Source organism: Sciurus carolinensis, chromosome X (genome assembly GCF_902686445.1).
Source record: "Sciurus carolinensis chromosome X, mSciCar1.2, whole genome shotgun sequence".
Classification (NCBI taxonomy): Eukaryota; Metazoa; Chordata; class Mammalia; order Rodentia; family Sciuridae; genus Sciurus; species Sciurus carolinensis.
This window is the reverse complement of record NC_062232.1, coordinates 85456162-85528250: the sequence shown is the minus strand read 5'-3', so window position 1 is coordinate 85528250 and position 72089 is coordinate 85456162. Positions and strand designations below refer to the sequence as shown.

Below are 72089 nucleotides of genomic sequence, written 5' to 3'. Positions count from 1 at the left end.
AAAGGAAATGAAGGGAAGGGAGGGGTGAGGAATAGGAAAGACAGTAGAAATAATTGGTGATAACTTTCCCAGCCTTGTATTTGTATACATGACCAGGGTAACTCCATATCATGTACAACCACAAGAGTGGGATCCTAAATAGAATAAGTTATACTCTATGTATGTATATTCTGCCCAAACACATTCTAATGTCATGTACAACTGAAAAGGACAAATGAAAAAAGAATCAGCTGGGATAATGGCTGTTAGGATCTGCCCAAGTCCATATTTAGAACCTTTTCCACAAGGGCACTGTGGTGGTAGTGGGAGAGGTATGTGCTAGATAGATCTCACACATTGGGGTTATAGGGATTACACATCCACTGTACAATTCCCTAGACTAATACAGTGTCTTGGCATGGCTGCCTTTATGAAATAATCAGAGAAGATTATTTCATAATCTTTTATGTATTAGGATCATTTGAATTATCTACATTTCTTGAGATTTGGTCTTCCAAGCTTGGCTCTAGAAGGTTAGAGGAGAGACTTGGCCCATCTGGACTTCCATTCTGCTGTTTATCCACAGCCACCACAGCTACCAGCCCAGTTTGTGCTCTTTCTTGTAGAAAGGCCCAACCCCAACAATAACACAATGCCTCTTTCTCCTTCCCCAGCAGCTCAGCTGATACGGTCTGCATTTTTAAAAAGAACCTCCCTCCATCTTCCCTTCAACAGGAGATAATGAGTAGAAAAGAAAGTATCAACTAAAATCCAGTAAAAATAGTTACAAAGCACTGACAAATTTTATTAGAGTCTTTCACTGGAAGGAAAGGGGGAGTTTCCCAACAAATGTTTCACAGAGTGCCAGTTCCACAGGATGGTGAAAGGGTTAATACAAAAAGAGTGTTTTGTAGGCAAATATCTTTGAGAAAGGCTGGTACTATAGTTCAAATATGGTTTGTCCCCTCTAAAACTCATGTTGAAATTTGATCCCCAATTTGTAACCGTGTTGAAAGGTGGTGGGATCTTAAATAGGTGATTAGGTGGTTAAAAGGGATTAATGCCTTTCTTGCAGCAGTAAGCTCTCACTCTCACGAGACTGGATTAGTTATCACAAGAGCAGGTCTGTCTCTTCTGCACATGCCTGCTTGCCCTTCCACTTTCCATAATTAGTTGAAGAAGCATAAAATCCTCACTACTGCCATGCTCTTTAACTTCCTAAACTCCAGAACCCTGGGCCAATAAATCTCTGTTCTTTAAAAATTACCCAGTCTCAGGATTTTGTTATATCAATCATAAAACAAAGCTAGCTAACCAAAGTTTTAAAAAAAATTCTTAAGAATTCTCAAAACTTCTACTATGTGCCTATGGTCTCCAAAAGATGAACAGAATAGAATTTACAGCTTGATGCCATTTATTAAGCACTTATTGTATGCTGCACTGTTTCATATGTATTAATCCTCATCACACAAGATAGATGCTACTATTATCTTAATTCTATAGATGAAGAAATTGAGGCACAGAGAGGTTATATAACCCAGCCAAGGTCACAAGCTAGTAAACAGAAGAGCTGATAATTTGGGAGAGAGTATTGAATCAGTGTGGCAGAGACTGCAAAGATGCTCATGGAACCCATTTCTTCTTAGTCCACCACTAAATTATACTTCCCAGACTCCCTTGCAGTGAGGTGGTCAGTCCTTTACTTCAGAATGTTGGCAGAGACACTTTAGTCCTCACCAGCCTGAAGAAGTTCAGAATGGGTTTGTCCCCTCCATATTCTCTCTTCCCTCACCTGTTGGCTGAATGCAGAGGAGCTACTAAAGTTCAAGAACATAAAAGATGGCTAAGTCACAGTATGAAATGAGTTTGGGTCCCTGAATGTGCAAATTAGAACCCACTAGCTTACCTCATCCCTACCCTCTCCAAGCAGCACTGCACTGTCATATGGATAAGAAATCATTGCTGATTGTATTAAACCAGTGATATTTTAGAGCTATTTGTTACAATATTTATCCTATGCCAACATATTCTATGCAATCAGAACATTCTTTTTTCCTATAGCTTCTGCTGGAACAAAGATACTGAAGCATTTGTTTACCTTGAGGAATGACAATGTAGTATAGTGAACACTAGCTTTGAAATCATTCAGAACTACATTAAAATCTCAGATCTCTCACCAGCTATGCAATTTTGGGCAAACTGCTTAACTATTCTGAGCTTCTGTTGCTTAATTTAAAAGTGGAGATGTTAATGCCAAACTCACAGAGTAGGCATGATGATTAAATGAGATCACATAGAGAAAGTGTCTGACACATAGTAAGTGCTTTTTAAAAAGTAGCTATTGTCATTACAGGGAAGCCTTGGCACTCTACCTTACACATAATAGTAAGGATTGAATAAACAGAAGTCCCTTTTCTGTCATTCCTTCCCACATCCTGATAACATAAGGGCTGGCTTGGCTTGGCAGCACCCTGTCTGGATTACTACCCTCCAAGCTCCCTCCTGTTTAATATTTTCTTGGCAGTACGTCACCTTACCTAATCCTTAGCGATGGTTCCATGCTCCATTCTCATCCTATTCCAGACAAATGCCAAGGCCCCAAGTGAAACTATTCTCTACTGAGAACTCGGCTCTTTAAAAAATTTTGTGAGATGAATTATGCTCCTCTTCTAGACTCATGCCCTGAGCTCCACCTACTCTGGAGTCCTCAGAGCTGACTCCTATGCCTGGAATGGACCAAGACTATGTCGCCTCCTCCACTCCTGGTGTCAAATTTAATGCCAGCTTCTGTTCATAGGGACCAAATGTGGATTCTTCAAGTGTCAGCCAACATAGTGCCACTGAATGTTGCAAAAAGGCATGCGTAAGTCTTGCAAAGAACAGAAGAACACCATTGCAGAAAGCTAATGCGTGTTGGGAGGTGTCCACTGCAAGGGGATCCTTGATCTATGGCAGTATGTTATGACCCTGAACAGTGATCTAGAAATCTAAATTCACACCCACCCACCTCTGGGAGGTGGAGCAGGCAGGACAAATGTTTCTTGTGGCCTGTTTCCAGCTGTCCTCAGTCACCTTCACTATGACACAAAAAGAAAAAAAAATCATTTATATATCATATATGTGTATATATATATGTGTGTGTGTGTATGTATATATGAGTGTACATTTATAAAAAGTTCAGCTATTTTTATTTGTTTTTCTAACGAAGGCCTGAATTTCTCAACTGTTTCTCCTGTGCTCTCTATATACTGGAGTTTTCACTGACTTGAGACTCTTGTTCCCTTAGGCCTCAGGCTGATGAAGATCCTGAGGTAACCTCTTCCATGGGTTATGTTGGTGGGTGTCACTGAGTTGCATGCTCTTGCTGGGGGTATGGAGGGACTTCCCTCGGCCCCTGCATGCCATGACCACCTCCCCAACTCTCTCTTATATTTCCTGTTGTTCTTAACTATGAGGCCTATGGGCACATGACCCCTACCCCAATATAGATTATTCTATCTTCTGTGTAAAAACCACTGGGCCCTAAGCCCTCGGAGCCAGCACAGGAAGCACTTCCTAGAGGTCTCCAAGGCTTTAGGGCTGCTCACACTATGCTGAGGCTGATCCAATGATCCACAGACAGAAACCTTTAAAAGATGCCATGGCTCCTTATCAGAGCAGGCGTCTAATAGGAGCCCTTTGCAGCTTGGAAATTTGGAACAAATCCTCCTAAATCTATTCCATAGAAGGTAGACTAAATCTATTTATAGTTAGTAGTTACTGAGTGTTTGTGTTTAGTAAATGCCCAACCCTGCTCTAACCACTTTATAAATAATTATGCACTGAATCTGTAAAAGCCCCTATAAGAAAGATACTATTATTATCCCCATTGTATAGGCAAGGTAACTGAGGCCCAGAGAGGTTACATAGCTGGAAAAAAGTTTGGAACCTATACAATATTCCTTCCAGATCCCACACTCCTAACCACAATGGGCAACACCTGGCTAGTATGACTATGCATAGACAAACCCCCACGGTGCCCTCCACCTCCTGAGTTAGCCATTCTTCACTCCAATGTCTGGATGCTTTATCCACCTCAGAGAATATCCTAGTGTTTTGTTCTAGTAAGACCTCAGTACCATGTAGTCTTAGGGCACACAGCAGGGAGACCCTCCCAGGAATATGAAGTGGGCCTGAAAAGGAAAAGTTAGTGGGGAAGGGATAGCAAAATCAAATATCTGAAGAGTGAAGCAGCTAGTAAGGTAATGGGAAAGCAGAAAAGAATCCCCTTCTTTCCCCAGGCAATATAACTGCTGCCCCAGCCTCCCCCACAAACACACATATGCATACAATCACATGCACATACTTCAGTGTCTAATTATTTTAGCAGAAGGGCAGAGCCAGCCTGCCAGAAAAGAGATTGCTTGTTAGTGAAGGAGCTTGGCAGATGTGCCCTCTAGCTCTGCTTTTGAAAGAAGTAAGAGCACTGGGGGCTGGGTGACCTGCAGAACTCCCTGGGTTCAGTGAGCACCTCCAGGGAGCACAGATGCTGGAATGACACTTGGCTATTCTGCAAGACTGGCTCATTCAAGATGTTGTGAGCACAGGGGGCCTCCTGGGCTTTTATTCTGGAATCTTCCTGAGGCTAGTTCAATAGAGTTATCCAAAAGAAGCCTCATTCCCTCTCAACTCTATTTATCCTCCTCCTTCTCAAAAAGTGGGCTACCTGAGGATAGAGCTCAGTCTCCATCAGTTTCCTAGGTTTTGACTCCTCTGTGTAAATATGCATTCTTAATGACTCCTCAGTACCCCAAGAATAAGCAGGCTAAACAGTGAAGCACAACTTTTCCATAGTGCTTCTCTCCCAATGGTTCACCATCCTGTGTGATTAGAACCTGTCTACCTTACGTCATTAGATATCTATCTTGGCAACTGGCACCTACTCTTCTTTCTCTTCCCTTACATTTACAGGCACATTGTCTCACATGTATCTATGTGACTCAGTTTACTCATTTGAAAAATGAAGATGATATTGCCCAGCATATCTCCTAGAAATTTTATTTTGTTTTATTTTGCTTTTTGCAGTGCTGAGGATCTATCCCAGGGCCTCATGCATGCTAAGCAAATACTCTACCACTGAGCTCCATCTCCAGCCCCTCTTAGAAGTTTATGAGAATCTGATGAAATAAAGTTCTGAATGCCCTGGTCAAGTCCACAAAATGCTGTATGTGCTAGGGAACATGTTGATCTTACCCACCAGTCTGTGAACTTCTCATATGCCTGATGGTTGCTTTCTTAGTGCCCAAAAGAGTGCTCTATAGATAGTAGATACTCAATAAAATGATGCTTTACAAATTCAAACTATGACTGGGAGTATAGCATTTCAGAACTGCAAATAATTTTCAAGTCTCTGTTACCATAAGGTGCTTCACAGTTCAAACTGTAGACTAAGCCCTTCCCACAGTTCCCATGAGCAGTGTCAGGTGACACCAAATGAACCTAATTTCACTCATTTTTCTTCAGTGGGAGTAGGTCTACACTAAGCTCTAAGGAGATTGGGTCAAGGTACAGTTTCTTCCCCACCATATATTAACGACGAGGAGGAAGTATGTGGCAATAGGTAGGGCCAACATTGATGGTAGAGTATGATAGAGGGACAGCAGGAAACATGGAGACTCTTTGGTTTCTGGATCCTTATTCACTTCAGATCTTTTTAGACACAGTCAATGTAAACATAGTGAAGGAAGAAGGCTGAGAGGGACAATTTCACTCTAGTAGCAGGCAGATGGCCTAAGACTCAAGAGAGGGGAAATGATCAAGACCCACAGATCTTTGGGACCTTTGAGATCACCTCCTTCATTTTATAGTTGAGGCCCAGAAACATGAATTCATTTATTTAAAGTCACAGAATGAAGAAAGAATATTGAAACTTGACTTGAACCCAAGCAGCCCAACTTATAGACCAGAGTTCATTTTATTCCCCATCATCCCAACGGGGTGTAAATGTCTTTTCATTATATCATATCCTATAGCCAATTCAATTTCCACAGTAATCCCAGGAGCTTGGAAGGGTGAAGATTGTCATTCCCACTTATGCCAGAAGAAACTTGAGTTCCGGGAAGGTTTTTGCATTAATAGCCAAACATATGGGTGGCATGACCAGGAGCATAAGCTAATGCTCCTGATAAGGCAGCTCTGGGGCTAAAGGCAACACAGCTGGAATCAGACAAACCTGGGTTTAAATCTCAGTTCCAAAGATTTCTGTCCATGAGAACTTGGGAGAGTTGCCTGCTTGTTTATTTTTCCTTGTTTGTTTGTTTGTTTGAGGCTCAGTTTTCTCAATTACAAACTAGGGAATGATAATAGTACTAACCTTTCCAGGCTGTTGTGAGTGTTAAGTGAAGCAAAGTATGTAGAGTTCCTGGCATAGTTAGAAGCACAGAGTAAATGCTCCATAGCTCACTAAGATTTTCTTTTTCTCTGCACCCTCCCAAACTTAGTGTCCCATGGGAGGAGGAGGGAGGGAAGCTGATAACAGACGCTGAGAAAGTGAACTTTGGGACATATAACTACCAGTGTTCCCTTATCACCTGGACCGACCCCTTTCCTCCCTCCCTCATCTCACCAAGGACATTGGACTAAAGAGTATCTGGAGTGAACTGGATACCATTTGTGTTCCTGGGCAGGCAGCCTGCAAAATCTTTAAATACATTTTTTTTAAATCAGCAAATCCCAATTGCCTGACCTTGGAGGCAAAGAGACAGACAGATAGACAACAGATGTAGAGGCATGAGCCAGAAGGACTGAAAGCCCCACAGCTTGTGAGTGGGGGAGGAGGTCGAGGCAAAAACTAAGGCAAGGAAATAAATATGCACAAATATGGACGCTCGCCACATGATCGAGTCCCTTTTCCCCCAGACATTCAAGCAGCTTTTTGGCCTGGTAGGACCAGGACTTCATTTCTCTCAGTACCACTAAAATCAAGGTCAGTGACACCAGTTCAATAAGAATCCTAGCTATCAGGAGTTTGGTTCAGAAGAAGTGAAAAGGAAATGATAAGCAATCACACTTTCTAGAAGCCCTCCCCCCTTTTGTTCCCCTGTGTATACCTGTCTGCTCCTCTCCCATCTATACCACTTTCCTTGGTTTGTAGAAAAATTGGCTTGGTACTGTCTAGAGACCACTACAAGGCAGTGTTATCCCTCAGTTATAAAATATGTCAGAGCCAGACTGGAAAATGACATTCCTGTCTGGATGCCTCCTTTGTCATGACTCAAGTTCCAGAGATTGCTCTTGCTTAAACTATGCCCTTGAGTGCAGGGCTTTTCCCATTGCTTTTTACTTCTTCTGTTTTTTTTTTTTTTTGGTACTAGGGATTGAACCCAGGGGCACTTAACCACTGAGCCACATCCCCAGGGTCTCACGGAGTTGCTTAGGGCCTCACTAAGTTGCTGAGGCAGGCTTGGAATGCCAATCCTCCTGCCTTAGCCTCCTGACTTGCTGGGATTACAGGTGTATGCCACCACACTGGTCCTTTCCTTCTCCTTATTGGCAGCAAATTCCTAAAGTCTGTTCTCTCCAGAACTAGCCCTCTTGGGGTTGAGCCCTAGTTGAGCAAATCTGATGGGTCTTCAGCAATCAAGGCTGAAGCAGGTGAAAAAGCACACTTTTCAGGCACTTCACTGCTAGGGATTCTTCAGCTTAGTGTTTGGGCTGTCTTCAACCAAACAGTGTCCCTGCCTTTGGGGTCATTTAGTATGTCCCTATTCAAGGAAGGTAGTTCCCACAGATACCAGATGTCTTGGCTCTCAGGTTCCTAAGCTATATATTGAGCCTATCTCCCAGATCGCCTAGGGTAATCTCTGGGTAAGCATAGTGTTGGCTGTGTGAGTAGAAAAGGTAAAGCTTCTCCTAACTCCTGAGAAAATGGGGAGGCTTTTCTCACCCATCCAGGACTGGCAGGCTGGCCTTACTGACTTACTGACTGGCAGCCTTACTGACTGGGCATTTTGGATTAAATACTCAGCTCAAAGATGCTGGGATTTGGAACATGAGGAACAAAGGGAGCTCACATCCCAATGAGACATATTCAGAATATGGAGGGCCCATGAAGGTCTCTAACCAGGTAACCTTGTTTCATTTCCAGAGCCCTCCAATAGGGACATCTCCAGGTAGTTGAACTGGCATCCAATGACAGTGACAGATCCAAATGTCCAGGTTCTGTGGCCTGAATGTGTCCCCCAACATTCATGTATTGGAAACTCAATCCTCAAAAAAACATTGTTGGGAGTTGGGCCCTTTGGGGAGGTGTTTAGAAGTTTTAAGAGCTTAATCTTGAGCCTCCCAGTCTCTAAAACTGTGAGAAATAAATTTCTAATTTTTATAAATTATCCAGTCTGTGGTGCTCTGTTATAGAAACACAAAATGGACTGAAACAGCAGGTGTTTGGCTTCTGGGCTCTTAGTATTCCTTGCTCACTACCATTTCCCATTATAAGAAGAAAAAGAGTGAAGCAGAAAAAAAAAAAAAACAACAACTTACATTTAATGAACAAATTGGTTGCCAGACACTGTCTTGAGCATGTTCTTACACTGTATTTCATCCCTTCTTTCCATTTTCTTTTCTGTTTCCTTTCCCCAGGATTGGGGAATGTGCCCCAAGTGCAAAGAATAACATTTAATGGAATTCTGTTAGTCACACTGTCACCATCAGTTCATGCATGGCTCACTTCCTTTTATATTTCTATTTTGCTTTTTATTTCTTTCCCTCTTCATCATACTTGTTAGTCCCAAATCCTTACCTGATGGACATTCACTCTCATGTATTTGATTTACATAAATATTATTATTCCATACATCTTTTCTGCTTTTTTGCTTCATGTAATATGAAATCACAATAGAGATAATTCTATTGATATCTATGGATCTAATGTGTTCATTTTAACTACTGCATAGTATTTTGTGATTCCACATGTTATATTTTATTTATTCATTTTCCTGTTGATGAATATGTAGGTTGTTTCCAATTCCTCCCTGTTACAACATTGCAACAAAAACTTTCATGTAAGTAATCACGTGGGGGATTTGTATTCAGAGGTAAAATTGTTCTGTCAGGATGTATATACAAATTTGAATTCTCTAAACACTTCCAAGTTCCTCTCCAAAATGGCCATATCTATGTACATAATCCCTAGCAGTATCTGAGGATTCCTGTCTCCCTATGTTGTTACTAATATTTATTAGCTTCTTCTTTTTAAATATTTTGCCAGTCTTGTGTGTACAAAATAAAATCTTGCTGGCTGGGCATGGTGGTACACACCTGTAATTCCAGTAGCTCGGGAGGCTGAGGCAGGAGGATCATGGGTTCAAAGCCAACCTCTGCAACTTAGTGAGACCCTAAGCAACTCAGCAAGACCCTATCTCTAAATAAAATATAAGAAAAGGGCTGACGATGTGGCTCAATGGTTAAACACTCTTGGGTTCAGTCCCCAGCACTCCCCCCACCAAATAGTATTTTACTGCTGCTTTGTTTTCCCTGATTAAAATGAGGTTCACCAGTTCTTCAGATGAATATTATTTGTTTATTTAAGCTTCCCCTTCTGTAAGCTGCCTTGCCCATTTGTTGTTTTCTCTATCAGATTTCCAGTCTCTTTTTGCCCCACATTTTCTGGATATTTATTTTTTTGCTCATATATATCACAAGTATTTTCTTCCAATCCATCACTTTTCTATTCAATATGCCCATTTTGTCCTTGGTAGAACAGAGATCTTTACTTTAAATGAACTATAATCAAATCCACCTACTTTTCCCCTTATGATTTGTGCCCTCCCCACTTTAATAGAACCTTCCTACCAAATGCTGCAAAGATAGCCTCCTACATTTTCTGCTAATAATTGTATAATTTTGCCTTTTATGTTTAAGTCTTCAGCACTTCTAGAGTTCACTTCATATCTGATGTAAGATAATAATTTAATCTTTTTTTCTATTTAATAAGTCAATTTTCCCACTATTACCACATTATGCCTGTTATACACAGCAAGGGCCTCTCTTGTGGCTCTCAGTTCATGAGTAGTAAGTTAAGATACATTCTTAACTTAACACAGAGTTCCTACTGTGTTCAGAGCCCTGAAGAGGGATACTAGTGGAGCTTATGATGCAGAACCTGCCTTCAGGAAACATGCCCATCTAGCTGGGTAAACAAAACATGGACACATAAAAGAATTTGAGAGTCTACACAAAGCCACAAATAGATGAAGTCAAAGCCAGAAATAAGTGAAGTTTAAAAAAAAGTCCTTGGAAGCTGAGAATACAAGTTTGGGAAATTCAAAGGGAACAGAATACCTATTCTAGGCTGGGGTGGATAAAAGGGCTGGATTAGGGGTACAGGGACACCATTTGATATCTTCTTCTCTCTGAGATGCTCATTCAATCAAGGTAGCTTTATGCAGTTGACACAGAATGAAAAAGGAGAGAAAAGACACTGAGTCTTCAACATATGCCATGTTTTGGCCCTGCCAGTGCGCTAAAGGTTTCCTTCCCTTCATATTGCTTCTCAGCCCCAGGGTACCAATTAAGAAGGAAGCAAAATCAGTTCTGACTGCAGTTCAAGTACCTGGTCCACACAATCTCCCTGAATCAGCTGTCTCCCTTCTCAGAGGCATGGATTGAATTGAACTATTTATAAAATAATGATAATAGAATTAGTAATTATTATTAGTAGTGGTAACAATATTACTAATTATTATCATTATCATTAGCAATAATTATAAAAAGTAATAGTTACAACAATTATTATAATATAAAAACTTCACAGCCTTTCTGGAGCCCATATTTCCTTGACAAATCTGCTTTACCTTGTCACCAGTGGAAAGGCAGCTGATTGAGAGAGCTTGTGAACTGGAAGCCTGGACCCCAGTCAAAAAGAACCTTTGAGTGGGAGACACAGGACAGAAGTTTCAGGACTGAGCTGCCTCCCTTCAGCCTAAACTATTGGCTTTTAGTTTTCCTATGCCTCTCCTATTCTTTGGTCAGAAAGAAAAATCTATAAAGGTTTTAGAGAGCTTCAGCATCTCACCCCCAGCAGTCCTTCCCTACCTCAGGATATTACACCATGACACAAAGGTATCTTGTGTTCCAAACTTGGCCCTCCCAGGTGTCTGCATTGCAAAGAACACACCAATTATCCTCAGCAGGGCAGCCTGCATTTAGTGTAGCCTGCATCAGGAGCTGATTTTGCTCCTAGTAATCTTCTGCTTTAGTGGTTTGAGACTCTGGAGGGACAGGCAAGAGGGGAAGCGAGGGGAAGGGGAGGTGGGGGAAGAAAAGCAAACAGAACTTCATCAAAACCAACAAACAAATATCTCAAACTCCCAGCTCCTTAATCCTCCCAGGGCCTACTCCTCACCATGGCAACCAGTAAGCTTCCAGGCCTCCTCAGTCCTCAGTCCAGTTGTTAGTGGAAAGCGGAGGCGGACTTCTTTGCCTGGGATGATTTCAATACTGGGTAAATTAAACTGGTCCTGGGGAGATGGGAAGCTGAAGAAGGGAAATGGCAGAGAGAAGGAAGGGAAGACTGAGGTGACAACTGGCAAGTTTCCATTAGGCAGCATCTCTCCGGAACTCTCTTGGGAAAATGGTAAGGATCTCTAACGACAACTTGTATTAACCCTCAACAGTCTTGGTGACAACCAACCCTGCCTCTGTCTTCCCAGTCCCCTCAGGCAAGACTCTGCAGTGTAAGGGAATCTGCAGCATGTGTGAGTACTAGTCAGCTCTTTGCAGTACAAAGGGATTTGCTTTTCCTTGACCAAAAGTAAGAAGAGGAAACAGAAAGTAAAAGTCAGCAGGGTACCCACTTTCACCTTGCTAAGGAGGTAGCTGGTCAATGGTGAGAGTATAACTCTCCAAAGAAACAGGAAGTACACTCACTCCTCAGGAAAGATTCCTGGCAACCGAGCATCTCTGACCTCCAACTCTGCCTCACCAAGCTTCCCCAAAGTACTGCTGCTACAGGGCTCATTTGCTTCTGTCTGACCACTACAGGACACTGACCCTCATAGACACCATCTTCCACTGTAGGCAGTCCTTCAAGTCACATCACAAGCTGTATAATTCCAACTGGCTATTATCTTGGTAGCTCTTTTTCCTAAGAGAATGAGGCTGGAGTTGGACATGGGGCAGGTTCCAGATTAGCTTACCTACACAATGACCTGGGCATTGACTTAGTAATCAAACATGAGGTTAGTCCCCAGGTATCTCACATTGGTCCTGGACCACAGAAGTTTGAATAAATTCTTAGAACCTTTCCTAAATTCATGCTTTGACAAGGAAAGGCAAGTCAGTAAGTTGGGAGGTGGGAGTGGGCAGAGAACTCAGAGGAGGACCTGGATGCTTTGTTCATGTCCACAGCTAGTAAAGGGCTACTGCTCATTTGGTTTTCCTAGTGGTCTTAGTTTCTCCCTTTAAGAAGGAAAATAGACATCCATTATTCCTTAAAAACAGTATGATCCCCTGTGTCCGATACCATGTGTACACTCTTTCCCATTTCCTTAGTGAGTAGCTGAGTCCCAGAATCTGAAAAAATAATCATCTTCCCTTCATCCTCAACCTCCAGGACCCTAATAACTTACAGATAATAATTTATGAGCTGGAGTAGAATCTTGCTTTTGCTCACTCACCAAATATTTATAGAGGGTTACCAGACTAAATTCCATGAGGGCAGGTGCTTTTGTTCACCACTGTGTCTCCAGTGCTTCTTGGCACACAATATTCAGTGAAGAATTTTTTTTTTGTGAAGATTGTTTTTGAAATGAAATGTACTATGTATATAATCTCAGAGTCTGTTGATCACTTAACATAACAGTAGCATGTAAAACCTTCTTTTATTGAAATACTACTGTGCACCAAGACCTGTTAAGTAATTTATGCGCACACTAAAATTTAAAACTGAATGGCAGAAACTATTTTTTTAATTTTTTAGTTGTGGATGGACCTTTATTTACTTACATGCAGTGCTAAGGATCGAACCCAGGGTGTCACACATACCAGGCAAGTGCTCTACCACTGAGCCACCAACCCAGCCCAGAAACTATTATTTATTCTATTCTACAGATGAGAATAATGAGGCTCAATGGTTATGAAATTTTCCAAATTCACATGGTTAATAAATGGCAGATCTTGGTGCCAAACTCAGATCCCTCAGACTCCAACCCTGCCTTTCCTATACCACTGGTGTAAGGGAAGTGCCTTGAGACTAAGGTCACTATTGGTGTCCCTGACATGCCAGTTAGCTTTCCACAGACACAGTTCCTTGGCCACATTCTTTATTACCAACCTTAGCAAATTAATTTGCTCAAAGGGGCCCAGGTAAGAACTTGTGGGTTTCTAAGTACACCTTTCAAATTGTAAATATCCCTGACACAAGCAAAATTTTCATGTTTTACAAACCACTTATTTATATATCCTATCATCTTAACAGCAATCATATAAGGGAGTTATGTTAGTTGGTACTCATTTTACAATTAAGGATATTGAGGCTCAGGGAGGTTATGACAATTGCCTAAGGTCAATCATTCAAGAAGTAGTAGAGCTGAGGCTCAAATCCACTCTTTCTTGATCAGAGTACATCAGAGCCTGAGACAGTGGAAACCCCTAGCACATAAAACATTGGAAATTTTATTTTTTGTCATGTGTTAATTCCCATTAAGACACTGCTGCCTTCTCTTTAGACAAGGGTGAGCTAGGGCCCCAGTGCTGTGTCCCATTTGGGAGGAAAATTTGCGTCTTCTATGCTCTGTCAGATTTAGGAACAAATCACCTTGTAGTAAAAGCCTTTTTTGTGTGTTCTTCACAAAGGTGCTAAGAATGACACCCATGGATTCTCCCCAACAGGAACATGCAGTATGAGCTGGCAAGTTGCTTCTGTGGTTTTTTTTCCCTTAGCACCTAAGTAAGGACTAAGAATGCATGTCACTCCTTCCCTCCATCAGTACTTTTTGAGGGGTGGGGGGATTGAACTCAGGGGCCCTTGAGCATTGAACCGCATCCCAAGCCCCCCTTTTATATTTGTATATAGAGACAGGGTCTTGCTGAGTTGCTCAGGGCCTGGCTTTTGAACTTGTGATCCTCCCTGCCTTAGCCTCCCAAGCTGCTGGGATTACAGGTGTGCACTACTGTGCCTGGCTAAACATCAGTACTCTTTCCCCTCAGAGTACTCTTACTCATTTGAAAGTTCAATGAATAAAGAAAACAGGTCACCACACCTAGATATGACAATACTACTCTTTGGAGTTAGGCAATGATCATAAAGAGATCAGTGCTTCACTGGGGAAAAGTCACTAGATTACTGGGAATTTTGCACCAGCTGAAGTAAGATTAACTCCTAAGTGGCAAAAAGGATTTGACAAGGATCCCTTAGAATTCTGCCAGTGATTCCCGTGTGACCTTTCTCCTGCCCCTGACCTCTGCTGCTGTCACACCCGCCACCATTCCTCCCACAATAAGATGCAGTGGTTCTCTGCCTCTCCCACTGTCAAGGGACTCTTCTCTGAAAGGATAACATTCCCTGGGCTTCCTTCCCTGAATTATTCATCTTTGCTGCCTGGGTATGACAAAACTTCTCATTAAGAACCCTGGATGGGAGGGACATACTGGGCCCAGCCCCCAGAGCTAAGCCAGAGAGAAAGTCAAGGGGAGGAAGACGGGCAGTGGCAGGATGGGAGCAGCTCCCAAAGGGGCTGTGAGAGGGACACCCTGACACCCAAGGCCTCAGGAGGGCGAATGGAACCTCTGGAGGCTCGTGGCCACGAGACGAGCACAGTGCTAGTCTGGGCTGTCATCCCTCTCCAAAGCTTGGTTCCCACCCAGAGACCTGCTCCCACCAAGGTTTTCCAGTCTTAGACTCTTCTGAGTGCTGAGCAAAGAAAACCCAATGAGACTCAAGAGACCTGGGCCTGACTCTGGCTGGAAGCAGGGACGAGTTATCCATATTGTAGAGATGGGAGCCATGTGGTGGGAAGGACATGGCAGGACGGGGAGGGGAGACATAATTGCTAGCTCTAGTTCAACCATTAATGGGCTGTGTAAGCCCAGGGGCATTGCTGGTCTTCCCTTCCCCTGAGTCCTTAGCTGTATGAGGAGGACACTATGTGGAGAAGGGATTCATTGTATGGTATCTGGGGAAAGACTGCAAGGTTCACATCTCAGCTCTGGGATACAATAGTGCTACCTTGAAATATTGCTACAAACATACATAAAGCAACCAGAACCCAGCCCTAATAAATGCTCAATAACTGTTGACTACTTGCATTTCATAAGTCTCTCATTCTCTAGAGCTTGAACTATTGATGCACTTTCAGGTCTGTCTTTCCAGAGGGAGCATCACATTTGTTTGCAGCTTGTCAGAGTTATCCCTTCAGAATACAGACAGATCAATACCTATCACATGGGAGTTTATGCAAATGTTAATGTTATGCCCTCATTTCCTAGACACCCTTGAAAGCACTGCCATAGAGAATAATGCTCCTACCACTCACCCAGATTCTACACATAGTAGGGGTACACAAACATCAAGGAACCCCTCAGAGGCACAGAAGCTGGTCAGAGCAAGATGGGCAGCAAGAACCAGGTGCTCTCCTTCTTGCCCAAAACCTGGCTGCCTTGGCTTCACTGTAGTATGTTTTGGGAGTGACTTAAGATTCTGCCTAGGACTGGAACCTATGGAGAAAGGGTTCAGTCCCTTGCTTTGTCACCTTTGAAGATATTAATAGTTGCTACAGACTGAATGTTTGTGAAATTCATATGATGAAGTGCTCACCCCTAGTATGATTGCAGATGGGGCCTTTGGAAGGTTTAGGTTCAAATGAGATCATGAGGGTGGGCCCCACACAATGGGATTATCATCATAAGAACATGAAGAGAGCAGAATGCTTGCACTCATTTTCTCTATATATCCTATGTGAGTCTCTCCTTTTTCTCTTTCTCTCTCCTATCTGAATGCACAGTGAACTGGCAAGCATCTTCCAGTTATGAAGTGGGACCTCACCAGAACCCAGGCACTCTGGTCTCAGACTTCCAATTTTCTGTTGTTTTTAGGTACCCAGCCTGTGGTGTTTTTATGGCAGCCCAGCTGACTAAGTCAATGGCATTGCTGCAAACTTTGCCAACTGCACTCCCAGGACTGGCCCCATTGAGGTAGTCTCACCAGCATTGTCCACCAGATTGGGATGGGCACCAGTGTCCCCCCATCCATTCTTTCATTCATGTATTCATTCAACAAGATTTAGCTAGCATATACCCTGTGCTGGACCTTCTGCTACATGCCATAAGATGCACAGCAATGAGATAAACAGGCCTGGGTCTCAACATGAAGAAACATTTATATGGATATGAGACTACAAAATGCAATAGACACAATAGAATCAGGAAACAGGATGTTGTGACAGCCGGTAAGATCAAGTAAAAGGCTAGGAAAGAACTCAGAGGAGATCATATTTAAGCCTCTACCCCAGGAAAGAAAGAAGACACAAGCTAGTCAAGGGTAGGGGAGATCAGGCAGGTGACAATGAGATATGTCCTTGCCCCTGAGCCAGGGCATTCCTGAACCCTTTGTCTAGGTAGAGTCAGGTTCTTTGAGGTCTGGATACATGCTGGCTTTCACTTATATAACAAAATCTCTGGCTACCACCTGGGTTTTTTCAACCCTTCCCCATCAGACCACAAACTTCTAAAACCACTAGGAAAACTTTGTGAAGGTAATGACTGGGTTGCACCTCCTCCAGAGAACATAAATAATCAGTTTCAGGGTGAAGCCCAAGAATTTGCATTTTAACCAGGCCCCCAGGTAAGTGGTTCTAAAGTTGCTGGTATCTGGAGAATCTTCTGGATATAGGATGGAGAAGACAAGTTAGTGGCAAAACCCAAGCTAGTAAATGATGGCCAATGTTTAGAAGCCAGTGCGAAATTTCTGTTTTTTCTTAAGCTGACCAATCATCCTGGTTTGCTTTGTACCCACACAACTTTAGCATCAAAAGTTCTACACCCCCAGGAAATCCTTTAGTCCTCAGCAAACCAGAATATTGGATTACCCAACTTTCCTAGAGAAATGCCCACCTGGATTCACATTGAAAAAGGAGGAGTCACTAAAATCTCTCCAATCTCTCTATGCCCAAGGGGCTAAGTTTGCCTTCTTATTCATCTGGAAAGAGGGGAACAGAAGGTCTTCCTCCAGTTCCCCAGCATGCACTCTTTCTTTCTTTTCTTTCTAGACAGGTGTCATGAAAAATGAAGCTGTGACAAAAAGTCAGTAGTTCCCACAGCATAACCAAAGTACTGAAGATGAAAACACCAATGCTTCACCAAGGGCTAAACCCTGGTATTAAAAACTAAAGCAGAAAGAAACCATCAACTGACAGATTCACAGGGTAATAGAAAAGAAGACATATAGAAAAGAAGACATATTACTATGGCAACCAGCCTCCAAAGGCCCTCAGCACCTGCTCCTTTCTACATGAGATTTCCCCAAACAAGGATATTTCTTACTTCCTTGTTTCTCTTTCAATAAAGATGTTAATTTTATTTCCCCTCATTTGTGCTTAATGTTCCAGGAGCAATTTAGCTTCCTCTCAACTCTCATAGCCATTCCCTATCTCTCCCAAACCTTTTCTTCCCCTGCATCCCCATCTTTTCCTTTCCCTACCATGTCTTCTCTGTTTTTTCTCTGTCCCTACAATTTCCTGCCCCTCTCCCCCAGAGCAATATTTCCAACTATCCCTTTTCCTGGAGCTAAGCCCTTATCCAGGATGTTTCATCAGCTGCAGTTCTAATGGCCTAGTAAGCACTGGTCTTTGCTCTGGGTGTGTTCTAATGCCCACATCCTCTGTTCTGGTATTCCCCCAACTCCATAGCTGGGGGACACAGTGCAAGTAAAACCATTTCAGCCCACAGAGCAAATGAAGGGAAAGAAGAGCTCCAAGGTCAAGAAAAGTAATTGTCATTTATTGAGTGTTGAATATGTGCCTGATGCTACTCTAGAACTTTATCATCTCATTTAATCTTCACAATGACCCTAATGACATAGATATTGTTTATTATTTCACTTTTAAAATGGGGAAATGGAGACTGGTTATGATGCTTGTAAAAGTCACATGGCTAGTAAGTGGTAGAGCAAGAATTTAAACCCAGGCAGTGTAACATCAAAGCCTGCACATTTCTGACTATTTTCAAAAGAAGTTTCAGGAGGGAGATCTTCCCTTCTTCTTTAAATGAGAAGACTGGTGTCTAGGCATATCCTTTAATTGGTATTATCTAAAATGTGTCTGGTTAATGAAAGGCCCTGGACAAAACATACGCGCGCGCGTGCGCGCACACACACACACACACACACACACACACGTGCACCTGCTTTGGTCCACAGGAACAAGGAATCAGAAAGGGGAATAAGGGAATGCAGGTGTCCCTCATTGTGAACCCCTCCTTTTTTCAGACCCCTCCTTATTTAGCCAATATTTCCCATAAGCCAGGCTCTATTCAGTGTATCCAGAGGCCTCTGTATTGTTCGGTAGAAACTGTTAGGTACCAAAAGCCCTGTCTGTGAGGACAGGCTCTCCATTTGCCATCTATGACTTGTTTCTAGGGATAGTGATACTTACTAATTGACCAAAAGCATGACAACAAAAGTACTGAACATGGTGCCTGACAGGAAAGGGTCAACTTTGTAGAGATAGAATCATTTCTACATAGGAAAGTTCCATCCAAGACAAAGGGCAGGCTGAACTTTCCCAGAGATGGGATGGGTCGGGTCTAGGGTACTGGGTCCCCAACTAACTCTCTTAGGTTGCACTTTCTCAAAGTTGAGGAACCCAAGGCTACCTACAGAATCTGCCTTCTTTTTAAAAAAACATTTTTAGTTGTAGCTCGACACAATTCCTTTATAATTTTTTATGTGGTGCTAAGGATCAAACCCAGTGCCTCACATGTGCTAGGCAAGTGCTCTACCACTAAGCTACAACTGAAGCCCACCATCTGCCTTCTTACCTCCTGGAGAGGGCTGCTTTCTCTTTCTACTTCTTGTGATCAGACACCTAGCCCTCTGGAAAGTACGATACTTGGTTCCAAAACCAGTGTTCCATCCTGATAAAGTCTCGGGTTTAAGAAAGATGATGCCAAGACAACTTAATTACTGTCATCATATTGGGAGAAGACATGCCCAAGATTGGAAGGAAAAGTGGTCCCACAAAATAAGAGTTTAAAGAAATGGTTTGGCACCATTTGACCCAGCTATCCCACTCCTCGGCCTATACCCAAAGGACTTAAAATCAGCATACTACAGAGATACAGCCACATCAATGTTCATAGCTGCTCAATTCACAATAGTCAGACTGTAGAACCAAACTAGATGTCCTTCAATTGAAGAATGGATAAAGAAACTGTGGTATATATATATACAATGGAATATTACTCAGCTATAAAGAATAATAAAATTATGGCATTTGCAGGCAAATGGATGAAATTGGAGAATATCATGCTAATGAGATAAGCCAATCTCAAAAAAACCAAAGGATGAATGATCTCGCTGATAAGCGGATGATGACACATAGTGGGGGGTGGTAGGGGGGCAAGAATGGAGGAAGGAGGGACTGTATAGAGGGAAAAGAGGGGTGGGAGGGGTGGGGGGGAGGAAAAAATAACAGAATGAATCAAACATCATTACTCTATGTAAATGTATGAATATGCAAATGGTATGCCTCTACTCCATGTACAAACAGAAACAACATGTATCCCATTTGTTTACAATAAAAATAAATTAAAATTAAAAAAAAAAACGAAATGGTTTGGACAGAGGGGAGAATGCCAGGAAATAGACAATTCTGTTTCTCTTTCTTGCTTTCTCCTCTCTTATCCTCTTCTCTTCTTCCTCTCTTTGGCTCTGTTGTTTGGAGAACAGTTACTGAGTAAACAGTAGAGGAAGGAGCTTGCATGTGCATAATTTGCTGACTTGTGGCTTAATATAAAGGGACTCCTTTGACTTTATGCTGAATCTTTACAGCAAAATGGCAATACGGGAGGACCAGACTGCCTGTGCCTTTTCTCCTCTAGGGAGCTCTCATGACTACCAGGTGCAGAGCAGTCTATGTATGCACACAGGTGTCTTGTATGAAGAGGGAATAGAAGAAATGCCACAGAACACAAAGCAGAGAACCAGTTTGGGCTTTTGGTGGCAGACAGCAATGTGGCAGGGAACAGTTGGCTTCTGAGCCAATGTTTCTGAAATCTAATCCTAGTTCTGCACCAAATCACAGGATCACCTTGAGTCTTTCATTGTACTTTTCGGGTCTCTTCTGTGGCTTTCAAAATGAGAGGTTTGTATTTGATCTCTCAGATCTAGTTATTTCTACCTTGGTAGTTTCGTATGAAATTTTGAGGGGATGGAAAATTCTAGCCCTTCTTCCTTTGCCCTATGGAACCCTCTCCTCTCAAATTTAAGTCATTCTCCCCACTTCTCACCAAATTAATAAGCTTCAGGCACCAAGTGGAATCCACAAGGCATTTCTAAATCACCTGAGAGGACAGTCAAAGCTGCTACCATCTCTGTTCATGGTTGAGGTAGGCCAAGCTACAGAGCAGGGTTAAAGAGAATTGGTGGCCGGGAGCAAGAGGCTATGGAACAATGAAGAATCCAAGTCTTTAGAAAAAAATATACATGTTCACTTCATCCATGATTCATCTGGTGGCTGAAAGAACCTCCTTACTGGGATGGAGACAACTTTACCATTAACCACAGCAAAGTTTGATTTGGAAGTTTTCTTTTTTGAGGGGGTTGGTACTGGGGATTAAACCCAGGGATGCTTTACCACTGAACAATATCCCCGGTCCTTTTGATTTTTTAATTTTGAAACAGGGTCTCACTGAGTTGCTTAGGGCCTTGCTGAATTACTGAAGCTGGCCTTGAACTCATGATCCTCCTGCCTCAGCCTCCAGAGTTGCTAGGATTACAGGCATGTGCCACCACACCTATCTTGAAAGTTGTGATGAAACTATCCACTGTCCCATAATACTTTTTTGTTCCATAATATTTTAAGGACATTTTAAGGATCTAGTTTGCTTCTCACTTGACTAGAACAGTCAGTTGGAGCCTACCTAGCTTTGTCCCCTGATTTGATGGTCAACTTGTTTGACCTTTGGAGAAAAGCCCTATATCATGACCAAGTTCTGTGGAGCACAGGTTGGAGAATGTGCAGTTTATTCTATAAAAGCCTCCAGGGTGGCCTTTGATTCTTTTTCTTTTTTTGGGAGGGGTAATAACAGGAATTGAACTCAGGGGTGCTTAACCACTTAGCCATGCCCCCATTCCTTTTTATTGTTTATCTTGAAACAGGGTCTTGCTAAGTTGCTTAGGGCCTTGCTACGTTGCTGAGTCTGGCTTTTAATTCACCATCCTCCTGCCTTAGCCTCCAGTGTTGCTAGGATTACAGGTGCACACCACTATGCCACAGCTGGCCTTTGATTCTTAAAAAAAGTAGGAAACCTGTCCTTTCATCACTTTCTACTCTCTTCCTGAGATCAGGGGAAGTACATGGCAGAATCAAGTGCTATGGTGAATAAATCATTCTTCCCCTCCTATCATCCCACTTGTTTAAATGTAAGAGATCAGTCTTGACCCTTGCTGACCATCAGGAGACTTCAATTCATCTCTAGAAGATGACACTCTGAGCATGCTAGTTAGTAGAGGTTCAAGTAGGTACAGGACAATGGAGAGGGCAGAGAATGAATATGGACTTGGACATTAGAGAGACACCTAAATTTTCCCTGGCTACTAACTACAGAAAAAAGAGACCTTGCATCATTACTACTTGTCTATCTCCATTTTCACCAAGTTGTAATCATAATACAGTTATGTTCGAGAAAGTGGAGGTAGGATGTTAGTAGAAGTACAAGATGAGATGGAGAAGACAGATGTACAGTGTTGAATGTCTTCAATTTCCCATCTGTAGAATGGATCTAGGAAGGACCCATAATAGCAGATAAAATTGAACTTAGGATGTAAAGATTCTGAAAGGTACCAAATAATTTTGCTGTATCCCACCAACTTGGAACAAACAGTCTTCAATACCTCTGACATTACATTTGGATGCCAGAAACTTCTCTCTCATAGTAACTGCATGCACAGGGATGAGACAATCCCCTCAAAGCAAAGGGACTAGGAGAGCAGTTTGTTTCTGCTTGATCTTGAGTGGGATCTCAGCAAACCTTATGCCAAATTTAGGTCATCAAAAAGAAGGAGGAAGAGGAGAAGGAAAAGAGGAGGAACAGGAAGAGAAGGGGAAGAAAATCACTTCAAATTATTTCCCTCCGGTAGCTGAGAATGAGTTGAGTTACCCTGCTCTTATTTCCAGTTTCTTCCTGGATGCTTCTGTATAGGGCTAAAATAGTTATCCCTACTCAGTGAACCTTCTAAATCATGTCCTTCTACTTTATCATTTCATTGGCCTATTCTGTACATGGAGAAGACATGGTGTGTTTGCTTAAGGTAATGCAACTGAGCAAATTTCCTGGCTATGTGTTACTGCTTGCCTGAAAATGTCAAGACCTCAGCATCCTATTTGTCTTTCCTGAAACTGGAAAGAGGCTAGTTGTACTAAGTTTGCAGTTGTGAAACAGCACCTGCCTTTGACTCAGCAGTGGGCACACCGCTGTGGAAAGTGAGGGGATTATAGAACACGTGGGAGGTAATGCATGGTAGAAAGGCAATGTGAAGGTTACAGAAAGAAACTGACAATGGGCAGAAAAGAAAAATCAGAGTTCTCAAAGCAACACTCGTTGTTTGACGATGATGTTGCTGACAGTGCAGAAGTGGATGGCAGCAAAAGATGATGTGTGTGACCTTCTGGGATTTGAAGTAGACTGTTGTCTGACTAGTATCTCTGGTAATTTTTTAGGAGTGCCTATCATTGATTATAATTTGTTACTTTGGGTCATATGCAGCATAATTTTACAAAATTAATAATGCCCCCATACAAAAAGAAGTGGTTCAATTTGGCACCATACCTAGGAATTCCAATTATTCTGGGTAAGTGACTTGACTGTGGCTAGAAGGACTTCATTAGTATAGTTAATGTAGAGGCCACAGTCACAAATCAAAAGGACTGCTCATCACACCCGAACTTCTTTGGCCATAGTCACACTTTTGAAAAATAATTGCTAGCAGCAGGGACATTACCCTCATATTATGACAAAGCATTCTATGCGTGTGTTTGCATGCACACTTGTATAGATATCCAAATGATGAACCCTATAGGAGGGCAAGGTTAGGCTAATGAATTTTTCATAATGTTAAATTTATAATTCTTGGCATATAAAATTTGCAGATTTAACTATATCCACATTACTGATATAATTAATGCAATTTCAGTTTTCTGTGTAATTCTATGTAATCATCCACCAAACTTTTCCTTACTTCAGTGTCCAGTGTCTTATTTCAAAAAATATTGAGGGCTGGGGAGATAGCTCAGTTGGTAGAGTGCTTGCCTCACAAGCACAAGGTCCTGAGTTCAATCCCCAGTACCACAAAAAATAAAAATTGAATTTATCCATGGTAAAAGTGAAAAAGAAAGAAGAAAATATAGGAGGATGAACGGACAGGAAGATAGACTGAAAGAAAGGTAGAAAGGAAGGAGAATCCTAAATAATTGGAGACCACTCAGAGAAACCCCACAGCTAAGAGTTTTGTTAATGTCACATAATTCTCCTAGTGAGGAAGGTGCTTATTAGCAGTTGCAGACAAATATGTATGCACCATGAGAGACAATTATGAGATGCAGACATGTGTATTCTGTAGGGGTTGAAGTATTATAGGATAAGCTTCCTGGGAGGGTGTCTGGCAGGTGATGACTTGTGTGATGTGACTAGCAGATAGATTTTGAGATGGATGGAGATGACACCCATTATTGCCAGCTGGAAATTAATCCATTTTCTAGGCCATGTACTAAATGATCTACTCAAATGGTAAGAGAAGCCCTCAGGTCTGGCAGTTGATGACCCATGCAGAAGCCTTCTTTGGGAAGGATTTATATTGCAAACCCACTAGAATGTAAGCTACATAAGGTGGATTTCTGCTGTGTTCATTACTGTATCTCTGGCACCTAGAACATATGGGAGATGATTTACATCAATACATATTTGTTGAATGTATGCATGAATTAGTGGAAGTGAGATTCATTCCACACAGTAAATATTTACTCATCCTCCAAGTTCTGTTGTTTTTATTATGTAAGGACATACACCTCACACAGCATGGATTATCACAATCTCCAAATGAGTGAAATAAGATATTCGAGTGCATGATCACAAGTATAAACCAATTTACCTTTGAGGAGAGGTGTGACATGGTCCTATCATCCCCTAACAAGAAGGCTGCAGAGTTATGAGAGCCAAGAGATAAGGAGAGTCAATGTAAACTCTGTGGGAACCTTAATGAAACTCTTCTGCATGGGTAGTGAATTGCTCTCAAGTGGCTAATTGGATGAGTGAAGATTCTGAGGGTCCATCAAGGGAGAAATGATGCATACCAGGATGTTGTCAATATATCTTCCCTAGCTGGAGCTCTACCACTCTGTCGTGCCTTGGGCACTGAACAGAGAAGCCAGCAACAAAGGCAGGGAAACTAGATTACTGGTACCACCCTGGGGTTGATATCTGATGTGTCTTTAAAGATGGGAAGGAACTGGTTACCCCCTTCAGCTGCCTCCCCCAAATTCAGACATCCCAGTTTTTTTCTACAAAACCTATACTTAAAATTTCATTAAGCTGGGCACAGTGGTGCATACCTGTAATCCCAGCAGCTCAGGAGGGTGAGGCAGGAGGATCACAAGTTCAAAGCCAGCCTCAGCAACTTAGCAAGGCCCTAAGCAACTCAGTGAGACGCTGTGTCTAAATAAAATATTTTAAAAAGGTTGGAGATGTGGCTCAGTGGTTAAGCACCCCTGGGTTCAATCTCTGGTACCAAAAACAAACAAACAAACAAAAAAAAACAAAACAAAACAAAAAAACATTTTTTTCTTCATTAAAAGAAGGTTAAGTCTTTGAAGTGTCAAACTTGAACCATTCTCCCAAATTGAATATGTCTAACACACCTAAATTTTGGTTCAACCTTGCTCCATTTGGGTCTAGGATTGAAAGCCTCACAGCCACAACTGCCCACAAACACATTCGGCCCCATCTTCTTAAGTCTCGAGGGCTAAAATGCTTCCTGCCTCTGCCACCAATGCTTCTAAGCATAAGTAGATAAGCCCCCACTTAGGAGTACACTGTCACTTCCTTGGAAGTTGAAAATGACCCTGAAAAGGAAAATTCACACATAGCAAAAAGATGCAGACTTGTTCCTTAGAGATCCAAGTGCAATGCCCCAGTAATTGTCAGCAAATTTTTTAAAAGGCATCTTTTATTTCAAATCCCCTCCAATTTCTTACCCCAATGCTTCTAAAATGTGACTAAAGCTCTGGGAGTTTCCTCAGATTTGGAATACAGTCTGCCTTTTAAGGTACCACGCAGGCCACTTTCTATTTCAATGAGATAAGGAATGGTGGGGGTGGGGGGCACACCATATGAGTAATTGGAGTTGGATTCAGGAAGCTATATCAATTGATTCTCCAAATTTGCCCCTCAAAATACAGCCCTAGAAGTCACTGAATTTATAAACAATACCCATCCCAATATGGACCTGCTGCTTCTCAAATGGAGGGTTCAGGAAGGCTGCATGTCAGCAGGGTGCAAATGCAATTTTTCCTGCATAGGACTGAAATGGGATGTACTCTTTCCTGGAATGAAAGATTTATGAAAATGTGCTTAATCCATTTTTAGCAGCTTGGTAGTTTTTTTTTTTTCATGACAAAATAATGTATTTCATCCTGAAAGCATGTTGACTATTGTAGCTTCTATACCAACTCAGCACAGCAATGAAGTCACTTCTCAGACCAGCATGGCAGCTACGCACCATAGTTTGATACTAGGAAGAAAATGTTATGGGGCAAGGACAGACACAACTTTGTACCCTTTCCACAGCAGAAGATGCTGAGTTCAACTTCAGAGAGTGTAATTTCCTTTTGGCACAGAGAATTCTTGGAATTGGCTTATTCAATCCCTTGCAACAGCTTACCCAGTTCTTTGTCTCCTTTCCTCCTGTCTTTACCAAGGGTTTGTTTCTAGCGCCTTAAGAAAACTATACATCTTCATCATGCCACTCAACATGTGCTCATTGCTGCAACCTCACACAAGAAGGCATATGTCCTTTAGGAAACTGACCCTGCCATGCTGTCAGCACTCAGGGATCCCCTGGGACACATGGGAGGTGAGACCTCAGACAATGGATCCATCCCCTAATTTTCCATTAGGTAAGAATTCGAGATGACTGAGTGTGAGACCATAGGCCCAAGGGGCAAGAGAATAAAAACTGCTTCCTTGTTTCTCCTTATGACCATTGCCTCATACTGGCCCTCTGTGTGTCAAACTTATCATTATTTGACATAAAGAGATGAAGAGGCAGTGACCTTGAGAACGTGTCCCTGGGTGCCCAGGATGCATCTTTTAATAAATTGCCTATAGTGTGCTGGGGGTTTGGTGGGTAATGTGTCTTTGTTCTTAGAGAGCTCTCAATATAGTAGGGGGAGAGAGGCAAGTAAGGGGAACTGTGGTAGAGTATGACCATGCTGAGAAGGGTGAGGGTCCTGGGAGAACATAGGGACGGTCTCCTGACTCAGACCTAAGGGTAGTAGGGGAAGTTCAAGAACTCATCTTTGACAAAGTGACAACAAAACTCAGTCCAGAACAGAAAGAGTGGAGGGAGGAGTACTTTGTAGGGAACAACATGTGAAAATACCTAGAACTGGCCAGGCATGGTGGTCCATACCTGTAATCCCAGTCACTCAGGAGGCTGAGGCAGGAGAACCACAAGTTCCAGGCCAGGCTGGGCAACTTAGTGAGACCCTGTCTCAAAATAAAACACAGGGGCTGGGGATATAGCTCAGTTAGTAGAGTGCTTGCCTAGCATGCACAAGGCCCTGAGTTCAATCCCCAGCACCACAAAAAAAAAAAAAAAAAAAGAAAGAAACAGAGAAAAAGGCTAGGGATATAGCTCAGTGGTACAGTGTTTGTCTAGCATTTGCAAGGCCCTGTGTTCGATTCTCCAGTTCTGTGTGGGAAAAAAAAAAAACGCAACACTCAGAATCAGAAAGACAAAATAGACAACTCTAGACACATCAGTAAAGAAGAGGAGTAACCGATCAAACAGTGTCTTGGACTGCAGACTGAGAGCAGGGGAAGTGACATGATTGATCAGGGTTGTCAGAGGTAGGAAGTTACACAAAGGAGACAAGCCCCCCCCTTAATTCTCCAGCCTGAAGCTCTGCCCTGATAGGTTCTGTAAGGCTCAGTTCAGGCCAGTGGAGTGGGATTGCTATACTTGAGAGAAACAAGGAGGAAGGGGTGAGCAGACAAAAGGGTGGATACAGATGTTTCTAGAATAAATAGTTTTTTGCTTTATGTATCATATAGGCATTATTTGAGTTTATAATATTCTCAGTCCCAATCCCAAAAGCTCAGCTCAGTCATCAATATTTCAGCATATATTCTTGAAAATGATCTTCCCTTTCACTTGTGGTTTGAAAATTCCTCTTCCTTAGTAATACCACAGGCAAAGGGAGATACTGCACAAATTCCACACATGCATATTTTGTTATTAATCCCTCTATATAGCCAATGGGCTCCTGGCGAAAAGCTTCCAATCCTCACAAACTCCTCTCTGACCAGGTTGGGGAGGCTGCAGTCAGCCTGAGGACTGATCCATGTAATTTGGCATTGACCCTTTCCCCAGTACACACTCAAATTCATCAGACCTGCCAGGTGTCTTGGCGCAGGCCTGCAATCCCAGCGGCTAGGAAAGCTGAGGCAGGAGGATCACGTGTTCAAAGCCAGCCTCGGCAACTTAGTGAGGCCCTAAGCAACTCAATGAGACCCTGTCTCTAAATAAAATACAAAAAGGACTGGGAATATTGCTCAGTGGTTAAGCACCCCTGGGTTCAATCCCCAATACAAAGAAAAGCAAATTCAGCAGACCTGGTGGCTGAGTTTCCACTGAAAAGGAAATGAAAAGCCTTGGCTTCTTAATGATGTAATTTAGGAGGAAAGAGTCTGAGACTGAAGGTAGAGAGAAAAGAAAAAGACACAGAAAGTGAGATGCAGAGAAGAAGTAGGAAGGTACACTAGAATGGAGAGAGGACAGATGAAAGAAAACTTCAGTGAGAGAGGGAGGAAAAGAAGAAAGGAGAGAAAAGGCAGGAGGAAAAGGCACTGTGTGGGAGGGGGTCCCAGAGCTGCTTAGATGATGTACACATGATGCACGGGAAACTTTGGGCAAGGGTCAGGCAGGAGAAAATGGAGCTGCTGGAGCACCTGAATGCCATAAGCAAATGTGTAGAAGGCAAGAGAGGAGGCAAGCCCACCCCCTCTGCCTCTTCTCCATCCAGTGCTGGAGATGGATAGGTCTCTGTGCTCTGCCCGCACTGGGAATCCTCTGAAACTTGCAAAACCTGCAGCGTCCCAACCTTGCTCTGCCCTGCCCCAACCCAGGACAGTTGTCTCTTCCCTTGAGCAGGGCTAAGGACGGGGTGTCAAGGAGGAGGGATTATGAGAGCCAGAGGACCCCAAGTTCCCCAGGGAGGGCCTGAGGGAAGCAGGCAGGGAAAAGAATGCACAACTGTAAGGATGAAGGGGGATGGGGCAGACAGACAGACAGACTCTCAGGCAGGCAGACTACAAAGCAGAAGGGCTCTGAAGTTCCTCTTTATCATCCATCCTCTGTGCCTCCATCTAGAGGGTGGAGAAATGTTGCCCCTGCCCTTCAGCCTCCTCCTCACCTCCTTTCTGACCTAAAGCTATTACCCTGAGGATACCCAGTGGCTCTTGCCTAACCCTTTGAGGTCTTTTCACCCGTTACAAAAATCATTGGAACTTTACTGCTGGGTCCCAGCTTGGCTCTAGGGTAAAAGGAAAGTGTTGAGTGGGGGGCAGCAGGGTCACATATGTACCCTCCTCCAGCTGAAGAGTTGGAACCTGGACAGAACACCTCCAGCTCTTCCCAAGCAGTAGCGGCAGCTTAAGCTCCTCCCCAGCACACGGACACGCTCTGAACCCCACTCCAGCTGCTGGTGACTGTGCCTTTAAATTGCTGCTTTCGGAGGGTGCATCTAGGGGGAGGTGGGAGGGAGGGAAACATCTTTCCACCGGTCTCCCTCCTCCCTCCCCTCCAAGACTCTCCAGGGTTTAGAGAGTGATTGCTGCCCAAAGAGAATCTTTTTTGGCTCCCTGGCTGGCAGGCTAAGGCCCTCCGCAGCCCAAGGCGAGCCCAAGCAGAAGCCGGTAGGGTTATCTGTGTCAGGATCATTTCCAGGGGAATAGTTCTGGCCCCTGACTGGTAAAGACAGGGCAGAGAAGAGGCAGAAGAAGAAAGAGAGCGCAACTCCTAGCCCAGCCCCACGGGCTCCTTGGAGCAGCGCAAGTTGGAGGAAGGTTCTGTACTTTTGGCGTTCCCGCAGGGATATCCCCTCTCACCTTGGCAGCCAGGCTGAGAAAGGGCTCCAAGGTCCCCTCGGAATGACAACTCTTGTTCCTGCAACCCTCTCCTTCCTTCTCCTCTGGACTCTGCCAGGGCAGGTCCTCCTCAGGTGAGCTGAGTGGGGTGAGAGAAGGTGCATGCAAACACTGGCAGGGGGTTGGGGGCAGCCTGGGCAGCTGGCACAGTTTCCTCTAAGTTTACAAAAAGCCCACAGTCTGGAGGGCTCCAGGGGAGGACACACCCTCCCCCACTCAGTACCCAGGAGTTTCCATATGGAGATGTCAAGGCTGGTGGGAAGGCTTCTGCATGGGTGAGAGTTTCCTGGGTCTGGGTGGGGGCTAGGTAGCAGAGCTCCCAAATGAAGGTTATCTAACTTGCCACCCAATCCAGTTTCCCTACCAGCTGGGCCACGTACTGCTCAGTTCCCTAAAACAACAGCGATATCTGACAGTTGTCTGCACAAGAGTCTTCAAGTAACATGGGTTTGCCCCAAGACCAAATGAAGATGGAGATGGGCTGCCCAAACTTTGGCCTTCTGCAATCACTCTGACTGTGCACACATGGCTGCTCACTGTCCCTTGAGGGGCACCAAGTGGCAGTCATTTCCTGGGCTTGCATGCAAGGCATGCTTGGGCTCCTTGTAAATATCCCCCAATCAATTGCCCCTTTCTTGTTAGATCAGGAGCCAGTCTAGGTTGACAGGGTGAGCTGAGCAGGAAAGATAGCTATGGCTTGGACTGAAGTGGTCATAAGAGGAGTATATCCCAAGGCAGAAAGAGCAAGTGCCACTGCAGTATCCTCCTCCTCCTCTTAAACCAAGGAGCACCCCAGACCTGCTTGTGTCTGAGGAATTGCTTATCCTACTGCTTGCAGATACATTGGCTGGCAGGCAAACGAGGATGCAGAGCACAACAATAAACTTTGGAGGTAAAAGCAGCTCAAAGTGGAATGGCAGTTCAGCTGGAGTTGACAGGAGGATACAGAAAAAAAGGGGGAAAGGGGGGCATGAAGCTGGCCCTCCTGGAAGAGAGGCTGCCACAAAGACCCAAGCTCCAGTGGCAGCTTTCCCACTTAGGTTTGGTGACTGAAAGCAATTAGAGCAAAATGGGCAATTTGATATGCCCATGTGGACAATATGGAAACTGAGGCCTAAAGAGGGGGAATGACTTGGCCAATGTTGTTCTGGAACCCAGTAACTGAATCAGAGTTCTCTCACCCTAACCCAGGGCCTTGCATGAGAAAGATTATCAGTTCTGGAACTTCCTAGGTCCTGTCAGTGTTTGGGACTTTTGCAGGAATGAAAGGAGAAAGGAGTGGGTGCACACAGTTGCTTTCCACTCAGGTCCTCAGGCAAAGTAGCCCCAGAAGTGGGGGCCAAAACAGGAACTGGGGCTGAAGTCAGATGAGCCCAAAGCCTGTCCCAGGGTCCCAGGGATGATACTAGGGGAGAAGTGACCTGAGACTGTAGGGCTGAGGACAGTATAGGGTCTGGTTGCTCCATGTGCAGGGCCATGTGGCCTCCCAGAAGGCAGGTGGCAGGTGGCCAGCAGCAGCAGCAGCACCTGGCTAGTGCGGACATCCTGTGGCGAAGTTGCAGACTTCTGCTTGCTCCAGCAGCACCATCAGCCTCCTCAGATTTCCATAACCTGCTCAGGCCACCTGCTCTGGCTGCTCCTGCTGCAGGCCAGGGTAGCCTCTATCTCCAGGGTAAGGGCTTTCCCCTGCTTGGGGGAATGCAAGGAGACAGGAATCTAGGAGGTCATGGCAGAGCTGCCACTGACCTTCCCCAACTCTGGTTCCTTAGCAGCTCACCCTGCCATGCTTGCATCATGGTACTGTGGTAGATTTAGTCTTGAATTCAGTAGCTCTGGATTCAAACCTTGGTTTTACCACTGACTGGCTGGATGATTGTGAAGACATCACCTCATGAGTCTTTAGTCTCCACATCTATATGTAATTGGTCCTTCATAATCATAGGTTCCACATCCATGGATTAAATGACAGGTCAAAAATATATTAAATTAATAGCACCTGTACTGAACATGTACAGACGTTTTTCTGCCATTATTGCCTAAAGACTATAGTACAAGTAATTGCTTAACATTTACATCATTTTTGGTCTTATAAGTAATCCAGAGATGATTTAAAGCATACATGAGGATGTGCATAGGTTATATGTAAATACCTCATCATTTTATATAAGGGATTTGAGCATCCATGAATTTTGGTGTCTGAAGGGGGTCCTAGAATCAAGCCCCCATGGATACCAAAGCACAACTGTAACAGGAATGTTCAGAAAGGACTGGTATAAGAACTAAATGAGATAACGTGTGTGGAGAATTTAGTAGGACATCTTAGCTATTTTTATTATCCTATAAGTCACTGGCTGGTACATGGGAAAGAAAGGCGACTGGCTCAAAGGAAACTAAGACCCAGAAGGACAGCAGTCACCCTGCTGCCCAGCTCCATGGTACAGGAGCATCCATGTCAGCAGTGGAGCTGGTTGTCATACCTAGCACAGGGATGACACCAAGATGAAGCAGGAGACACCTGGCCCAGCCAGAAATCCAGCATGAGCTCTGTCCCTGCCCCCAAAGTTTTGCTGAGTTTCTGGTCCCTAGTCTATATACTGGCCAGTAAACTGGTAAGCAAGCACACCAAAGGGGCTTTGCTGGACTTGAAAAGAAACTTCTCAAGGGAAAAGAAAGTTGGCTTCTAGACCAGGCCAAAGAATACTGGCCCCTTCCTCAAAATCAAGCTGTTCAGGAGAAAAGATGGGAGTTAAGCTTCTTTGCATGACCACCTACTGGGGTTTTTTCCCACGTCCATAGAGCTTCCTCACCATAGTTGAGTACACCTGCCAGCAGTGGCCATGGCCCTGAACAAAAACAACTACAACAAATGCCAGAAGCCATGCCTCCCTCTTCAGAAGTGAGCACTAGGTCTTGATCATTCTCATGTGAATCCCAAGCAATTGACACCAACTCTCAGAGATGCAATTTGTCCCTAAGCCCTTCCCATCCTTGGTCAGTTCAGATTAGCCAAACATCCCAGTGGCCCCATTATGAGAAAAACATTGCAGTGAGATGTCACTCTTCTTTGAGTGCTTTCAAAGCACCTTTACAAAAAGAACACTGTATGAGGCCATAGTATGGCATTCCAATTCCAACCCTATGGCTCACCAGCGCTGAGACTTTGGGAAAGTCACTCCTTTTTGAACCTCCATTTTCTCATCTATAAAATGGAAATAACGATCCTCACCCCCATTTCAAAGAGAATTGTAGGATTAAAAAGATCTAATCTATGTGAAAGTCATTTCCTAGGACTAGTGGCTGAGCCGCCATGTTGGCTTATGGCTATTATTGTTCTCCTCACTTTGTACATTGTTACTCAGAGACCCATTCTCTCATCCTTCTGCTTGATGAGGAGGCCAGTTAGAGGTGGATGAGGATGGGAATGGAGAATCTCTGACACATGCAACTGGCCTGAGACTTCTTTACCTCTCCTGTCCAGAGTGGCTTTGGCAAAAGAGGATGTCAAATCTGGAACCAAGGGGTCTCAGCCCATGTCCCCTTCTGATTTCCTAGACAAGCTTATGGGGCGAACATCTGGATATGATGCCAGGATTCGGCCCAATTTTAAAGGTAAGAATAAGTCATCCTATAAAACCACTCCCTTCTTATCATTTTTTGTGACACACTACCCAGTCAGCCACAGTGGCCTGCCCCAAGGAGGAAACTGGAGTTCCAGGGCTAGTTCTTATAGCTCAGAAATAGCCTCCCCTCTGTGTTGTCCACGGGCCTGGGTAGCCGGCACTGTCTTCTCCCAGCAGTGCCCTAGCCTGAAGCTCAGGGAGGGAGTCCTCAAAACTGCTCCATGTCTCCTGGAATGCCCTGCCAATGGGCTGTGCTTTGCTACCCTTAGGCCCACCTGTGAATGTGACCTGCAACATCTTCATCAACAGTTTCGGCTCCGTCACTGAGACCACCATGGTAAGGGGTCTTCTTGTTCCCCATTTCCACTCCAATGTGAATGGAGAAGCCCATCAGGCCATATACATTTCATACCTCTGCTATCCACTTCCTGCTTCATGGTCATGGCTAAAGCCATAGGGGTCTGAATCTGACCACTGGGAGATAGTTTCCCCTAACCTCAGACTTCCATAAAGATAAACTAGCTAAGCAATAGATGGTCAAATATGTGAAGCAGCTGCTTTGGAATTAGACAAACCTGGGTTCAAATACTGACTCTACTACCTAACAGTGGTGTTAGGCGTGTCTACTTAAATCTCTTTTAGTCTCAGTTTCTCATCCATAAAATGGAGATCAAGATAGCACTCTCCTCACAAGACTGGTGTGAAATTTAAATGAGATGATGCATATAAATGAAGTACTTAGCAGAGAGCATGGCACATAGTTAATGCTTAAACAAATGCCTTTTCCCTTCCCATATCAGCCTGGAACAGGCTCCTCCAGTGGAAAATGCCTAGTGTCCCCAAATATGCCCCCCAGCATTTCCTCCTCATGACTCTCCTGCCCATGTAGGCTTGCTGAGCCCCTGGGAATATCACTGCCTCTGACGGACCCATATCTGCACCCTCCCAGGACTACAGGGTCAACGTATTCTTGCGGCAGCAGTGGAATGACCCACGCCTGGCCTACCGAGAATATCCTGATGACTCTCTAGACCTCGACCCCTCCATGCTGGACTCTATCTGGAAGCCAGACCTTTTCTTTGCCAATGAGAAAGGGGCCAACTTCCATGAAGTGACCACAGACAACAAGTTGCTGCGCATCTTCAAGAATGGAAATGTGCTCTATAGCATCAGGTGCACCTGGTGGATGGCCAGGAGAGTTTGCATCAAGAGGAAGAAGCCAGATGGAGGCTGAGGGTGGGAGAAGGGCCCCCTGTGCAGTGCTGGATCCCAGTAAGCTGATGTCACTTCTTTCTTACTGTCACCACCAGATTGACCCTCATTTTGTCCTGCCCGATGGACCTCAAGAACTTTCCCATGGACATCCAGACCTGTACGATGCAGCTGGAAAGCTGTAAGTGTCTCCAGGAAGTCATGGAGTAAGACCTAAAAGAGCAGCTAGTTAATCCCCATTCCATGATATCCTATGTAGTAGAAGGGTCTCTAACAGTCGGGACTTATCTACCCAAGTGTACACAGATAATTCTTGGCATAGATGATACTAGAAGCCACAGCTTCCTGACACCCAGTCCAGTGCATTTTTCCTTTCCAACACTATTTTCTGGTATGCATGTTACAAAAACAGGGACATGGGAAAGCATAAGCCTGATACACAAATATGCTTGTGATGACTATGGAGGGTGATTTGAAAGGTGTCCTCTGCCCAAAGATATGTTCCCTCAGTGCCTAAAGTAGTTTTACATTTTTTCCCTGAGTTAAGACATTGAAGATGTCTATAAAAATGCCACTGTTGGGCCGGATAGGGGTACTCCTTGAACTCTGATTCCCCATGAACAGGGATAACCATTATAGAGAAGGAGAGGACAATTTCAAACATAGAATGTGACTAGAAAGGAGAAGCCACTCAAGGGTTCCTCTTTGGCAGAGGTACCAGTCTATGGAGGGCTGTCCTAAGTGCAGAGGAGCCAAAGGATGGCAACGCTTGGCCATCACCTGTTTCCATTCCTTCCCCATCTCCTGGGTGAGGTAAGACTGCAAAATCAGAAGACATCCACAAGCTTCTCAGAGAAGTCTCATAAAACTATTTCTAGCATATAATAACAGTGATGCATAGACTGTATCCTGTAGTCAGCTCTTTAAGAGTTCTTAAACCACAATCACATCCAGGTTCCCATCATCCCTTCACAACAACTCTGAATACTAAGTAGAGTTGGGCGCATTGGTGCATGCCTGCAATCCCAGCGGCTCAGGAGGCTGAGGCAGGAGGATCACAAGTTCAAAGCCAGCCTCAGCAACTTAGAAGCAACTTAGAACATGTCTCAAAATTAAAAAGGAGCTGGGGATGTGGTTCAATGGTTAAGTCCTGGGTTCAATCACTGGTACCAAAAAAAAAAAAAAAAAAAAAAAAGGAAGAAAGGAAGAAAAATAAGCAGAGCAGGTGCTGTTCTCCTCATTAAACAGAAGGGGAAGTGGGGAAGTAACTCACCCCAAGTCACACAGTTACTCTGGGTCAAGGCCCTACACTGGATTCTGTGAGTCTTAGTGGTTTTGTTCCCTTCTTGACTGACATGTATGAATTAGTCCTACATGTGGCATGAACCTTCATGCTAGCTATCTGTGAGAGAATTGCATGTTCAGATAGTAACTCTAAATTTGTCCCAATTCAAGGCCCTGGCTAGGAGTCTGTGGTATGCACATTGTCCCATGCATGACTGGCAAGATATAAATAGCTCTCACTTCCCTGAGGTGAAGTGGCAGAAGCCCTGGCTCTGAGGCTGGCTCAGCTTAAGACATGTGGTTTGTACACATGCTTGCTCCTCTGGGCTTGAGATATAGCAGGATGTTCCCAGCTGGGGTCCTTGATATCATTCCAATCCTCTTGGCCTTCATTCCAGGTCTGCCAGAATAATTTTTCTTTGGGCCTTTATCAAGCTTTAGAACTTGGTAGGAGAGTAGGAGAGGAATCTGGAATCTTCTCGAATTACCCACTTAGGACAGGCCCATGAGACAACTGAACAAATATTCTTTTAGTAAAAGTTTCCTTTCCAAGATGAACTTCAGTTCCTAAACTCCAGGACAAATTCTTCATCTGCTCTTTCCTGCTAGTACTAACACTACCTCTACTCCTATCCAACATCCACTCTGCAGCTCTCTGTCATCTCTGTCCCTTGCAGTTGGCTACACCATGAATGACCTCGTGTTTGAGTGGCTGGAAGATGCTCCTGCTGTCCAAGTGGCTGAAGGACTGACCCTGCCCCAATTTATCTTGCGGGATGAGAAGGATCTAGGTTATTGTACCAAGCACTACAACACAGGTAAGAACCAGGTTTTTTACTGTCTATGAGGAACAGGAGGGCCTCCAGATGGGAACCAAAGGGTCAAAGCAGCCAGCCTCTACAGAAGTCCCAGTCTAGGTGAGATATGATACTATGTGCTTCATACACTTTATCTCATTGTGGTCATGATTATCAACACCATACTGAGGTTAAATTATTTGTGCAAATCTCACAGCTTATAACTGGCAGATTTAGAATTCAAATCCAAATCTAAATTCAAAGCCCATGTTCTTGTTCTTGTCATATGAGGTACAGCATATGGGCCTGTGGCAGTGAGTGGCAGGAATGCTCCACTTTTCCTAGGTCCCACTTCATGCGAGAGCTGGGAAACCCACATTTGGCAGTAGTCAATGGCTGTGATGAACAGGGAACAGGCCTGAGAGCAGCAGTCAGTTTACCATCCTTATCTCTCACGTGTGAAATCTAGGCCCAGATGTGGAGAAGGGCTGCTTTTCAAGCCTGAGTATCTGCCCTCTGCAGTTTCTCTAAGAGTTGCTGATTCCTCATTTCCCCTGACAATTGGACTATAAGGAGCTCAGACACTAAGACTGAGGTAGCATACGGAAGGAAGGGAGATTCTGGGTCCCTCCTATGGTGTTCTGATACACTTTGGATGCTCCTTGTCAAAATGTGTGTGCACATATGTGGGATGCATGGGTGTGGAGAGTGGAGAGAAAAACAGTTCACTGAATTCAGCAAAGTCAGGTGGAAGTAGACATTGATGTAACATTCTGGGGCTAAAAAATTGGCAATTTTTATGTATGTCAGTGTTTTTCAAACTTTGGTATGTAATATATTTCCCTGGGGAGTCTGTTAAAGTGTTGATTCCTGGACTCTACCTCTCAGGGATTCTGATTACACATGCCAGAGGAATAATGCCCAGAAATTTGCATTTTAATAAGCATTCTGAAGATTCTGATGCAGGTGATCCAGGAAAAAATGGTACTCTGAGAAACTTTTTAATGTAGAAGTTAATTTTTTTGTATATGTCTATCTGGGAATTCCACTCCTTGGAATGTATTTTAAAGAAATGTTCCAAAATATCACATTGACTATAGACCCCCAGAGGGCTCCTGGGTCAGTGTTTATACTAGCAAAAATTTGGAATTGTTCTCAATATCCATCAGTAGGGCAAGGTTAAGTAGATTATATAGTGTCCCTGTTTGGTATAATAGTATGCAGGCATTAAAAAGATGCTTGCACAGGGTGCAGCGGTGCACACCTGTAACCCCAGTAACTTGGGAGGCTGAGGCAGGAGGATTACAAGTTCAAAGCCAGCCTCAGCAACTTAGTGAAGCCCTGTCTCAAAATTTAAAAAATAAATAAATACAAGGGCTGGGAATAAGCTCAGTGGTAAAGCACCTCTGGGTTCAATCCCTCAATCCCCAATACAAAAGAAAAAAAAAGATGCTTGCAAGGTGTATTCACATGGGAATGTACAAATTTTAAAAAGTAAGATTCAAAGTTGAATACACAAAACGATTTTATTGTGATAAAAGGAACAAATGAAATCCAAATGCATTTAAAATCCTAGAAGGAAATATGAGCACTAAATGTAAAGTAGTGCAAGATATGAGCAAGATACAGATATGAGCAAGAACTTTGGAGTCGGATAGTCCTGAGTTTGGATTCTGGCTGCACTATTTACTAGTTGAGTGTACTTGAGAAACATAAAAATCTCTTCATGCCTCAGTGTCCCTACCTGTAATATGGGAAATAATAATCATACTTGCCTCAAAGATTTGCTATAGGTTTAAATGAGACAACATCAGGGCACTTTGTAAGAGCTTCATAAATGTGAGCTTATGAATATTATCATTTTTCCTTTTTTCTAGTGCAATGGACTCAGGGATCTGTACCAATGCTCTGCCTCCCCTGCCAGCTACCTTCTAAATGAGTATTAATTGCATAATGAAAAACAATTGCTATTACAGGAAATGGAAGAAATGAACAAGGGGAAAGAAAATATGGGTACTTGGTAAAGATATGTCATGGCAAGAATCTCAGGGTGGACTCAGGGAACAGTAGGTAGTCATAGTGTTACACAGGTTCTCAAAACCTTAATCAGTCATTGATGAAATCACTGGGCTTGAGGAATCTGGTAGGCCTGATAAGAGTAAGCCTGGTTCAGGATAAAATAACAAATACATGGTTGGCCCTCCATGTCCACAGGTTCTACATTCAAAGATTCAACAAACTACAGATAAAAAATATTCAAGAAGAAACTGCATTTATGCCAAACGTGTACAGACTTATTTTATTTTTTAAATACATTTTTAGATTAACACAATACCTTTATTTTATTTATTTATTCTTCTATGTGGTACTGAGGATCGAACCTAGTGCCTCACATGTTCTATGTGAGCAATCTAACACTGAGCTACAACCCCAGTCCCAGAATTATTTTCTTTGTCATTATTGTCTAAGTAATACAGTGCAGCAACTATTTTCATACCACTTATACTGTCTTAGGTATTATATGTAATCTAGAGTTTATTTAAGTATGGGAGGATATGCATAGATTACACACAAAACCTAGGACATTTTATATAAGGGGCTTGAGCATCCACAGGTTTTGGCTTCTGCAGAGGGGTCTTGGAACAAATCCCCCATAGAAATCAAAAGATGACAATATACATCCCCACCATTTTGCCTGGGATGTCTTAGGCTTCTGCTTCTGGAGAATCTAGAAGTATCTGTTTTCTTAGCCTCAAAGCCATGGGAAGCAGGGTAAAGTAAAGATGGCTGAGCACTGGTACATGTACCTGAGGTCAATGTACCTTCTGTTGGTGGAATAGAATGCTGCTGTCTGATGCTCTATGGGAAACCACTGCCCACTGTCCAGAGCCAGTCTCTGTCAGGTATTGTTTACAGATGTTTGCTATACAACTTTTCTCACTTGCTTAAGATGCAGATAGTGTTTATCCCATTACTGTTGCTAGACAGCTTCTAGAATACTAGTAGGTGCAAGCAAGGCTGCTGAGATCTGAGTAGTCTGAACTAATTGCTTTAATAATGATAAAGCAATAATAATAGCTACCTATGAGTTCAACACCTCAAATACATCATTTTGTTTAATTTTTCCAATAGCCCAATGATGGCATTGATATTGTAACTACTCTGTTTTACAGGCAAAAAGACTGAAGTTCAAAAAGCTTGGGTGTTGTGCCCAAGGTCACACAACTAGTAAGTGAAAGGTTCAGGATTCAAACCCAGTCAGTCTGACTCTGGAGCCTTCTTGTTTTCTATCCTCTTGCTGTGCTGTCACTCAAAAGACCTCCAGCTGGAAGCTAGTGCTGGGAGTAAGAGGGCATGAACTTTATGGCCACTGTGGGAATTTTCTTAGTACCTACGCAGCACTAACTGTGGCCATTTTCAAAGGTTAATTTATTGGCCCAGTTGAGGTGCCTCGAGGCTGGTCAACAGAGATAGGAATACCCTAGTTCCACTCCTTAGGATCAGGAGAAGGCTGAGGACCCAGGGCCTGATACTTCACCTCTTTCCTTGCAGGAAAATTCACCTGCATCGAGGTAAAGTTTCACTTGGAACGGCAAATGGGATATTATCTGATTCAGATGTATATTCCCAGTCTACTCATCGTCATCCTGTCCTGGGTCTCCTTCTGGATCAACATGGATGCTGCCCCTGCCCGCGTAGGCCTTGGCATCACTACTGTGCTCACCATGACAACCCAGAGCTCTGGTTCCCGGGCCTCTTTGCCAAAGGTGAAGAGATGCACAAGGGAACCTGCTTGCCATCAAGTTCCCCATGTCTTATTCATCCCATGCTCCTTCCTGCTCACTACTGACCTTAGATTTAAGGTTTAAAAGTGCCATTGAGTGAGAACAGGCATCCAGCATGCTCTCTTCCCCCACAATATATACTGATACTATAGATAACAACATGGAGGCTGAGGTTAGGGACTCTGTGTGGCTAGAGAGGGAATACTTTCTTCAGGAAATACTAGTATGTCCAAGATCAGAAGACCCTTATCAAGTATAAAGTCCCACGCCCTCAAGGTACAAGTGAGGATACAGCCCAGATGGGTAAAATGACCTTCTCAAGGTCATGTCTCACCAGAAACAACTGAAGTAATATCAGGATTTTGAACCAACTTCTGTCTTCCTACTATGTCAGAACCAAGATACTATTACAAAGAGCTCTAGATTTAGTGTCTATTCTTTGAGGATGAAAAAATTTTGAGGTAGCAAATAGCAAATAAAGGCAATACATTCTGATCATCTGGGGCCTAGTGAAGTTTGGATTACACAGAAAGATTTCTGCTGATGGGACTGCCTCATGTCTTCCTGTAGGCAATTTAGAGGTCACTTCAAAGTCCTTACAGCCAGCAAGGCTCTGAGTGCATCAGGGAGTTAGACCATTCATTTATTCAATAAATATTTATTGAATATGTATTATGTACCAGACACTGTACTTGATCATGGAAAAATAATGGAAAGGAACAGTAACACAGTTCCTCCTGGATCTTTCAGTGAACACATTCCCTCTTGCTCTGATTTGTTAGGAACCAGGACCTATGATTTCCCTTCTCTCAGTGCTTGTTCCTAATTAGACATTTTTTACTGGGGACTTCAGACAGGGGGTAATCTGTGATATCCATGGCAAATTTATGAATTTGCTATATAGGGGGAACAGTGGTTAAGTGTATGAAATTAGAGTCAGGCCAATTTGGGTTTAAATCCCAGACTCATCATTTACTAACAGTGTGATCTTAGGTAAATTCCTTAACCTCTGTCTTGCTTGTAATATGCAAATAAGAATATTATTGCAGCTGCACACAGTGGCGCACACCTGTAATCCCAGTGGCTTGGGAGGTTGAGGCTAGAGTATTGTGAGTTCAAAGCCAGTTTCAGCAATTTACTAGGTTAGGAGTAACTAGGCTCTAAGCAATTTACCAAGACCCTGCCTCTAAATAAAATATAAAACAGGTGGGGAATGTGGCTCAGTAATTAACCAACCCTGGGTTCAATCCCCAATACCAAAAACAGAAAAAAAGAATGCTATTGCTAAAAAAATATATATAATGTATCAATATACGGGGCAGTGTTTGACAGTAATAACCACTCAATAAATGTTAATTATTCTTATAGTTATCATGTCTCAGATTTGAAAAAAATATGAGTGGTGGATATGGGAAAGCAACTAGTATTGACCACAATTATTTTTGATTTGCTGAGAAACCACTGAGTAGTAGTTCAAGAGGTAGAAACAATGACAAAGCTCAGATCAGGATTAAGTGTCCAAGGAGAAGTTGTTGGGGTCGCTTCCTATAAATATGTTTCCTAAATGGTCAGGGATATTGATGAGGCTCTGAGAGGCAGTCTGGATTTAGACAAGGGCCACAGGGGCCAGGCTGGGCTGTGGTAGCTATGTTATGATAGTGGCCTATATGGAGACCAGAGGCAGTAAAGTAGTTCAGCTCTAAGAACTCTGCCCTAGTTTATTGCTTCTGCCACATCAAGGAGATTCTTCTCTAACTCAGGGAGCTACTGCAATTTATGCCTTCTTCTTGCCAAGAGAACTTCCTTTTCAGGCCCCCTCCTGTGAGCGAGCACAATCCATCTGCTCCAGGAATCACTTAGTTTCCTCATTTGGAAAAAAAATAGACTTTGTTGGGAGGTTGTTTGTTTACAACATTTGGTACCTTCTCGTCTGATTTTAATGACTCTTTTTGGCCTCATTGGCCAGTAAGCAAAATACCAAGGCATGTACCCCAAATGAAATAGCCACATTAGCCAGTCCCACAGAGCAAGGAAATTAGTAAGCTAGGGAGCATCTACTCACTCTTGATTTGTGTAGCATTAAGTTCAGTGGAAACCCAGTGGAAAGAGATGAGGCCAGGCCAGGAGCTTCTGAAAGCCACAATTCCACCCCATGACACGACTTCAGTGTCCTGGATAAAAGTGGCAGAGACTTGCTTTTGTAGGGGGACTCAGTTGGGATATCCATTCTCCACGTTCCCATGAAACCACTCCTTCTTTGCCCTCATGGGGGACTTCCAAAGACACTGACCACTATCTTCTTGCCAGGCCCTTAATCTCCACAAATGCAGATGCCACAGAAAAGAGTAGAAGGGTTAAATGCAAGTTTTTTCCAGATACTAGTGATTAGAAATAAAGTTGTAGAATGAGCAAGGACCCAATTCTCTCTAGATCTTGTAATCTAACTAGCCTTTAGCTATTGGGGCAAGTAGTGGCAAAGAGGACAGAGAGAGCAAGTAGAAGCCAGTAGAGAAAAACATATTGCTAAATCATCTATCCTTTCATTCATTTAAAAAAATTAACTGTACCAAGAACTCACCTGGGCACTGGGACTAGAACAATGAAGAGCATATACATAGTCCCTGCCATGGAAGAACTCAGTCTATAGTGGAGGGAATGGTCAGGTATATAATGGATGCTAAGAAGGTAAAGATAACCTGGGCACATATAGCAGAGCAACCAAGACAGACTGGGAAGATCAGGGAAGGCTTCCTAGAATATGTGGTATCTAAAGTGGAAGCTGAAGGATATATAAAAATTATCCAAGTAAGGAACAGAAAGAAAAGCAGAGATTGTCTTCTTGGAAAACAACTAAAATAGTTTACCATGGTGGATCATAGATTTCAAGGGGCATGATGAGGCTGTAGAGATAGGTAGAGGCTCCATGTCAAGGTTAAGTGGAGTATGGACAATAGCATAAGGGTAATAAAGAACCGCAAATAGGTGTAAGTGGGGGGAGGGTAATATGATCACATTTACATTTCATAAACAAAACTCACTACTGTTTAGAGAACATATTGGAGGTGGCAAGAGTAAAAGCTGGGAGACCATTTAGAAAACTGTTGTAGTTCTTCAGATGAACTAGAATAGTGGGGGATGGATTCCTGAGATTTAAAAAAAAATGTATCGATACAGTCATCATTAACAAGACTTTCTTCCTAGTGCTTAATGTGTCCTTTCCTTTGATGGTGCAAAGCCCTTCATTATGCTCCCTTGTCATTGACTCATCATTGATCTTCACAGCGTGCATTTGACATCCCTGGGGGCACAGTGGGACTGGGAGATGGAGAATGAAATAGGATGCCTTCTTAGTAGGTGGCAAAGTGGAGACACCAAGGGATACCTAATCATGGTTGCCTAGCAACCCATCCCACCCTTTGTGGAATTATACTAAAAGAAGTAGAACAGGATTTCTCAGCTATTGCCTTTTGGGGCAAATAATTTTTTGGTGTGTATGCTGTAGGGAAGGGCTGGACATTTGTAGGATATTTACCACCACCCCAAAATTGTACAACCAAAAATGTCACCAAACACTGCCAAATGACCCTAGGGTAAAGTTTTTCTCAGTTAAGAACCACTAAGGTCAGGGGTTGGGGATATAACTCAGTGGTGAAGTACTTGTCTAGAATGCCCTGGGTCTGATCCCCAGCACTAAAAAAAACTAAGGTAAAGAATTATCCCAAGATACCTTCTCCTTACCTGGAATACATAGCACCCTTGCTGCCCAAAATAATAGAAGCTGATGAAAGAAGTCATGTGTCCTGAATTCTATACTTTCTGGGGAGCCTTAAGGTATGAGCTCAAAACCAGGTTGAAAATTATATCTGGTTAAGAAGGTGAAAGGATCTCAGAAATCTGAGCACTTCCCCCCTCCAGGCCCTGCCCAGCTATAGCTTTGTTCCAGGAGAGGTCAATGTTTAACCTTCACAGGGGTAGTAGGAGAGAAAAGTATGTAAAGACTGCCAAGGCAGGTAGTGAGAGGACAGCACTAGAAAGTGGATAACTGCATGCCAATGGTGCAACCCCAGGATACTGCCCTGTTTTCCTCTCCAGGGTGAGCTCCATTCCTAAGTAGGCACTCTTGGAAAGAGCAGGAAAAATCAGAAGGACAAGGGAAGAACCGGGTAGACGAGGAAAAGGAAGGAGCTCCTAGACTGTCAGTGAGGTTGCAGTGAGGTAAATGACAAGGTCACTGAATTGAAAACCTATAACCCCCAACAGACACCTTCTCGTTGGATGTTTGCTAAACCCTTCTCTCTGACCCTTAAGTGTCCTCATATCTCTCACATGGGCATAGTGAACCCTGCCCAATTACCACCAGGACTGTGAGAATGTGAGGAGATAACAGAGGCAAACAAATGCAGTGCTCATGATCATTGCTATTTATTGAAAGAAAAGAATCAGAAGAATGAAAAGAATAATAAAAAGCAGAAGCAAGCTCGCTGCAGTGGTGCATGCCTGTAACCCCTGTGGCTGAGGCAGGAGGATTGCGAGTTCAAAGCCAGTCTCAGCAGAAGCCAGGTGCTAAGCAACACAGTGAGGCACTATCTCTAAATAAAACACAAAATAGGGCTGGGATGTGTCTCAGTGGTCAAGTGCCCCTGAGTTCAATCTCTGGTACTCCCCACAGAAAAGCAGAAGCAGAAGTAGAAATGCAAGAAGAATAAAGGAAGAAAGGAAAATAAGTACAGGTAAGAAATGCAGATGGAAGTAGAAGGTGGAGAGTGCAGAGGGGTGAAGGATGAAAAGTAACTCAATCTCTTTGACATGGGCCTTCAGACAATGGGACATATGGTGGAAAACTTCCTTAAAAACCACTAGAAATTCAGGAAAAAACTGAAGAACATCAGGCAGTTGATACAGGCTAGAAATCCACTGGATAGGTCATGGAAAGACTTTAAGATGGATGACTGCACTATTGGTGGATGTTCTAGGTATCCTATGTGAAGGCAATTGACATCTGGATGGCCGTGTGCCTGCTTTTCGTGTTTGCTGCCCTGCTGGAGTATGCTGCTGTCAATTTTGTCTCCCGTCAGCATAAGGAATTCATGCGACTTCGAAGAAGGCAGAGGCGCCAACGCATGGTGAGTAAAACGATGAGGTATCTGCTTTCTTTTTCCTTTGGACTCCTTCTTCCCTACTACTACTCCCACAAACCAAGACACAATATAAGCTTCAAGGACTGGACAGGCAATCAGGAACCCTGGATTTTAGTCCCAGGCTGGGCACAGTTAAGCTAAATACTTTAACCTCTTTGGTTTTGTTTCCTTATCTATTCAATGGGACATTAACCACTATAAGGCAGTATGGTAGAACTCATAAGAGCATGGGCATAGTGCCTGGCATAAAAGAAGCACTGAAAATGTGTCAGTATTAGAATCTTATCAAGTTAGTTCATATGACATTGCTTTGAGAAGCAGCAATGGTTGCTTCTGGCTCTCTCTGCACCCAGAAGGACCCCAGGTTTTCTACACTAATCAGTGGTAAAGAATTCAATAGTCAGACACTGGTGCCTTTCTAGGGAAGCATTATAAGAGTGTACCTGTAATTAAGCTAGAATTGAAAGACACAACTTGCCTCTTCTAGTTGTTGGATTTCTTCTTAATCTTCATAGGGCACATCAGAGTTGTTGGGTTTGAACTATTGTTCTCCCTCACTCTTGTTTGTTAGTCCCATTTCTTCTACAGTAGAATGATCACCTAGGGAAATATAAGAGGAAGCTTGTTGTCATGACAACAGAGGCAGTTTACCCTCAATTGCCCAGAAAATAGGTGCTAAGTAAGTTGTCATGACAACAGAGGTACCTGGGTTATCCTCACAGAAGCAAACCTCCAATTATGAGCAAAGCTAAAAAGTCTTTGCTAAGCTACATGCTAGTTGCTTAATCTCCAGGGACACAGAGTTCTGTTCTGTCTTCAACTGTGACCTCATGTTTTCTGCCTAATTTCAAGACTTTAAAACTAAAGGGGCAAGTGTAGAATGACCTCTAGGGGATAGAATACAATTATAATTGCCTAGGATATGTGGTGCCATAGATGTGACACCCAGTGCAACACACACATACAGAATCCTGGCTCTAGCCAGTCTGAACCACATCAAACTCTATCTATAGTTTCATGCTCCTTGCTAAGGCCCTTCTATGCAGAGACCAGGGCTGCTGGATCACGTAGGGGTTTGTCCAAATTTATCTACTCTTGCCTCACTTCATCCCTTTAATTAGGCCCTGGGCAGCACGCCCTCTAGTGGATTGATCTACAACTACATGTTCTTGGGTATGACTTTTTTTGAAGACAAAAGCCTTTCCAGTCCCATATTGAGGGTTGGGGTGGAAATACAGAATTGGCAGAGGAAAAGAAAAGAGGATTATCCCTTTTCTAAGCTATCTGTCCCCACCCCTTCTTTAGTTGGGTCAAATCTACCTCCAGCTACCAAAATCTTATTCTTATAGGGGGTCTGACCTTGATGACTTCTGAATGCCTTCCCTGGAAAAGAAAACAGGTCCCCAGGCAGTCCAGAGTCGTTTTCCCAGTTATATTGCCTGTGTTGATGTCCCAGCCACCAAAAGATTGCTAAAGTTACTGTAGGCCTACCCCAGGTTGACAGTAGTCCCACCTCTTTTCCTGCACTCACTCAAATATAGTTTGACCCTGAGCTCATAATGGAGTCTGTCATAACCAGTGCTCAATTATTACAAAGTTATAACAACAGCTTGGGGCCTGCTTAGGACCCTGGGCCTTCCTGAAAGTAGTCTGAGGTTTATTTTAAGGTGAATAAACCTGTGCCATAAATCAGGTTCCTTTTCAAGTCTCCTAAAGTTATTGCCATTCCAGTAGAACAGTATGTAGCAGGAATCCTATAGGCACTAGGAAGGCTGAACAAGTTGATGGAGAGTTCATCTATTACTAGAACCTCTCTGGGTCCTACTCTTTCAGTAGAAGGAAACCCTTGACCAAGAAAAAGATAGGGGAATTCTAGGAGCCAGCCAGCCAAGGGTCTCCAGGCTTAATCCTTTTCTTCTCTAATCTCTCCTCAATCACCCATTTCCACTATATGGAGATCTCCTTCCATGTCACTTATTAAAATGTTTGAAGTTTTCTCCATGTGCTTCTGCTTTATCTTCCCAGTTGGTCTACAAGATTCACAGGGAAGGATGTAGTTCTATTTCTCATCACCTCTGCAGGCCCTCGCACCAGGTTCTAAACACAGCAGTCACACAACCCAGACCACCAACTTTTGCAGCCTGTTTGGTAAGAGTACTCTGTCATATTGGGCAGAAAGAAAACCTTGCCATTTCATATTGGGCAGAGAGAAAACCCTGCCATTATCAACAGAAAAACTTGAGAACTGAAAGAACTTTCAAAATACTGCCAAGTTCTCTCAGGAACTTGGTCCCAGAACCCTGCTCATGTTTGCCATCCAGCTCCCTCCCCCATCTCCAATCTCTTTTTCCTGCCTCTCTCACTTCAATACTGATTACTTCACCTCCCACACTGTGCCTTCACTCCCCAGCTTGATTTGGAATATCTTTTCTCTAGTTTCTCAGCCCTCCTCCCCTACAGATATCTGGAAAAAATAAGAGTTCTGTTTCAACAGCAATGGAAGTCACAAAGTGGTATTTATGGCTCCATTTTCCCTCCCCAATACACACATACATGCGTGCGCACGCACGTGCACACGCACACACACACACACACACACACACACACAGAGTTCACACACCTCAGAATTTGCCCTAAACAGATAAGACACAAATTCAGGACCCCTGTCCTTGGATTTCAGTCCACTCATCTTTACTCCGCCAGCTACAAGAAATACCTGTTAAAATCAAAAGGACCTAGAGCCATTAACCCTATTGGCTGTATTTTCTCTCCTATATGAAATGGCTTTTTATGGCCTGGGGATTATTTCCAAATAATTCCTTTTAGATTTACTGTGATTGGAAGAAAGGAGAAATAATTGGATATAGAAACAGAAATACCAATTGTAATCAAATCTCCCCTGTAGGAAGAGTGTGAAAATGAATTAGAGAGTATCTGTGAAGTGAGCCAAGTCCTTTGGTGAACGAGACAATGGGAATAATCTTGAGCTGAGAGCTAAGACTTCCCTACTACAATCACTTGGGGTTGAGGTATAACTTCAGTAGCGAATTACCTCTGACCTACCCACATACAACTCTTCCCACAAAGATCCTGATGAATCAGGGATAGGGCAGCAAAGCTCTCAGGTGGGCAGATTCTTTTCTATGCCAAAATGCTAATACCTTTCTGGACATCGAAGAGCATCAGACCATCGTGCAGTGTGGGTAAGGAGTAATTATTTTTCCGGCAAAGTATTTTGTAACTCAGGGAGATTCACTTCTGTGTAAACTTTGGGTTTGAGACCTTGAAAGGATGCTGGCTGCATAAGAACAAAAAGCTATTCTCTTCCTATATTCTGAAGCATGTGGTTCATCAGTCCATTTGTCCACTCCACAGAAATCTACTGAGTACCTGTTATGTTTCAGGCACAGGAGTAGACACTGAGAACACAGTAGTCAACAAGACCAACACCATGCTTACTGATAGGCTTGCCCTTGTGACAGGTCAGTTTCTGGTGATATAATAATCAAGGGCTACTAGGATTTATCACACCAATTTCCAACTGATATTTCAATGTGCTACCACAGGTGAAGAGGTCCCATTATGAAGATCCTATGATATCCCTCTAACAGCGCAAAGTGTTTAAAATCTATTTGTCCCACATTTTAAATATATCTATGTCATACCCATACAACACACCTGTATCTTTTTCTTATAATTATACTAACTACTTTAGGTAGGTGTAGGGTGTTTTAACTTTTTCTTGTTTGCCTTGGACTTCCCTAGTTTTAGCACTGAAAGACTCAAGTTTAAGGAACCCCCTCAGTTTTGGGCAAATAGAGATGGCAGTTGGCACTTCAGATGATTTCTTTTAGATAGTTGAAGATTTTGCCCCAAAACCTTCAATACTTTTTAAAATTATAAACATCTTTCAAAAATGTATTTCTCAACATTGCCCTTTAAAAGGAGATAAAATCAGGCTTGTTTGGGTCTTATATAGAATAAGAGTAATTAGGTTCTAAATGGGGGGTCTGAGAGCCCCTTATATTACTAACGCTCTATTGATCACTCAGGGGCTTTTGTCTTCTCTTTCTTCTCTCTCTTTCCTATATCTATCTTTCTGTCTTTACTTCCTGGCTCCCGTCTGACTATTGGATCAATGAACTTTCTGCAGTCTGCCATATTACTTAGTACTTATATAAAATTTACCCTCTCAATGTTAATGTGCTTATCATAATGCATGTATTATATATGAATGGAATATGCATTGGGTAATAAATGTTGCCTCAGATGTATTGACCCTTATGTCAAATCTGTTGCTCTGCTTGTAAGTACACATATCTGTAACAGAGTGATTAGCTTTACTCTGTTTTGGTAACCCATTATTTAAAACTTTGAGAATTCTCAGCTTTGAATCAAGATAATTTAAAAAGACACTATATTCAAGAAGTACTATTTCTAGAGCTTTTGAAATTCATAAAAAGTCAATTTCACCAAGTCTAAATATCTTAGCTTCATTATCTGATGTTTTATTTATTGGAACCAGGAACTGAACCCAGGGGCATTCAACCACTGAGCCACGTCCCCAGAAGTTATTTTTATACTTTCAAATTTCAAGACAGGGTCTCACTAAGTTGCTTAGGGCCTCAATAAGTTGATGAGGCTGGCTTTGAACTCACAATCCTCCTGCCTTAGCTTCCCAAGCCACTGGGATCACGGGTGTGCACCACCATGCCTGGCTGTCTTTGTTTTATTGTTAACTACCAGAGATGACTTGATATTGCAATGTCCCTTACAGTTAGCATTTCACTGAATTTTAAATGACTTTAAATTATGTTATGCATTTTAAAAAGGCAGCTCAGAGCCTATCTGTAAATATAGATATTATAACATATCATATGTAGCACATATAGCTACTTAGCCTACATCTACTTCAAGAACAGTTTTGTGCCCATCCAAAAGCTTGGGCCTGGTGGATCTGGAGATTATCATTCTAAGTGAAATAAGCCACTCCTGAAAAATCAAAGGTCAAATGTTTTCACTGATGTGTGGAAGTTAACCCCCAATAAAGTGGGGTGGAGGGGAAGGAGAGGAGTTCAGTAGATTAGACAAAGGGGAATGAAAGGGAGGGAGGGATGATAGGAAGAGGAAAGAGTGGAATGAATCTGATATGATTTTCATATGTACATAGATGAAAATACCTAAGTGAATCCCACCATCATGGGGTCCTAATTATAATAAAATATAACTATGCTTGAATAATTTTTATCAGAATGGATTATACTGTCTGTATGACTAAAACTTATTAATTAAAAAAAAGTTTGACCTGGCCTGTATACACAGCCACCTTATCTGCATTAAGCTACATATGAGGAAATCATGTGTGGCCTGGTCTTTATCCCTCTGCTTTAGAGCTTTGACCTCAAATTTTGTCTTTTCTTCCTTGTAATTCCAGGAGGAAGACATCATAAGAGAAAGCCGCTTCTATTTCCGTGGTTATGGCCTGGGCCACTGCCTGCAGGGCCGGGATGGAGGTCCAATTGAAGGTTCTAGTATTTATAGCCCCCAAACTCCAGCCCCTCTTCTAAAAGAAGGAGAAACCATGAGGAAACTATACGTGGACCAGGCCAAGAGAATTGACACCATCTCCAGGGCGGTCTTCCCTTTTACTTTCCTCATCTTCAATATTTTCTACTGGGTTGTCTATAAAGTGCTACGGTCAGAAGATATTCACCAGGCACTGTGAATAGAGTGGGGGTTATAGAGTCCAGCTTATGGCTTTCTGTTTCTTCCTGGGTGGGCTTTCCCTCCCCATTAGAAGGTCTTGGACAGTTCCTTCCCTATATCCCTTTCAGAATTTCAACTACCAGTCCCAAAGCTATGTGAGCCAGTATTGCATGGTGAAAATGGTGGTTGTACTTATAAAGATGGCTCATCTACCCTAGTCCATATTTTCTCTATATTCTCTATTTCTCATGAGATTAAGGTCTGGCCTTGTTCCTAGGGCCAGGATGACTTTCTGCCTTTGCTGGGGGCCCTGTTTTCAACTACTCCAGTGGAGAATATTGAGACCATTGCTACTGGTTTCTAATGTTTGCCATCTTAATCTATACCAGTCCTTATCCTATAACCTCCCACCCAGGGCCAAACCCTTACTCAGCCCTCTGTCACTCCTATTGCAACCTCAAATAGAAAGTCTTTCCCATACACAAGTGCTGCCCTGTGTGACCCAGTCAGGTTTCCTTACACTGAAAGGAAGGCAGAGATACAAGTTTCCTTCCTCTTAACAAGGATGGAATAGTCATAGGCTGTACTGGGCTAGGAAGGTATTGTGAACATTGGGAATATGGCCCAACATAGGGCTGTTCAAGTTTTCTGTGAGAATTAGGGCAGAAACCCTTGGGCCCTCAGAAAGATCACCCTTCCATATCCACCTGAATTTCCTGGTCTCAGAAATATCTGTTCTATTCCATACTTAGCATGGTGGCACAGTTCATTAGGCTGCTGGATAGTGTAAACAAAAAAAAAAACTTTTCTCAAAGAAAAAAATTCCTTAAGAAATATATGATAAAAAAAAAGAAATATATGATGCTAGGAAACTCAAGAAAAGTGACTTCAAAGGTAGTAGAACTCAGGAAAAATATAAATACAGAAACCATCCTCAGAGAGTCTGTTGTTGACTAGGTTATCATTTGTTTCTTCTTTTTGCTCCAGTCCCTTTATTCTCCAGGACCCTCATTTAAAACTTCCTTCTCCTTCATTTCCTTTTAGTGAACAAATAATGGTGCCACGCAACTTGTTCAGAATAGAGTGGGCTTAAAAATTCCTGGGAAAAAACTAGGCATATAAAGGACCACTATCCTGGACAAACATTGACTCAACCAACCTCAGCATAGTAGCTGTAGAAGTTAGAGAGCCATAATAAGTGTTGTTTGTTCACCCTTCTTTTGCTTCTCTTTCTCCTTCTACAGCAAGGAACATTGAGAGGTATAGCAGTCAGTTAAAGCTACCAGAAATGTCAGAATAGAGAGGGTTGGTATGGTATGTTTCAGGCCTAACATACCACTGCAATGTGGGGAAGCATGGGCCTGGTGCACTAAGTTCTTTCAATTGACCTAACTATGTAGGAACAAAAACAAGATGTGAGAGATTAAAGTGTGGGAATAACAGCTGGACCAAGTGATCAAATAATCTCTTAGACATCCTGACCTTTTTTCTGGAGCAAGAATAATTAACTATGTGGGTCCAATCTTCTCTCTCCCTGTCTCTCTCACTCCATTCTCTTTTCCCCTTCCCTCCCTCGCTCACTCCACATGGTGTTCCAAATTGAAAGTCAATAACCCAATGATCAAAGTAAATGCTACAGTCAAACCAAAAACTCTGCTTTCTTCCTTGAGCTTGTCTGCTCTTTCCTGTTCACACAAATGCTCTTCTTGTTGGTCTCTTCATTTTGAAGAGAATATTCTAGGATGACCAAGGTAGCTTTTTGTAAGATTATCACTCTGGTGACAAGAAGACTCAAAATTTACAAACTGGCTTAAAGGAAAGATAGAATTGAGAATAGCAGATAGCCCCTGTTCTCCCATTTCTGCCCAGGTAGTGCCAATGAATGAGAGGCCTCAAGCAATACCCCTTTGAAAGGAGCAGAGACTATCTCTTTGATACTCTCCATGGTGGGGCTGGGGTGTCAGGCTGCTGCAGCCCGAAGGCGGGGGGTAGAGGGGGGTGAACTATGGAGATGAGCTTATTGCACAGAGCTCTGCTTGTTGTAGATCTTGTCCAGATGGGCCAACTGCACAAATCTGCCCTGTTGGAAGTCTCAAGAACAATGCCCTGGAGACAGCTACAGCACTGAGCAATAGAGCCTGCCCAACTGGGATCCAGATCAGAGCATCAGCTGGTGCTGGGAGCCAAAGAATTCAAAGTACCAACCAACATAATAGCCCAAAGGAGCTCACAGAGCTACTCAGAGGCAGCACCAGGTGGAAGGTATTATTCCTTCCATTGAAATTCCTAAAAGAAGGGTGATGCATTGTGTCAGAATCAGGTACACCCTTCCCACCTATGTACAGGGGCTGGAGAATTGCTAGGTCTCACTGAGAGCATTGAATGCCTAGCAATTCATTCAGTCATGGAATTCTCAAACTTAGGCCCTTATATCAGAGTGAATTGGCAAGAGGTAATATGAAAGACTCACTTGGAGGTCACTTTCATTTATAGGTATTCATGTAGTATTCACCCCTCCAGAGAACCACACTACTTTCTGCCTGGATTACATATCTGAAGTGATTTTGAAATTTAAAATAGCATTTTTCAAAAGAGGAAAAACTTCCTACATAAATAAAGTGTTTGGGGTGTTTTCATTAATTCGTTTTTAATATTTAATGTCAGTTAAATATTTCATACATATATTTTTCCAGAGAAAAGGCTTTATTTATTCAGTTGTTGTTAAAGCTACCATCTCCCCTTGAGCATGCTTTTCTCTTTGGAAAAACAGTGCTCTGTCTTTCTCTTTCCCCTTAATCCACTAGCAGGGGTTCTGGCTCTCCCAGAATTCACAAGCAAAGCAAGAAGAGCTTTCTATGTGGAAGAAGGGTAAAATTTATTCCTTTAACTTCATCCCATAAGCATTTTCCCATACCTATCACCAAAGAACAGGCACTTTTCTGTTTAAAATGTTAAGCTGGCTTAAAGTTATTTTCTCTTTTCACTGAGGAACACAAATATCCCAACATTGTGCAGAATACATGACCTCCTGGAAATCTTTTTATATATTCTCACTTGCCTCTCTCTGCTCTCATTCTACTATTATCAATGTTGTAGTTCTTCTTATCTCATCATTTCTGGCTACCAAAATCTTAAGTTTGACTTCACTATACTGGGATTAATGATTTTAGGCTGCTTCATTCATTAAGACAAAGCAAACAAGCATGGGAACCACCTAGGGATTAGGAAAACAGGTAGTATTATTGTTGGTTCAGTGGAAGAAATGTAGAATATGCTCTTTGAGGGGAGGGACTGCATCTTATACAACCTGTTAACCTACACAGCTCCTAGTGTATAGCAATACTTAATACGTGCACAGAATAAAAGCAAGACTTCCCACTTTCCTTATCATATACCATACTTCTGTTCATTCCATCTCCATGAATGTACTGATCACAGAAAACAGATCTAGAAGAGATCTTATAAAACACAGAGTTCACACACACATACATATGCACACAGTCTAATCTCTGGTTAATTAAAGTTAAGAAGACAGCAAAACCTTATAAATTGCATCACTGAATTAAGAATGATAATGAATTAAGAATCATAATATTGCCAGACACAGTGGCACATATCTGTAATACCAGCAGCTCAAGAGGCTGAGGCAGGAGGATTATGAGTTCAAATCCAGCCTCAGCAATTTAGCAAGGCCCTAAACAACTCAGCAATTCCCTGTATCTAAATAAAATATAAAAAAGGGCTGGAGATGTAGCTCAGTGGTTAAGCACCCCTGAATTCAAACCCCAATACCTTTAAAAAAAAAGGATCATAATGTTCTTATTAAATTCCATATAGACAGCCATGGTGGTGCACACCTGTATCCCAGGTACTGGGAGGCTGAGACAGGAGGATCACAGTTCCAAGGCCAGCCTCAGCAACTTAGTAAGATTCTCTCTCAAAATAAATAAAACAAAATAAAATAAAAAGGTATGGGGATGTGGCTCAGAGATAAAGCACCCTGGGTTCAATGACTAGTGCTGCAAAAATGGTAATAGTAATAATACTCCATATATGAAGACTAATATCAAGGTGTTTCAAAAACCAATCACCAGAGGACCCTGGTGGTGGCAAGCAAGTATAGTAGTGGGGATTTTGGTATCTGCATCTGCATCTTGTCACCCTACTCCACACATTGTTCTTGCTGGGGAGACAGTCACCTCTGAAGGGAAAGTAATTAAGTTGTTCTTCCCAGCCTCATACTCTTTGCTACATCACAATTCTCAATTATGATAATGCATCAGATGTGGGTTGGTGGCATCAGAACAGCCCTCTTAGCAAATCTTAGGATTAGGAGGAAGAAGGACATCTGAGCCAATGCACCCTCACAGAGCAGTCTCCCTGTGGAAGAATGACAAAGAATGTCTGCCATCACATTGCTACCTGAAGAAGTCACATGAGAACCTAACTATTGCCACCCATCATAAGTAGCTACTTTTTGCAGCCTCTGTTTTCACCATGAGTCTTTGTTCAAAATACCCTGGAGCATTATACCATGAGGTGATTCATAAAGGAAGTGTATGCTTTTCATGATCATTTTCCTGGAGCGAGGGCAAATTCTTGCCATCACCAAAATTTAGGGAGCCTAATTTTTTTGCCTTACAGAGCTGAATTGAAAAAAAATATATACACATAATCTCTATTTTAGTAGCTTCCATTCATAACAGTATGGTGATTAAGATAGTGTGGTGGCTTTGGTACCAGAAAGATCCTGGGTTTAAATTATAATTCCAGCACTAGATACAGGTTCTTGGAAAAATTACTTCGCCTCCCTTGGCCTAAGTTTCTTCCTCTAAAGAGTCATTCAAAGTCTTGAAAAGATTCTGCAAGCAGTAACTATGTGGCCTTGAGTAAATTATTGAACCATTCTGTGCTTCAGTGGTAATAACAGTACGTATTTCATAGGGTTATTGTGGGAATTAAATTAGATAATGCAGGTAAAGTGCTTAACTCAGAACTTGGCACACAGAAGTACTCAACAAAAGTTACATATTACATGAGCAAACTACATCATCATAGTCTCTCTTCTACACCTGTCAAATTTCTAACACATGTGCCTATTTGGAACTTCAAATTTCTATTTTATGAGTTATCTTAATGAGCCCACAGTCACAAAAAAGTTCAAGCTAAAATCATGTTTTACATTTTTCATTCTCTTTACCTGCACCATGTTCTTCCTGCTGGTATATAACAAGCTTACAAATTATCTTCCCATGGAAAAATGCTTAATGTCTCTAAGCTTCAGTTTTTTTAGAGAGACGATAAAAGAACAAAGAAAGAAGGCAGAGGAGGAAGGGGTGGAGAGGAGGTAGGAGAAAAGCCATCTCTCCTCACTGCATGCCTTCTGCTTGGTTGTTCTTCACTATTTCCTCCATTCCACAAGTACTTCAAATTCCACATGTCTAGAGTCAATTTGTGATCTCCTTCAAACTTTCTCCCCAACACATTTAAAAACTTTTCAATTATGGGAGGAAGAAATCATGAGAGAACACTGACTTTTTTTTTTAAATTAGATGTCCACACTCCCCATAGAAAGGGGATACCTCAAATCTTGGTAACTAACCATTAGGATAATATTACAGGGGTAGAAAGGTCATGCTAAACTCCAATTCTAGAAATGTGGGTCCTTCACTGGAGTTTCTTTGTGAATTTATGAATTCCATAGACTTACACTTCTTTTTGCTCTTCCATAGTAGAAACATGTTATCATCATTTGATTGACTTAAGCTTCAGGATGGTCCTTTAAGGAAGGAGACAATGCAGTTTCTCATTAATATAACATTATCCTTCAATGAAGTGCAATCCATTGATTTTTTTTACTCCACTGATTTTTAAATTAACCATTCTGTCCCATCTCATTAGGATTTCAAATTCCAGTATTATGAACACTTTTCACCTAAAGGCACCTAACAGAATAAATCATGGGAATTAATGTCATTCATTTCTATCTGCTACTTCATAGTCTCCTTTCCTAAAATGCTGATAGTGGAGTCATGTTCAGGGTAAAGGATTCAAGGCAGAGAGAGAGGGTCAAAACTAATGAATTTATCTTCAAAGTGTCACTGAGAACAATGTCTGATATTATTCTTGAACCCAGAGATATGTAATTAAGACTGTAGCTACAAAATAGTATGTTTCTTCCTTTCACCCTTCCTTCGGACAGGAGTCAGGGAGTGAATGGGGTGGGTATGCACAGCTTCTCTGACATCTTCATTTGCTATCCTAACCACCTGGGACCTGAATCAGAGATGAACAGAAACCAATCCCCTGGCATCAATGGCTACCACAGTGTGAGGATGGTTGTTTTCTGAATTTGGGAGCTTTCTTGGAATCATACCATTGTTTCATCGCCCCTCAAGTATAGGGCAGCTTCTCTATTTTTATTGAGAAATCCCATTCCTTTCCCATTCCTTGAGTTCCTCAACTTGGCTTCACTTAAGAGTTGTGCCTTGGTGGCCCATTTGTATTAGTAAGGTAAGTTTAATAAGGTTAAAGAATGGCTACTGCCTGAACACCCTTCCAGACATTTGCTGTCCTTCCATTTAGAAAGGGGAAAAGTCTGGTCTAAATTGCCATGTGCATCTCTTTTTGGAATCTCATAGAGTCCCCAGTTTACAAAGTATCTACCTCTGAGATTGAGGTCCTTTGCCAGCTTGTCTACCCTGAAAAGTCTCCCACACTGGGCCCAGGTAAGGGAAAGCCCAGAAATTTGAAGCTATCAAGTACGCTATCAAGTATCATTTTAAGGGGTTTACTCAATTGTGAGCCTGATTAAAAAAAGGAGAAAGTTTCCATCATCTGCAGCTATGAGTACCATACTTGGAACAATGGAGGTGGCAATAAATGTCAGCTGAATGAACTGGGGAAATAAATGCTTTTGACCATATTGCCAATCTCTCTGGATAGGAGCACCAATGAGCAAGTATTCTCATGTTTTTGGAGGAGGAAGTGAGAGGAAGTTTTGGGGGGAACTGCAAAGGAGATAACATGGGCCGACAGAAAACTAGGATGCAAAGGTTTGGGGTAAGTTAAGGTTGGAGTTCTCTCGGTTTGTTATTTCAGAAGTTAGTGTTCTCTCAGCAGCTGGGGTATAGCTCAGTGGTAAAAAACTTACCTAGTATGTTCAAGACCCTGAGCTTGATGCCTAGCACATCCAAAAGCAAACAAACAAGTTAGTGTTCCCTCATGATTTCATTCTCCCATAATTAAAAACTTTTAAAGATATCTCTTTGCACATAGGTATAAGATCAATCCTTTAGGCTGGCTTTCACCTACCAATGCTGCCTCATCTCTTTTGGATTCATTCACAAATCTTTGTGAGTACCTACCACAATACATCAAGCACCATACTAAATACCAAGGACACATAGTGAAGAAGAAACACCTCCTGCTTTCAGAGGGTTTAAATTCTGGCTAGGGAAACAAACTTGAACTAAGTTGTTGGAGAATAGCAAAATGGAGAAAATGTTCAAGAATTATGGAAATATATAAGAGGAGGACTTGACATATTTGTGGTAGAAGTTGGGGAAGAGGATGTCATGGCAGGCTTCCCTGAGAGATAGACAGTTTAAGATGTTATCTGAAGGAAAAGATAAAGGGAAAAGAGCAGGAAGGACAAGAGAGGAGAAGGAAGGAACAAGAGATAGGAGAGTTTTAAAGATGGAAGTAAAGGAATGGATTTGTATTTTGCACAAAAAGTTCTGATTGCAGAGTGGAAAATTTTAAGGAGACAAGAGGAAGTCATCAGGTGAAAATGGTTATGTCTTAGAAAGGGGGAAGTAACTGGTGCTATGGAAACATTCAGCAAGATACTTAATTTAGTCCTGGAGATCAGGGAAGGCCTTGCTGAGGAAGTAACATTTCAAGGAAGACTTAAAAGCTTGGTTAGCCATGGTGAGGAGTGTTAGAGTGAGGAGTGAAGGGAATCTCTGGCACACTAACTTTCTGCTTTAGCCAAAACTGGCCTATTTTTACTAATTACTTGGTCATGTCTTGGAATGCCATGCTCCTTTTCTTCCTAGTCAAATTATGTCTATCTTTCTACAACCCTCTCAAATTCCACCTTCTCCGATAATGACCAGAGAGGACTACTGTTGCTTCTCATCTCCTGTTTCATGTTTTTCACTTAGTATTTAAGGAGCTACTATTTGGTATTGTTACTTAATTTCACCAACATTCCTAAACTCCTTGTAAGATCCTTGAATGTACATGTTGTCTATTACTTCAGCATCACCCATGATACTTAGTGCAGTGATGGGCACATATGGTACTCATTGAATGAGCAAATGAATGAATGAATGATGCACCCAAGTCTCTGTAGGCCTTCTTTAGTAAATCACTACTATTTGTGAAGTTGGCACAAGGATGGGGACTGCTTTCCCTGAAAGATTCCTACTACTTGCATCCAAAGACCTAAAATCTAAAATTTACATCTCCTTCTCAATGGTCACTGCTTCTCAACCCCTTGTAATCTCCCCCAACCTTCTATTGTTTCCTCTGTCTCCTGGTTGTCAGCCAGGATGAAAAAATGGTCTAGCTGTCCTCAGAGACTTACGCCAGCCTGAACTGCTCTGCAGTGCCATGAAGGGCCAGGACTTTTGTTTACAGCTGGGAGCCTGGTGAGGTGGTAAGCACAGCTGACAGCCCCACCCTGGAGCAAACATCAATCTTCCTCTGTCCTCTCAGCCAAGTTTCACAGACCAGCTCTATTGAAAGTTGGCTGTACCCGCCTGGGTCCCACTGACATCCCACCCACAACTCTGGTCTGGGAGCAGCTGGGTGAATCTCGGCTTTGTACCTTTTAGGAACTGCTCTTGCTCTCTTCTCTGTCCTCAATTTCAAATCACGTTATCTCAATCTCAGGGCCTCGAAATATGTCCTCTGAAGTTTGCATACCTCACATCTCCAACCATATCTGCTCACTCCAAGCACTGTGTGAACACTCTCATTTGCTTAGCTACATGGTAAAAATACAACAACAAAAAAATAGAATGAAACCACAGTTTCAATGTGTATGCTGTGGAATCTGTCTTTCCAAGCTGAGCAGTTATCATGTCTTTAAAAATGTGTTGCCAAGTACAGTAGTGCATGCCCACAATCCCAGTTACTTGGGAGGCTGAGGAAGGAGGATCATAAATTAAAGGACATTCTGGGCAACTTAGTAATACCCTGTCTCAAAATAAAAAATAAAAAGGGCTGAAGATGTAGCTCAGTGGTGAAGTGCCGCTGGGTTCAATCCCCAATGCCAAAAGTATAATGTGAGCCTGTGTGCACAAACACACAATCCATGTTTTCAGATGGCTTTCCTACTCTTTAAAAACCACAAACTAGATGGGAGATGGCACCTTCCAAAGGATTCCCATGAGGTCCTGAGTGAGGGTCTTTGTCACATATTCTACTCCCTGGTCTCTTCCCTCCTTAGCAACTTTGTCCTCTTTGTCATCTAGGGTGAACATAAATGCCCATTACACTCCTAGTTCTCTCTTGCCCCCAGATTCCCTTTGCCTGTGTTTCTCTGCCTGCTGGCTGACATGGTTTTCACCAATTATCTGAGGCCTCTTTCTGCAGTTTTCAACCTCCCTCCACTCCTAAATGCCTGAGGGATCTAAGACACTTCTTTTCACTAACAGTGGCTCATTACAGTGATGCTTCTTATGGAATCTGGTGGAGGGGGACTGCAGGCAGGAGGAGATTTCCTCCTAGGAGACTTTATCAGAATTTCTGGGGAAAAGGCTTCTTCAATCTGAAGTCAACCCTCCCCAAATTCTTTTTTTTTTTTGGGGGGGGGGTGCTGGGGATCAAACCCAGGGCCTTGTGCTTACAAGGCAAGCACTCTACCGACTGAGCTATCTCCCCAGCCCCTCCCCAAATTCTTACATGGTCCATTTCTATTAACAGGCATCCATTTCCCTCAAATCTGTAGTTAATAAGGTGACTTCTAAAGAGAAATGCATGTGTGTTCTCTTCCCCAGAAATAATAAAGCACTTTTAATTTCTTTCTCTTTTAAACATATTTTATTATGGAAACATTCAAAAATGCACAAAAGGCTGGGCATGGTGGCTCACTCCTGTAATCCCAGCAGCTTGGGAGGGTAAGGCAGAAGGATCACAGGTTTGAAGCTAGTCTCAGTAACTTAGCAAGGCTCTAAGCAATTTAGCAAAACCCTGTCTCAAAAAATGAAAAACTGGGGACCTGGCTCAGGAGTTAAGCCCCCTTGGGTTCAATTTCTGGTACCAACAAAAAAAACACACCTACAAAAGTAGGAAATATAGTATAATGAACCTGCGTTAAGCTTCATTAATTTAGATGTAACACCTTAAGTACTAGTAGCTTGTCCTTGTTAAATAATATGACAGCTGATATTTTCAAATGCCATAGCTTTTATCATTTCCATTGAAAAGAGGGCTGTAGGTGGATGTTATAATCATAAGCAAACTTAACTCTGGAAAAATGGCTCAAAGCATCCTCTTGAGGCAAAGCTCAAATTATAGGCATCAGTGAACACTGGTAAAAATCAGTTCTCTCTTTGTTGGTTGATGTGTAACACAGTCAACTTTACATGATAATTCTAAGTGAAATGCAATGTTCATAAAACAAAAAAATTTAGGAAACTGCAAGCTAAACTATTAATCCAGGAAAAGGAAAATAAGATAATAGGCAAATTCGGTATCCCAAGGTCACCCAGGGATGTTATTAATTAGGTTCAGGTTCTCAGTATTTTCAGTCATTTGAAATACCTCTTTCTGTCAAATGGATGGGTCAATCAGCAGTCAAGTTAACTGCAGGAGGAGAGAACAGGTATTACTAAAACAATAAAATTTTCCCACTACTACTTCCTATGTTTGCTCTGTCACAGGCTAGCAAACTAGACTGACCCAGACTATTTTTCTGGACTGGTTTTATGAAATTCCTGTGGAATGAGGCAGGTATAAACAGGAAAACACCATCTTTAGAGACCATTTTGCTTAAGCTTAATTACTACATTTTGTTTTTAACTTTCACATTAAATAAGCATTCTCTTAAAAAATGTCTAACAAGCTAACCAGAAACAATTTTTTTAAATGCCCAAACCCTAGGATATGCCAATTTCATCTACTACCCAAAATCCACAGGAGGACACTGGTTGTCTTTTCCTCCCCTCCAGAAAAGACTACTACCTTTCAAATCTCAGAAGGCTCTTAGCAACAAGGTACAAGTAGGGCCAGCAGATAATGTCAGGCAGGTTGTACCTTGTACAAAAGTAAGAGAGCACAAATTTAGGCTGAATTTTTTTTTCAACTGCCCGAGTAAGGCTGCAGCAGTCCAGAGGGGGAAAAAGCATTTTTCTCATTGTTCCACTGGAGTGGACACATCTCTGCAATTTGTCTGCCCCCAGGTGGCACATGTTTCTAATTAGCACAAAGGCATTGTATGAGCTAATGGTGGCCTTGCAAATTAACACAGGGTTCTTGGAGCCATTGGGTGTACTGTGAAGGCTTGGACCATAAATGGTTTCTTTCTGGCCTTGGGCCTTGGAACCAAACAAACCTAAACTATCTTTTCTTCCAGTTGAGATAAAAGTGAAGACAATGGTTCAGCTGTAAATTCTAAAGAATAACAACTAGCATTTTCAGAGGACCTACGAACCAGGAATCTGCTGAAGCCTTCTACCACTAGTAAGTGGAGGTGAAGGGGAGTATTCATAATGAGGAAGTAGTATGGCATAGTAAGAAAAAACCTGGGCTTTAGAATTAGAGAGGTTTAAATTCTTGCTCTGTCATTTACTTGCTGAGTAACTAGGAGTGAATGTTTTAACTTCTCTGGGTCTCAATGAGGATTTGCTAATATAATAGATGTAAAGTGCTGGGCACAGTGCTGCCTGGAACATGGGAGGTATTCAGTTACTATACCTTTTTCTGCTACCACTCTGACTCCAAAGTTAATTCACATTACCCATGTCCTTGGCCTTGAATCTCACTCAGTAAAGAATAAGAATGGGTCTACCAGACAGAATGTTGGAACGACACAGGAGACATGGATCCCAGTGCCAGACATGCCTCATTATTAGAGAACCTTAAGTAAGTTACTCCTGTATCCTGATGCCATCGAAAAAACTGAACACCCCTAGCACTGATACTGAAAGGAATAAGCAGAGGAAATTACTCTTTTTGGGCACTTACCATGAGACATTTAGTATAGTAAGCCCTTTTACATACCTTATGCCCTCTAAATCTGTACTGTTTAGCAGAACTGTGATGGTGGGATTATTTTGTGTCTGTTCTAATATGATAGCCACTAGTCATTCAGAGCTATTGAACCCTTAAAATGTGGCTTGTATAACTGAGGAACTTGTTTTAGACTTTTTACTTAATTTTAATTATTTTAAATTTAAATAGCCACATGTGCTAGTGGCTACTGGATTCAATACTGTGGCTCCAAGATTTTGAAGCAGAAATATTTGTTCCCATTTAATAACTGATGCCACTGAAGCTTAGAAAAGTCAGAGAATTTGTTAAAAAGAACTTAAATAGTAAGTACCTATATCAGATTCAAAGCAGAGGAGAAGTAAGTGTAAGAGAATCATAGGGTCAGATATACCAGAAATTATAAAAGCATCACTACTTACAAGTTATATGACCAAAGAAATATAATCATAGACTCTAGAACTCACTTTTAGCATCTATAAAATAATGATAATTGTCACATAACTTACAGGCCTATTGTTAGGATTAATGGGTACAGAGCAATATAATGTGTACCCAATAATAGGTTTTCAACATGTCTGCTTCCACACCACACTGGTTCCTCTATCACACCTAAGAAACTCAGACATGAAGTAAAACAATAAATGCAAAGTAGAGACAGCACTGAGAAATAAAAAAGAAGGAAAACATTCATGAGTTTTTATGTGACAGTAATAGAATGAAAATGAAGAAGGATATAAAAATCAGTATATTCCATTTGCTTGATTTGCTTTCTTACCCTCTTCTTGATGCTCCAGTCAATATTAGCCAAAGCAGGGTATACCTATAATATATTTAGAGGCTCTGCAAGACAAGCTATCATGGTTGAACAAAAAAAGTACTGTTATGGGCTTGGGCTCCATGAAGCAGGTAAAGTTCAAATCCTGATCCCCATACTTGTTGATTACATTGGGAAAGTAATTTGAGACCTCTACACATTAGTTCTCAATCTGTAAACTGGGACTGATAATAAGCAGTGACTCAGAATATACAATTTTTTTTTTTTTGGCTTTACATTCTGTGGCACCCTCTAGTGGTGTGTACAAAAATAAGCATCACACTTCTGCCTCACTATGCAGAGGTTCTCAAACTTCAGCGTGCATTGGCATCACTGGAGCAGTTCATAGCAATACAGATTGTCAAATCCTATTTCCATAATTTCTGATTTGTTAGATCTGAGGTGGGACCTGAGAATCTGAATTCCTGACAACTCCCCAGGTGATGCTGATGCTTCTGGTCTGTCCAAGAAGTACTTTTGAAAACTAAGGCTCTAAAATAAAATCCCTGGCTGGTGTGTGTACAAGTATATAAGATTAATAAGGGAAAGAAGTTATTATTGTTGTTTGATGAAGTAGTACACATCTAATGAGAATCTCAGGAAGAAAAACAAGAATATCTATGTAAAGGTTATAAAATAGCATTTAAAATATAGAAAGCATGCCAAAAACTGAGGATCACAACTTAAACCATTTTCCCAGGGTCAGAGGGCTAATAAGTGGTGAAAGAGGTTTTACAATTAAGAGTCCAGCTCTAAAGATACAATAAAATTTAGTACTACCACTAATGAAAATAGAGTGTAAGCACACCTGATAAAAACTTCCAAAAAAATCAGTTTTCATCTCCAGGGTCTAATTTTGATCTCTGACTTGTTTCCTATCTTTATTGACTAACTAATGTCATCTTTATTTTCCATCTGGAGATATTGTGAGCAAAAATGATTAGGATTTGCACCAGCGTCAGCACATAGGGTCACTCACCAACAGTGACTAAAAAGTGCAAGGGAGCCAGATTCTTAACAATCAGAGACAGTGAGGCAAGAGGATTGCAAATTGGAGGACAGCTTGGACAATTTAGCAAGACCCTGTCACAAAATAAAAAACAAGCCAGGTGCAGCAGCACACACCTATAATCCCAGCCGACTAGGGTGGCTGAGGCAGGAGGACCACCAAGTTCAAAGTCAGCCTCAACAACTTAGTGAGGACTTCAGCAATTTAGCGAGACCCCGCATCAAAATAAAAAATAACAAGGGCTGGGGATGTGGCTCAGTAGTTAGGCACCCCTTGGTTCAATCACAGGTACCAAAATATAAAAGTAAAAATAAATAAAAAACACAAAGGGGCTGGGGATGAACTCAGTGGTAAAGCGCCCCTGGGTTCAAGGTTCAATCCCCAGTACCAAAGGGGCAGGGAAAGCAAGGTAGAAAAGGGAGAGGGGAAACTGACAAAAATATTTGGATTTTGGGTCATAGTCCCCTGGCTAACAGGGTTATTTACAGACGCTGGTTTTCATTTTTCCTTAGAAACATATCCGTGGCTCTCCCCTACCCCATTGTTTGGAGAGTTCAGCAAACCAGGAAAGTGGGGGGAGGAAGGACAAATCCCATGATTCCAGGGACCAAGCAGCCAATCCTTTACTGGGATTTGGCGGCATCTAGCGGCAGGCTTGAGAGGTATAAACCTCGCCCAGAGAACTTTCTGGAAAATTAACTGAGTGCGTATTTGATTCAAAAAGGGCACAGTGCTGGAAGACCAGGACAAAAAGGTAAGAGAACCTCGGCCCTCAAAGAAATCTGGAATCGCTAGTGGAGGGGATGTCTCTGTATATATCATTAGAAAATGCTCTTGCCAAGAGAACGGCCGGCAACTTGGTGGGCGGGGTGGGAAGGGGGGGAGGATACTAGAGAATTGAAGCCGCCCCCTGTTGCTAATATGGGAGGGTTCGACTCTGAACTATTGGAGAGCTAGTTTAGAACAGGATTTTGGCACAAAGAAAAATGTGGGAACAAAGTGTACTTTTAGAGTCTAAAATTAAATCGGTAGGGAAAGCCGAGTTACTTCTAACAAAAGTCCTTTATTTCTTTTATGCTCACCTTGCCTAAATTACTTTCCTTGCCGTTCGAACGTATACAAAAATAGAAAACCAACATCGAGCGGCTCACGTACACACACGCTCACTCTCCTCTACCCCCGCCCCAAAGTCAGGGGCATACGCCTGCGCACACCCACCACCTCCAGCGCCACGAGGGCTGGCGCGCGCTCACACCCCATCCCCAAAGCCACGCGAACTTGCCCGCGCATATACACCCAGGCTCACGCGCCAGCGGCACTCACCACCCCCATTCGCGCACACACATCAAAACTTCGATTTCGCCTTTTTTCCCCCCTGCTCGCAGAATTGCGCAACAGGCTCGGGGGCGTGGCTTTACTTTGACCTCGCTCTTCCCCACTCGCAGGAACGTTAGCTCATTTCCGCCTATCCTATTTCCGCTGGCCACGTAGACACTTCCTTTCCCAGTTGGGGGAGGGGCACAAACCCATAATGCCTCCCTGCCGGAGCTGGGGGTGGGGGGAACCTCTGGTCAGGGGAACTCTGGGTGGTGAAAACAGGCCACGTGAACACTCTGCCCTATAGACTTATGACCCAACGGCTGTCGCGCTTCGGAGGGTGGGCTAAGAACCTAAGAGGGGGAACGTCATTGGCCAAAACCCACACTAAAGAAGGAAGATGGTTGGTTTGTTTTAGGCCTTAACCATGAAGAAGCAGGTTGCTAGCGCCCGCCTTCACTGCGGCGAAGTGTCACTGCTGACGTGGGGTCGTGGTCCAATCATTTGGTTATGGAACATTCTAAAACTTAGGCAGGATGATTGTGATTGGTTGGCGGGCATAGGCCCGCCTCCAGAGTGACGTGTCTGCCTATGGATATCAGTTGCCAGAGAAACCTGGCTTTACTATGGCGGTTGGAGGAACGGCAGTGATCACACGTCGGCTGCTGGAAAGAACTGGATTCTCGTTTCAGGTTTCGGGGTGGGGGTGGGGAAAAAGGGTCGATGATTTCCTCTTCTCATCGTGTATCTAGACAGGATAAGCTAGTGGCTTCACGATGGGCAGAGCTGGATTCATATTCCTGTTCGCCAACGCCCAGCCTGGGCAAGGCTCCTGTTCTTTCTGTGTCTGGGTTTCCATGTTTGTAAAATGGTGATAATAATAGTATCTACCTCAGAGCCGTGTACTCAGACGTGTACTGTATTATAGTGCGTAGATGGCACCTAATAAGAAACCTGGCTCTTAAAGATAATTAGCTATTGTTAACGGAGATAAATATTCACGAAACAGAATGAGAAAAATAATTTACGTAAATTCGCTAATTATAGTGCCTTTTCTGCATATCATCATCTTTCCTAGAAGAAATTTGATAAAAGGGATGTATTAATCTTTACCGATGAAATAATGTGCTACCTGAGAATTGCCTCATAAGGCGGGGATTGGAATTTTCCCATATAGAAAAGTTAAAAAACGGGGGAGGGGGGAGATTGAGAACGAGAGCGAGGTAGAGATGAACCATGCGCGATAAGTAGGCCTTGTTTGGATCCTGATTTTTGCAAAGCAACTGTAAAAATCCATTTAAGATGCATCGGAAAAATTTGAATGCGGATTCGATATTTGATGTTTGTTAAGGAATTGATATCAGTTTTTTAGACATTGCAGTATAATTGTGGTTATGTTTTCAAATTGTCTATTTTGTGGGCAGATATATATAAATGCTTAAGGATTAAAAAATTTGGTATTTAGGATTGGCTTCAAAATACGTTGAATGACTAGGATTTGCGTCAAAATAATTACAGCGGTAGAGGGAAATGGGGAGGAGGGATATAAAGGAGACAAAATTGGAGCCCTAAATTAATAATCATTTAAGCTGAGTGATGAGTAGATGGGTTTATTTATATTAATGTGTTCCTTGGTATATTTTTGAAATTTTCCATACTACAGAAATCAACTATTCGGTGAGCTAAAAAAGTCGGGGGGGGGGGGAGCAGTGGGTGGGGTTACAGATGAAACAAGATGGCCTTCAGTTGGTAATTATTGAAGCTAGATGATGGATTCGTGGGTTCGTAATACTGTTCCCTCTACATTTTTTTCATTTGAGATTAACCTTAATAAAGAGTAAACATTTTTCAAAAATTAAAGATACAACAAAGTAAATTTGAAAATATAGCCACAAGAAAGGGAAAAATCACTTTTATATTATTTGTCAGCTTTGGTGTCCTTTGTGTGTGATAAAATTGCATTGACTAATGAAGAAAAAAACCATCATCTCATATATTTTTATGTCCTTTCCTGTCCCTTTGTTTGACCTTCCAGATCACCATCAGAAAAGCTAAGTTTGCCATACAGTAAGGATCAGGAGATCTGATCCTGTTTGCAGAACCATCCCTGATTACAGAATTTGGGGTAAGTACCTTCTCCTGGCCTCAGTGCTCAAATAAGAAAATACCACATAATCCACCTAACTGTCCAAGAACATTTTGAAGATAAACTCCTGTTGGGAAAGTAAATTCTGAAAAAGGAATGATGGAGCTAAGTCTGTTGCCGCCTCTAGTACAGAAAGTGAATAAGCATCTGAAGTCTGCATAATCTTATATCCCTCAATAAAAAATACTAAAATGGATCCCCTGTAGTAATTTTACATATCCAAATTTACTACATCTGCAGATTAGTTTTGTGGTAGAGCTTAAATACTGATTGCTAAAGTTAAATTCTGGCTCTGCCATTTATTTTGTGAATCCTAGGAACAATATTTATTTTTGTACATAAGTTTTCTTATTCGTAAATACAAATAATAATAGTAGTTTCTTTTCATATGATTTTTGGGGGGATTACATGTAATGTAACCAAAACAGTGCCTAACACATCCTGTTTCCCCCATGTACACTTATCAACACTTCTAAAAACAGTGGATACCTTTTTTTGAAATGAAAGAAAATTAAAATTGTTGGTTTCTTTAATTTTCCAGAAAAAGAAGTTACTACTAGAATTCTGAAATTATGGCATCTGGCTTATCCTAACAATCTAAAAAGGTTTTAACTATATTACATTTATTTGTGAGGAAATTTCAAGAGCCATAATTTTAACTAGCATATCATACCTTCACTCTGCTAATAGTTTTTATGTTTTTCCTCCTTTATTCAGACTTATATGATAAACATAAAGGAAATGTTCCAGGATTCAAAACAGAAAATTGGCATAAATGTTACTGACAATGGCATATGTGAATTTGAAGATTTATTCCAAGAAACTAGGAATTATTAATTGTACTCATTTGTGGTACACACATACACAAAAGATGTTAGACTTTGGAGTCTGGTTAACAAATGGCCTATTGCTTACTTGACGAGGGGAAGGAAGGTTTCTCAGTCTCTTGACAGCTATATTTTCTTAGGAGGGTCCTTCCCTCGTTGGTGGAAGAGATAAGTTAGGTGGGTAGGCGCAGAACCCCTATCCATAAGGCCATTTAGAGAATGATTAAAAGCTATGGGTGGTGGTAGACCATTGGGGTCAATAGGAGCTCAGAGAAAGCAAGGGCCAGAGTGATTTGAAATAGAGCAAGCATCAAAGAGGAAAAAGTCCTTGAATTGGACTTCTAAGGATAGGCAGAACCTAGAAAGAGTGGAAGTCCAGTCCAGAAGACATGCCTACAAAGTATATGATATGCAGTGTTAAACAAAAAAAATCAGACCGTGTGTGATCTGTGAATAGGAATAGATCAGAAAGTCAGTGTGAATTTTAAATATATGTAATGCATTATAAATTTGTGATGACATATTGATGTGAATAGTCCCTAAAAGATATAAATATAGAGTAAACTCAATTTCTGCTTTTCTAACCGTCTCCAGTTCTTTTACTCTCCCTATAATTAATCACTTATTTTGCTCTGTTTCTTTCCAGATCACTGAATTGTGTACCTATCTTGTTATGTATGTGGATATGTGTAAAATTGGTTTTTTTTATAAATATGGTGTCATTACAGGTACTATTTTGCAACAGGCTATTTTTATTAACCACTTATCTTGAATATCTTATCTGTTCACAGAGTTATGATTTCTTCTGTAGTGACATTTGTTTAACTAGCATGAAATTCAATAATATGGTGATAACATTTTGTTTTGCAAATTCACTATTGATATCCATGTAGATTTACTCCAGTGTTTTGCTCTTTCAAATAATACTGCATCCAACATCCTTAGTGCCCATTTACAAGTGTTATTGTAGGGCAGCATTTATGCCTTTAAACTGATAATTAAACCAACATGATATTGGTATGAGAACATTCAAATATAGCACTGACACAGATGGAGTCAACACGGTGATACATTTAAAAATTAAATAATCAAAAATCATTGGGAAGAGCTGGGCGTAGTGGCACACACCTGTAATCCCAGCAGCTCAGGAGGCTGAGGCAGGGGAATTGTGAGTTCAAAGCCAGCTTCGGCAGAAGCCTGGTGCTAAGCAACTCAGTGAGACCTTTTCTCTAAATACAATACAAAATAGGACTGGGGATGTGACTCAGTGGTTAAGTGCCCCTGACTTCAGCCCCTAGTACCCCCAAAAAAACCACTGTGAAGAGTGCACCTTAAAAGACACATTACTGTGGGAATTTGGAATGTTATAAAATAGCATTTCAAATCAGTGTAGAAAAGATGGAATCTTCAGTAATGAGTATTAGGAAAAGGTTGTTATAGATTTTGGGGAAACTATAATAAGAGATAATATAAGAAAGCACTTTTACAATATTGGTTTGGGAGGCTTTTCTTAAGGATGACAAAGCCAGAGGTTTCAAAGGAAAAGACTGACCAATTTTGTCTGTGGTAATGATAATGCATATTCACACAGTCTCATAGTATGACATCATTAAACACACTTATAATATTTTCAACATACAAAAACCTATAATTATTATAAATAAGAGACAGCAAATGACCTCATAGAAAAGGTAATGGAAATACAAGAAAAAGATAACATGACTATTTAATGTACAAAAAGATATTCAGTACTTCACATTCAAATGAAAGTAACTATGAGTTAAATTGAGGATAAAAACAACTTTTTTCCCAGAAAGCTCTTTGGGGTATAGTTAAGTGCTAGAGAGCTTGCCTAGCATGCATAGGGCCCTGGGTTTGATCCCTAGCACCGTAAATTTTTTAACAAAGGAAGAAAGAAAGAAAAAAGTTTTACTGTTGCTGAAGGTGTGAAAGAATGAACATATACATTTTTTGCTGGGAATACAAATTAAAATAGTTTTAAGGTGAATCTGGTTTTCTTCAAAGTTATAAATAAGCAAATCTTTGCACTGAGTTGTTGTTCTTGGAATATATTTTTCTGAGATAACTTACCTAATGCTCTAATACATCTATACATTGATATCTCTTAGTATTCTTATAATGAATTATTGGGAACAAATTACATAACATTAATAGGCTGGCTAAATTGTGGTACATAAGAGATTATACAGAGGATGAGATGTGGCTATTAAAAAGAAGAGTTTGGTATATACTGATGTGAAAAAGCACCTGTGATAAATGGCAAAAGCAACATGCAGAACAGTATGCATACCACGTTGTCAAAAGAAATGAAGTAAATGGATATTTTATACTCACATGAATTTTTATATGTATGTAACAACACAAGTTTAAAGGGTTTTTTTAAAGAATTGAGAGTACATACTCTGAGGGATCCTTCTATGATTGGGGAGGAGATAATAGAAAAATGTCCACATCTCTATATAGTTTGATATTTAAAAGTATATAAAAGGTGCCACAACACTTAATTGGTGGGAAATAACAGATAACTGTTTATAACATTCACAATTCTAAAGGACTAAAATATAAAATCTATGGGGCTAGCATTGTAACTCAG

At 42.1% G+C, this 72089-nt stretch overlaps 2 protein-coding genes across 5 annotated transcripts in view; both read left to right on the top strand.

Annotated features, from left to right (window-relative positions):
* The first annotated feature begins 29598 nt into the window (after nucleotides 1-29598).
* Nucleotides 29599-52706, top strand: LOC124971312 (glycine receptor subunit alpha-4). The gene is made up of 9 exons (XM_047535077.1): nucleotides 29599-29669; nucleotides 33074-33204; nucleotides 33485-33552; nucleotides 34165-34388; nucleotides 34526-34608; nucleotides 36389-36529; nucleotides 40061-40275; nucleotides 45267-45416; nucleotides 50866-52706. The coding sequence occupies exons 1-9, from the start codon at nucleotides 29599-29601 to the stop codon at nucleotides 51154-51156; spliced, it is 1374 nt and encodes a 457-aa protein (XP_047391033.1). The 3' UTR covers nucleotides 51157-52706.
* A 13104-nt stretch (nucleotides 52707-65810) lies between these two features.
* Nucleotides 65811-72089, top strand: part of Morf4l2 (mortality factor 4 like 2) — a 13184-nt gene continuing 6905 nt past the window's right edge. For 2 of the 4 annotated variants that reach the window (XM_047535079.1, XM_047535081.1), the window contains exons 1-2: nucleotides 65811-65939; nucleotides 68538-68627. The gene's annotated coding sequence lies outside the window, so the exon portion shown is untranslated. Of the gene's footprint in view, nucleotides 65940-67058; nucleotides 67195-68537; nucleotides 68628-72089 lie in introns of those variants that run through there. The other 2 variants (XM_047535078.1, XM_047535080.1) reach the window with 1 other exon arrangement.

Coding starts and splice junctions, on each gene's coding strand:
- LOC124971312 (XM_047535077.1), top strand. CDS start 29,599: ATGACAACTCTTGTTCCTGCAACCCTCTCCTTCCTTCTCCTCTGGACT. Junction 33,205..33,484: donor GATTCGGCCCAATTTTAAAG/GTAAGAATAAGT, acceptor TGCTACCCTTAG/GCCCACCTGTGAATGTGACC. Junction 34,389..34,525: donor AATGTGCTCTATAGCATCAG/GTGCACCTGGTG, acceptor TGTCACCACCAG/ATTGACCCTCATTTTGTCCT.